The sequence below is a fragment of the Physcomitrium patens genome, chromosome 2, assembly GCF_059467195.1.
Source record: "Physcomitrium patens ecotype Gransden chromosome 2, ASM5946719v1, whole genome shotgun sequence".
NCBI classification, from domain to species: domain Eukaryota; kingdom Viridiplantae; phylum Streptophyta; class Bryopsida; order Funariales; family Funariaceae; genus Physcomitrium; species Physcomitrium patens.
In genome coordinates, this window is record NC_143411.1 from 11,256,882 (window position 1) to 11,328,970 (window position 72,089).

At 32.9% G+C, this 72,089-nt stretch overlaps 4 protein-coding genes and 2 long non-coding RNA genes across 22 annotated transcripts in view; 1 reads left to right on the forward strand and 5 right to left on the reverse strand.

Moving 5' to 3' along the window:
* Positions 1-2,557: 2,557 nt before the first annotated feature.
* LOC112278728 (uncharacterized) lies at positions 2,558-9,804 on the reverse strand. Of its 7 annotated transcripts, none has more exons than XM_073539729.2 (10): positions 8,972-9,384; positions 8,624-8,784; positions 6,075-8,048; positions 5,615-5,704; positions 5,107-5,202; positions 4,652-4,711; positions 4,319-4,423; positions 4,072-4,170; positions 3,483-3,917; positions 2,558-3,282 (listed from the first exon to the last, which is right to left on the reverse strand). In XM_073539729.2, exons 3-10 carry the CDS (start codon positions 7,666-7,668, stop codon positions 2,831-2,833), a joined length of 2,931 nt encoding a protein of 976 aa, XP_073395830.1. In that variant the 5' UTR covers positions 7,669-8,048; positions 8,624-8,784; positions 8,972-9,384; the 3' UTR covers positions 2,558-2,830. The 7 variants fall into 7 exon arrangements, with proteins under 7 accessions (XP_073395830.1, XP_024368173.1, XP_090102536.1 ...); XM_024512405.3 differs by having other exon boundaries at positions 8,605-8,784; XM_090246410.1 differs by lacking the exons at positions 8,624-8,784; positions 8,972-9,384 and adding an exon at positions 9,573-9,804.
* Positions 9,805-28,599: 18,795 nt separating this feature from the next.
* LOC112274377 (uncharacterized) lies at positions 28,600-32,335 on the forward strand. Its single transcript, XR_002967415.3, has 2 exons — positions 28,600-31,110; positions 31,309-32,335. It is a non-coding gene; the product is annotated as an uncharacterized LOC112274377 (long non-coding RNA).
* Positions 32,336-32,722: 387 nt separating this feature from the next.
* On the reverse strand, positions 32,723-38,446 carry LOC112274533 (uncharacterized). 7 transcript variants are annotated; one of them, XM_090246427.1, is made up of 9 exons: positions 37,974-38,406; positions 37,006-37,637; positions 36,472-36,654; positions 35,987-36,022; positions 35,436-35,603; positions 35,113-35,159; positions 34,492-34,627; positions 34,119-34,303; positions 32,723-33,691 (listed from the first exon to the last, which is right to left on the reverse strand). In XM_090246427.1, exons 2-9 carry the CDS (start codon positions 37,555-37,557, stop codon positions 33,451-33,453), a joined length of 1,548 nt encoding a protein of 515 aa, XP_090102553.1. In that variant the 5' UTR covers positions 37,558-37,637; positions 37,974-38,406; the 3' UTR covers positions 32,723-33,450. The 7 variants fall into 7 exon arrangements, with proteins under 7 accessions (XP_090102553.1, XP_090102555.1, XP_090102561.1 ...); XM_090246429.1 differs by having other exon boundaries at positions 37,877-38,406; XM_090246435.1 differs by having other exon boundaries at positions 37,833-38,406.
* Positions 38,447-45,587: 7,141 nt separating this feature from the next.
* LOC112278941 (putative serine/threonine-protein kinase At1g01540) lies at positions 45,588-50,429 on the reverse strand. 4 transcript variants are annotated; one of them, XM_024512877.3, is made up of 8 exons: positions 49,488-50,429; positions 48,579-48,631; positions 47,522-48,412; positions 47,306-47,428; positions 46,878-47,048; positions 46,627-46,756; positions 46,286-46,495; positions 45,588-46,177 (listed from the first exon to the last, which is right to left on the reverse strand). In XM_024512877.3, exons 3-8 carry the CDS (start codon positions 48,349-48,351, stop codon positions 45,968-45,970), a joined length of 1,674 nt encoding a protein of 557 aa, XP_024368645.1. In that variant the 5' UTR covers positions 48,352-48,412; positions 48,579-48,631; positions 49,488-50,429; the 3' UTR covers positions 45,588-45,967. The 4 variants fall into 4 exon arrangements, with proteins under 4 accessions (XP_024368645.1, XP_024368646.1, XP_024368644.1 ...); XM_024512878.3 differs by having other exon boundaries at positions 48,579-48,634; XM_024512876.3 differs by having other exon boundaries at positions 48,579-48,634; positions 49,271-50,429.
* A 15,214-nt stretch (positions 50,430-65,643) lies between these two features.
* Positions 65,644-67,453, reverse strand: LOC141045088 (uncharacterized). Its single transcript, XR_012216999.2, has 4 exons — positions 67,349-67,453; positions 66,693-66,966; positions 66,281-66,462; positions 65,644-65,778 (listed from the first exon to the last, which is right to left on the reverse strand). It is a non-coding gene; the product is annotated as an uncharacterized LOC141045088 (long non-coding RNA).
* A 1,496-nt stretch (positions 67,454-68,949) lies between these two features.
* The window catches only part of LOC112274133 (protein transport protein SEC24 A), a 7,479-nt gene continuing 4,339 nt past the window's right edge, over positions 68,950-72,089 (reverse strand). The window contains exons 9-14 of one of the 2 annotated variants that reach the window (XM_090246449.1): positions 71,776-71,925; positions 71,434-71,590; positions 70,960-71,087; positions 70,378-70,700; positions 69,977-70,168; positions 68,950-69,633 (exon numbers count right to left, since the gene is read on the reverse strand). In XM_090246449.1, the coding sequence (XP_090102575.1) occupies positions 69,400-69,633; positions 69,977-70,168; positions 70,378-70,700; positions 70,960-71,087; positions 71,434-71,590; positions 71,776-71,925 (1,184 nt within the window). In that variant the 3' untranslated portion in view covers positions 68,950-69,399. Of the gene's footprint in view, positions 69,634-69,976; positions 70,169-70,377; positions 70,701-70,959; positions 71,088-71,183; positions 71,591-71,775; positions 71,926-72,089 lie in introns of those variants that run through there. The other variant, XR_016500199.1, reaches the window with a different exon arrangement.

Here is a 72,089-nt window from a genome sequence, read left to right on the forward strand (position 1 = left end):
ATTCACTCCGCATACTCAATCCTATAGACACCCCTTTAATCCTTCAATCACAGACGTAACTCGATTTTACAAAACAGTCAAGAGTATTCAAACCCACTTCATTTAAAAATCCCGATTCACCATTACAACACTGACTTCAGCAGCGATTGCCTCAGTCTTCCCAAAACTCTACGAAGAAGAAAAATCCAAATTCTATGTCTTTCCTTCCCCGACCCGAAGCATGAAGCTCATCTCTCTAATTCCCTTGATCTTCAAAAACCTCCAATGAAAACCGAACTGGTAACCTTGCAAAGCTTGAAAACTCGCTCCCCCCCCCCGATTCTCCAAAAAAAAAAAAAAAAAAAAAAAAAAACCTCCCTCCCTAAAACTATATTCTCCCCTAACCTTATCCTCTGAATTTCTTCAATCTTCCATCTTAGATCCGGAATTGGCTCCCGCCGTCACAGCTTAGATCCGAAATTGGCTCACGTCATCAAGGCCTTCTCCTCCGTTTTTACCTTTAAGAGATCCATTTACCGTAAACAACGTTCCCTGAAACGGCACAGAGAACAGGACAGCCCGAAACAGAATCGAAACCCCGTAATCGGGACCACATTGAGTCGCCCGACCAATTCAGGTCCCATATTGGATAAGATGCCCATAGTAACCTGGATGCTCGCGTAATTGGGTCAAATTGGTCTTCGCGTCAGACTGGCTGAGGCCCGTAGTAAGACCTGGATTTTCCCATAACTAGACTGCATTGGGTTGCCCCACCAATACAGGTCTCATATTGGGTAAGAGGACCCGGATTGGATTCTCGAAATTGGATCGAATTGGCTCTTCAAACCCGTCGTGTGAATTGGTCCTTCTCATCCTGCTAACTCCCGTTATTAGAATCGAATGGAGCATTTCAGTATGCCCCGGCTGACTGTAACGGGGTGACTGAACCTGACCACTCAGTATTTGCGCTGGAGTTGGTCGATGCTCCCAATATTCGAGGTAACTGAATATTAATAAAATTTCCCTTCTTCTTTTTTTTCTTTTATTTTCACTGTATACTCGTGTTACAACACGACAACGGGATATAAATCTCATATTCAAATAGCTAAATCTCAAACAAGATATGTATTTTTAAAACATGGAGCTACAATATCATGGAAATCAGTGAAACAAACTATAACTCCAACTTCATCCAACCATGCAAAAGTTATTGCCTTACATGAAGCATCTCAAGAATATATTTGGTTGCGATCAATTGATAAATTCATTCAAACAACTTGTGGATTTTCATACAATGATTCTCCAACTATCTTGCATGAAAACAATAGTGCTTATATTGCACAGATGCAAGTTGGTTTCATTAAAGTCAACAGGACAAAGCATATTGATTTAAAGTATTTTACTTATACCCATGACTTGATTACTGATCAAGCACTTATAATTAAGAAAATTGAATATGCAAATAACCTTGCTGATTTCTTCACCAAAGCTCTCCTATTGTGCAACCATCGCTGACTTACTTATGGCATTCATATGCGACGACTTACTTTTCTTGAATAAGAAAGTTAATGAATTCTTTAAATAATTAGGAAAAATGATGTTGTACTCTTTTTCCTTCATCTATGGTTTTGCCCTTAAATAATATAAGGTTTTTCTAGATAAGGTTTTAATGAGGCAAGAATTGTTGAGTTTGCAAGATTACAGAAAAGTATAGATCATAATTCTATACAAATTTTATATTATGTAAATATTATGATGAGCGAAGAAGAGTGTTGAAAGCATTAAATGTAGTTGGCGCTCTCTATGATATTTACTGTAGTCTTCAATAAATACTATAGTTACAATATTTGGAATGTAGTAGAGATGAATTATTTATCCTCTTCCCTTCTCCTTTTGTATACGAGTTACAACCAAATCAATAGACTTTTGTATGAAGCTCTCTCTCTCCTTAGAAACTCTCTTGTGTATGTATGTGTATTACTTACTACTACTCGTGTAATATTATAGAGAGTGCTCTCTATAATATTACTTACATCATACATTTGATTATATTGGAATTAACAATTGCCAAATATCATTTATTCGCAAAAATGAAATCAGCTCATTCAACTAAATCGTCCCTTTGGTCAACACTCAAAGTAGAAGTTTCTATGAAGGATAAGAACCTCACCAATCTAGACAATCCCATACAAAATGAGTACTTAAGTCCTCTTGAATTGTAATTTGATGAGTCACATTTGTACTGTTTGTAGATCTTTTGGTGTCATTCTAGTTTTGAGAAGGGCGACCATCATTTAAATACTTTAGAGAAATAAAAAAAAATAACACGGTAAGTTGAAAAAACAGAATCCAGATTCAATTCCTGTTTTCGCCTAGTTTTTCAAACCAACACCAGTGATGGGGACCAAAAGAATTGTCAACCTTAAATAATGCCTACCAATCTTCACCGATTGAAAAGACCACTCAACCCCAAACAGGAGTTTTGAAAAAAAGTGAAAGATCTAAGGGAGTTGTACGAAACCTCCATTGCATAGACCGGGGATGACACTGCCACTTCACTTACGCATATGGGCCAGTATGTGACAAAACCCACTTGTATTGACAGCAGTGGCTCTGACATCAGTGACTGTCTGTGACATCAATGACTCTAATGTACAGTGGCTGCCTGATTGTCAACTACCCATTACTTACATTGGGTCATCAGCTTATTAAAAATCGGTCTGGTCAGCTACCCTGGTAGGAACGCTACGTGGTGCCTGAGTGCTAACCCGCAATCCGAAAAATGAAATATCACTGGTGAAATTTTTTTCCTCGACTTCCGAGGAGTCACCACTTCAAGCAGAAGGCGCCTTCATGTTTGAGGAGCATTCTGACTACTGGATGCATGGACGTGCTCCCCTGGAGCACATATTTGCTTCACATCCACTTCATCCATGGGAACAGGGGCCACTACCTGGAGAGGTTGCGCTGATAGTGCACCTTTCGCATCGTTCCATGAATGCGCAGTGCACCCTGGAAGGCATGGTGGTATAGGTGGTTGGCCATCCAGTCTCTGCATTGTAAACTTGTAGACTTTGAAGCCATTCATACCAGTACTATACTCATACTGAGTGATCACATATAAGCCATCGTATGTATAACCCAGGAGGGAAGTGCTTTTGTTGGTTAAGTCAGAATGCCCTCGAATAACTCGGACAGGCAACTTTCGGTCATGATTTGTAGCTAATGCCAGGTTGCCTTTGGTCAACTTTTGATCACAAACAAAAGGAGCACCTTGATTGCGTTTCAGACGACCTCCTTGTCCTACATGTTGAACTCCAATTAATGTCAGAAATTTCTGCAAATATTGAAGGTTCAAAGGAAAACCTCTTTAGCTAACACATGGCCATGATAAATACTCAAAAATCCAACAAAAATAAAAACCGAAATGTGACGATCTTCAGTAGCAAAAGCATGGAACTTCTCTCATGACGTATCTTGATATATGGGAGTTGGATGTTTACCTGTATAGAGAATTGTGTCGCCATTGTCTACATCATCAACATAACCTGCCTTGGGCATTAGTACTATGGCCGTGGCAGTAATGGTATTATCAGGAAAAGTATAACCGTAGTCGATTCCCACATTTGGCAAGCGATGCAACCCTACGACAGCCATCTGATGTCGATATGTAAATTTGTCGCCTACTTCGACACCTGGAAGGTCGCCCACAAGCACGCCTGGGTTCACATCTTCCTTATTCTTCTTTAATTCATTGTAAGCCACGATATCTGGTCGACATTCCAGTCCCCTTGAGTATCCCTCTTTTACAGATTCATTTGTAGTCGATTCCCTCCGAGATAACTGCTCTGCTCGATCCTGTTTAGCTTTGATGATATAATTATGGTACTGCTGTAATGCACGCGCAACCTCAAATCTGGGGGTGCTGACAGTAGTATCTGTATGATAATGAACTAGTGGTTATTAGAGAAGATGTCTTCAGAAATCAAATAGGTACCACTTTGAATAGTGGGCCAATCAAGAAAAATAATAATGATAAAATTGTGAACATCAACTTCAAGCCTCAGGAAAGCTTCAAGGAAATGGCCGCACCGTAGTTTTGTTTCACCAAAGCAAGTTGATTGTGGACTGGGTAATTCTGGGGTCCAAGGCTGCCGCTATGATACAAATTGGGTTCAACTTTGTTAGCACCTGTGTGACATACAAATTAACCAACTAAGTCTCACATGTAAAAGATGGTACTACGAAGAGATAAAAATGAAGAACAATATTTAGAGCTACATTTCATTGATGTACTATGTCGGAATATACAGCAACGTTCTCATATGGTAGTGCAAACCTATTGATAAATCTGCACTATTCGGGGGGCATGCTTGACTTTGCCGTGAGTTATGTTTTTCATTTATGCCATTGATATTCTGTAAAATATTTGTGCAACCATCCCCTGAAAGAACGGAAAGCAAGTGCAGTTAGTAAATGTTCAAGGCAAACTAAGTGTCCAATAGCGATTCTCTTCTAATGCTTTCAAGTTGCGACTGAGCGATTTGGCTAATGTTAGCAGCATGAAGATCGTGACTCTGATGAACTCGGAATTACAAGAGAAGTTGGTAACAAATGTTTACAAACACTTACTATCTCGAGAGTGTATATTCACAAGACCTCATTGATTTACCTGAAGTCATCTGTGCCGTGTGCATGCTAAATGGCCCTAAACTTATCCTATTCGCAGAACCTGTAACAAAATCAGCAACGTGTTACAGTTTTTAAGATTCCAGATGTTTATTCTCTTGGAGACGCACAGATTCGACAGATAAAAGACGCACTACACTCAATACCTGTGTAATGAACCCTAGACTCTGTGAAATGTATAACTTGCAAATTGAAACAGAACATGAAATGACTTACCCAAGTAAAGCTTGCAAACCTTAAAAAACCCAACTAAACTCTTTACGAATCACAGGTAATAAAACACCTTCTCGAAAAACAAACTTTGAAAAAGTAATCGCACAACATACAAGATCCACATCTTGTAATGACAACAGAAGGGACAGAGAGAAGCAATGAATAACGAAGTGTTGACTGCAAATCAGAGAAGACACTATAAATCCGAAGCAGAAAAAAGCTTACCGCTACAATAAGGCACAACTGCAGTACTGGTTGGAGGGCCCCCACCGTGGCTCGACCTGACTTGCTCTCCAGAAGACGCGCCATCCCGTACATGACCTAACAACATGGAACAAATGATCTCAACATCAGGTTGACTTGAGGACAGAAGAGCACCAACGATATTTGACACGTACAGATTCACTTTGTTGGCAGAAATTTACCACATAATGGAGCAGAAACCACACTCTAAATGACTCAAGAGCACACAAGTTACATTACAAAAAGACGATTGGGATATGGAGAGGAAAAAATTTTAAAACGTAAAATGTCCTATGCTAGACAAGAGATACCAACCATATTCTCTGGATGGACTAAATCTGAGACAAGTAATCGCTTTGCCAATACTCTTCCCAAGTTCAAACACGAAAAAAGCCATCAAGATGTGAAAAAGTAGATCTTGAAATCAAATCAAACATGAAATTTTCTAAGACTTAAATCATAAAATTTATGCTAGAAATGATCAACTCACAAGCTTGTTCAAACGTACTTGAAACACGTGGAACAGCTTGATCAGCTTGAACTTGGCTGTCCCTTACCATGCCTGATGGCTGAATATTCCCTGCAAGAAGACAACGACAAACGTAGTAAATTAGAGAAACGAAAACAGGGTTAAACTTAAAACAGAAGCTAACCAACGTTATGTTAAATGGATAAAATGAATTCATCTGCCAACATTGTGGTGCTAGATTGTCCTTAATGTGGTCCTTTGAAAGATTCCATGGATTATCTTAAGTGGATCCATTCTAAATTAGTTCTAATTCCGAATCCGCATTTCCAATAATGAAAAAATCTGACTAAAAAATATACCGTTGTTAAGGCCAATGCTCACAAGCTGTTCCAAAAAATTCTGAAGACATGTCGCAGGCATGATGTTAATGAGGATATTTAGTAGAATCTTTAGCTGGGCAAGCCAAAATACACGTCATTACCAGCAGTTGCTAAGTCCGGTGTATTATTGGTTGGTGGAAACTGTAGAGCTATGCCCAACGTTGGCTTCCCACCCTGTACTGTATTTTGAAGCATGGTCCCCGCTTGTTTAGCATGAAGAATCGCTTGTGTACCAAGAGTTTGAAAGCCATCGCAGTGCAAACTATCCGATATTGGTCGCCGTGCAGGAGGAACACTCTGATCCGATGGAACGCCCAGGTTGTGTTCATAGCCAGGGGATGGAGTTCCAGTAGGCGGAGGTACAACCGATGACTTAATGTCTCGAACAGAAACATCGTCTAAGGTTTGAGGCGCACTGGGTAAAGTATGCTGAAAGCCTCCAGATGTAGTTATTGAAGATAAAACAGGGCGTTCGCCTACATTATCCCCTGCATCGCGATCCGGCACCTGTCTTGTGCTTCTAACTTCTAATTTCACGGTGCTTCCCAACTGAGAGCTCCTCTCCAATGGACTTGAGTTACCAGTCTCAAACTTCACGGGGCTTCCCAACTGAGGGCTCCTCTCCAATGGACTTGAGTTTCCAGGCTCAAACTTCACGGTGCTTCCCAACTGAGAACTCCTCTCCAATTGACTTGAGTTTCCAGGCTCAAACTTCACGGCGCTTCCCAACTGAGAGCCCCTCTCCAACTGACATGAGCTTCCGGGCTCAGACTTCACAGCACTTCTCCACTGGATGCTCTTATCTGGTTCGTCAATTATGTGCAAGTCATCATCATCGTCACTGTCGGAGTCCAGCATCACGACATCTGGAGGAGGCTCTACCTTTCTACTTGCTTTATGAGCTCCTTGCACATCAGCTTCAACATCGGCCGAAGTATTTTTCACTTCATTTTCATTTTTAATAGTATTCAATATTAATGCATCACCAAAAGATTCCCTCCACAATTCAGAACCAGCTTCATTCTCACCTTCATCGAAATCCTCGGAATCGTCGGCTGATAAATCGTTCAAAAGATCAGAAAGATCTGTACGAGTCTGAGTACCGATAGATTCAGAAATGTTCGCTAAAGCTGAAGCTTGTTTGCTACCCTCATTTAAACCATCTGCCACCATATTTTGGCATGAACCATTGTCCATTTCCCGATCCTTTAAAAGTGAACTTTGATTTGTGCGTTCAATGTGTGCATCTATGACAGACGTTAACTGTTGATTAGGGTTCACTTCCATAGGTTCTACAGATGAGTTGGCCTTCTTATCAACGACAACATGCCCACCATCTCCAGTTCCCACGTCCATATTCTGATCATCATTGTACTGATCGCCGTTCCCACCAAGAATAGAATGCTGTTTGAGACGGTCTGCAATATCTCTAAGAGGTCCAGCAAGATTCCTAACGTCATCACTTAATGACTTCTGGGAGGATCTTGCACCACTCTCTAGTTTAACGCGCTTGACAACTAGAGCCTCCTCTAAACCCTGGTGGGTTCTCTTCAGAGAGGTCAATCCAGCACTAGAATTCCTAGCGTGAAGAGAACCTGCCACCCGATTGTTACTTAGACCCTCCGATACAGAACTGGATACGATACGTGGGTCCACAGGAAGGTCAACGGACAGCTCCACCTTAGCCTCTTTCATAGTGTTTGTTGAAGTGATTGAGTCGTAATGTATCTCATGTAAGGAACCGTGTGCATGCTGCACACATTCTGACAAAAGTGTGTCACAAACATCCCCGCCCTTGCCTTCAGCAATAGGAGCACCCTACGCAGTTACGTGAACATATCCGTCAATACATGGCTGAATATTTTTCGAGTTCCGAGTTCCGAGTTTCGAACGCCGGAAAACAAAATTAGCCTCCAAAAGCGAGCCACAGTGCGATCCGAATGTATCCCGAGCACGCAGACAGGACAAGGTACTTTTCAATTTCCGAACCATACAGCTCTGATGCATAAAATCACTCAGCTAAGGGATGCTCCGCGCAAAAATTGTGAAGAAATAAGTTTCAGCATCTTTTATATCTGTAGACAAGCAAGCAGTTCGTTAGACTGAGTATGCCGAAATAATTCACTGTCCATGCATTCCTACTCTTCCAAATTCTATCCGCAACAGAACGTTGATGAAGGAAACTGTTAAACAGCGAGTAACAACAATCGCCCAAACTAACTCTTTGTAAAGTGGTTACACAGTAGATTTTTAAAAACTTGAAGAGTGTGGTCAGATAATCGTCTATCAGGAAGCACAGAAAGTTAGGCTAGTTTGATTTGAGCATTACTGACCTCGTGCAGAATCCTAAGACTCCTAACCAAACAACAAATCATTATATGATTGCTTTTCAAACTCGCAGAATGCCACAAATTCGATGCGCACTTGCGTATTCACAATGGAAGTAATCAAAACGAACTAGCTTCAACCAACTAAGTAGCGTCAATGACCGACCTAGCTTCTGCATTAGAGGAGTCAGTGGCACACAATAACTGATTTCCTTTGCTTTGGCATCAACCAAAAGAAAAAAAAGAAAAAAAGAAAAACCCGAAGCTCAAAATAGGAGCACGTTACTCAAACATAACAAACGACCTGGAGAAGGCAAGATGACCTCCAAACCGCGCGAAATGCATCCAGTAAATGCAAGAGAAGTGAGACATTACGCTCCAAATCCTCAGCTCTCTGCAAACCCTAGAGCCTCGCAAACCAAGTAGCGACCTCTCCTACCAAATTAAACACGGCATCGAGGGGATAGTTCAAAAACCCCAGCACCTACAAAACAAAAACAAAAAAATACAAATACAAAGACAAATCCACCAATAGAACCAAAGGTTGAGGCGATGAGGAAAACAACTGCACCACGTACAGAGACTTCCAGTACGAGTTCGAAACCCTAGAATAACAAACCACCCGCACGACCTCCTTCGACATCAAAAAAAATGATCCACAAACTACGCACCTCCATCTCTCCAAAAGTCACGCCTCATGGGAAAAAGGCGAAGGTCGAGTCCATCACATGCTTCGGTTTCTACCCGCCGTAATGCAACCACTCACGCCAACCACGTCTAACGGAATCGCCGGCACAGCACATTACCACGACACTCTGCACCAAGAAGGCAAGCATTGCGAGAAAATTCGCTTGAAAGACACAGAAGAAGAAGAGAAGACAAGGAGGGAAAACTCAGAGGTTGCAATCAATCTGTGCGAGGGAGAAAGAGAAGGGAGGGCAAGAATTCCGCAGCAGAGCATTCATTAATGGAAGGCAGCGGCGAAGAAGAAGGCAGATAGGCAATCTCTTCCTTGGCTCAGAAACCAGGGCTTGTAAGCAAACCCAGCAAGCAAGCACGAAAGCCAAGCCAAACTCTGCTTCTCTCTCTAGTTAGTCTTCGTTGTTGGAATCAGGGTCCGTTCTCTGCTAAGCCCCTTTTTCCCCCTAAATTACTGCCACTTCACCCACCCTTTCCTTTCCTTCCTTTTTGTTTTCCCTCCCCACCCACATTTATACAACCACCACCCTAAACTCTAATGTTCTTTTATTGGTTGGTTGTTTGAAATAGTACCTTTGTCTTTTTTGAGGCGGATGTTTACTTTGATTTTACACAAGATGACAAAGTCATGGTAATGTCAAGGACAAGAACTTGATAAAAACAAATAAATAAGTGAGACTTTTCTCAAAGAAAGATGACAAAATAGAAATAACTAAATATATATATATATTAAGAAAGAAATTGGAATGGCTATTGCCAAAAGACAATAAAACTAGAAACCCTTGAAACTAGACTAGAAGCAAGAAAGGAGTTGACAAGAGTGAAGAGGGCTTCATTCTTGTCTCTATATATACTATCTAACTAGGGGCTACGTGGCGATGTTCTATAGGACCTCCAATATGTGTTGACTTTGTAGGACACATGCCTTGTCTTACAAGGCAAGTTTTTTTTATGTGTGGACCACATAGTTAGCTTGGTCTTCAAGCTAATAACATGTGTGGCATATGGCCAACTTGTTGACCACGTTTTTAATCCAAAAAGTCAATTAAAAGCACTTATAAAGTCAAAGCAGCGTCTATAAAGCTTCTAGGAAGCTTCTATGGAAGATATTATAGAATTAACTTATTTTTACTCACTTTTATTTACTTCTACCTATTTATACCTGTAATTACTAGCTTACATGCATATGTCTCTGGCATTACCCCCCTTTCTAGGAACGAGTTCCACGAGGAGCGATCATCATATGTTGAAGAAATCTATGATGCGACGAATTGTATTCGCCACATACTTTGATCTTTGTTCTCTTCGAAGATGATTGATAGGGCCTCTCAACCATCGGTAGTGTCCCATACTAGGGCAGGAAGACCACCCAGTTATTTGATCATTGTTGAGGCCTTCATAATTTCCTTCAAATAAAACATTTGGAACACCGTCAAGAGTTGTTCCTACCTATAATAAAATCACCAAACATTGAGAGTCCCTTCCAAGGTCATAATACCAAACGCATTGTACCTTGCCATCTATTCGAGAAAGAATATGTCGTTCTTGAGGATCTTCATTTCAATTACGTCATCTTGAAGGTTGTGACAATCGTAATGTCTCATTTGACAAGTCAGCAAATAAAGGCTTTTGAGTCAAATCCACTAGTTGTTGGCTCTCCATCTCTTCAGCATCATAACTACAAAGAAGCTACAAACAAGGATTAAAAGTAGAATGTTATCTTGCCTAGATCTTGTTTCTTTTATAAGAAAGGTTTTCATCTTGATTTTGATAGATGTCGTCAATAAAAAGCCTCCATCGACTTTCTAGCATTTGCAAGATTCATTACTGGCTCCCATGTGCATTTATTAATATCATATCCATGCCAATGGACAAGTTATTTCAATTTATTTTGGCGCCACCTTGAATCTAAGACTTCTTCTACTTCGAACTCTTCATTATTGTCCACTTCTATAAGATGAGGTAGAGCTTGTCTTTTTCTTGGTATGTCCATTGTCTTATATGGTTCAAGAAGAGACATTCAGAATATTAGATGGATTTTCATTGATTCCAATAAGTATAAACGCTATGCAACTCGATTGATTTGTGTAGAAATAGAAAATGGTCCAAACCTTCAATAGCCCAACTTGTCACAAGGATGAGTGGTCTTAATATTGCAATGAAGTATCCATACCTTGTCACCTATGTGGAATGGTGGTTATTCCTTTCAATAGACATCCGCATTGATCTTTTGTTGTTCTTGAGCTTCTTTTAACTATGCCTTCATTGTTGCATATAGCTCTAACAAATGAATTGCCAAATCTTTTGGCGTAGGATTATGAACTTTTAAAAAGTCAAAAGTATCAACTCATGGATCATAACCATAATTGGTAAAGAAAGATATTTATTTTGTAGAAAAATGTATCGTGTTATTGTAATCAAATTTTGCCAATGGCAAAAAAGTTGTCCAATCATCGTGTTGGTAGTTGATGGTACATCTTCAAAACTACTCCAAAACTTGATTAACACACTCCGTTTGTCCATCAGTTTGAGGATGGAATGTCGAAGATAGTTTTATATCCATTTTTAGAATCTTGAGAAGAGTCCGCCAAAATCTTGATACAAAGTAGGTTTCTTAATTTGATATAATATCCTTGGATAATCCATGATAGCGATAGATATTGTCAAGAAAGAGCTTAGTTATTTCTTCACTTGTGATGAATTTTGTACATGGTACAAAATGTGCCATCTTGGTAAAACAATCTACTATTATGAATATAGAGTCATAAAAACCTGAGATTGGAAGATTCGTGATGAAATCCATAGAAATAGAAGACCATGGTTGTTTTGGAATGCATAATGGCTAAAATAGTCTATAATGTCGATGACGAGGAGTTTTTGATCTTGAGCAAATATCACAAGATTGTACAAAATCTTTGAGTGCTTTCCACATTTGGGACCACCAAAAATCCGTAGATATTAGTTTTAAAGTTTTATTGTACCCAAAAAGTCTTGTTGTTGAAAAGTCATGACAAACTTGAAGAACACGTAATTAAGCTTCACTTTCTAGAATATATAGGCGTTTCTTGAAATACAATAGATTAAGGTTGAATTCAAACTTGGAAGTATGATGAGACTTTGAAGGATTTTCCTTAATATCACGAATAAGAAGATCAGAAGACATACTTGATTGAACTTGCTTAATGAAAATTGAATCAACAGTTAATATTGATTTCATTGCTCGAAGATGAAGATGCTTTGGCTTCAAGAGAATTATCCGTTGTTGATCGAAAGCAACATCTCTTTCCTTTGATGCAAGGTAAGATCGTCTAGAGAATGCACCTGACAAACCTTATTGTTTTTCTAGCCGATAAATGATCTTGAATTTGAATCTTGACAAAGACATACTCCAACGGGCTTGGCGACGATTCAAAACATGTGTTGACATAAAATATTCAAAGTTCTTGTGATCCATATATATGGTAACTAGAATTAGAACACCTTTTAGATAATGGTGCTATTCTTGAAACGAATCCATGATTGCAAGAAGTTCTTTGTGGTAGATCTTGTAGCTGATCTCGGTTGCTGAAATTTTTTTGGAATAAAAAGCTATAGGATGAAGTTTATCATTTGTTTCCATTTGTGATAATACGGCATTCAAAGCAAAGTCTGATGTGTCTGTTTCCATAAAAAATGGTTTAGAAAAATTGACGCGATATAAGTTTGGTGCAAAAACAAAGATTGTATTCAAAGCTTGAAATGCTACTTTTGCTTCTTGATTCTATTGAAGTTTTTCTTTACAAGTCAAACGTGTAAGTTGAGTCGCAACTTGAGAGAAGTCTTTCATGAAGATCTGATAGTAGTAGGCAAATCCCAAAAAGCATTGGACATCTCTTACCATCTTTCAGATCTTTCAATCCATAATAGTTTGAACTTTCTTAGGATCCATCATAAGTCTATCATTTGAAATGATGTATCCTAAGAAGTCGACTTGAGTAGTGTGAAATACATACTTTTCTATCTTGGCATAGAGTCCTGCATCTCTTAATTTTTGTAAGACATGACGAACATGAAGTTCATGTTCTTCTTTGTTCTTAAAATAGATTAAGATATTGTGTAAGAAATAGATGACAAAATCATCTAAAAACTCCCAAAAGACATCATTCATTAGATGTTGGAAGGCTGCTGGTGCATTTGTAAGTCCAAAAGGCATGACGTTGTATTCAAAATGTCCATACCTTGTTCGAAACACAGTCTTCTATTCATCTCCTTCTTTGATGCATACCAAATTGTATGCTCCTTGGAGATCTATTTTTTTATAGATCTTGGCTTGATTCAACTCATCAAAGAGTTCATATATCAAAAGTAGTGGGTACCTATTCTTGATGGTGATTTTGTTGAGTCCTTGATAATTGACACACATCCACAATGATCCATCTTTTTTCTTCACAAATAAAATAGGAACTCCTACTAGAGATTTGAAATGGCGTATGAAGTTCTTGGCAAGATTTTCTTTAATATACTCCTTGAGTTCAGTCAACTCATTTTGTGATAAACTATAGATTGGTCCAAATGGGGATTGTGCTCCTTCTTGAAGGTTAATTGAGCAGTCATAGGAACAATGTTCCGGAAGAGTATCCGCATTCTTCTTCTCAAATACATCTTGAAAATCTTGATATTGGCTTGGAATGCCACTTGGAGTCTTTCCACCAATAAAAATAGGTGCGATATAAATGATACAAGGTGATCCTTGTTTTGCGGTGTCGTGTTGTAACACAACTATATATTGAAAGATGATAATATAGATCTTATTATAGAAGAGCCAAGTTAAAAGAAAAGGTAGAAAAATATGGATAAAAGATAGGAAGATAGTAAAACTTTTAGTAGTAATGTTGCCCTTTTAAAAAAAAATAGCTTCTACTTACTTTATAGGACCAAAAATAAGGAAAAATGATATAGACATCTTTAAGAAGAAGTTAAGAGTAAATTCTAATAAAAATTATTTAAAAAAAACTAGATGTTGATACCCAGAGAGGGCCAGTTATGAACCAAGATCGAAATCAGACCTTGAGGCACAAAACCGAGTCTCAACAATGACTCCGGAACTTTTTAGTAGATCGAAGAATGGAGTTTGATAGAAGATTGGATAGGGTTTCTATGGGCATTAATTTTAGATGATTTAAAGTTGTTATAACTTTGTAAGAGCTTTGCAAAGTCAAAGTTTGTTTCAGATGACTTAGGTTTTATGAAATAAAATAGGATTTACCTTTTGGGTGATTTCAAGAGTTTTGTAATAGATCTATAAGTGAAATTTTGTAGATTTATGGTTATAGTTGTGCTTAATATGTGTTGTGAATTTGAACTCGATGTAATAGTTGAATTGAGGAATATTGAGGTTTAAGTGAGTCAAGGTCTCAAAAAGTAGAATTTTAGGTCCAGTGGGGGTTTTTAAGATTTCTTGCAATCTACTAATTGAATTGGAGTGAAACTTACATGAAAGGATATTAGACTTATTTTTCTATGTGTATGAGAATTTTGAAATCAATCGAATGGTGCAAAAGAGAGATATTGGCTCTGGAAGATTGGCATCAAGATTAGAGAAGGAGGCCAGCCAATACCCAAGCACATTTTTGAGGGTATCGTCAATTTGATAACTCCGATCCTTTTAAAAAAAAATTAGCTTGTTTTCAACTTATTATTTTAGAAGTATGCAAAATTTGAGTTAAGATTGATAGTTTATTCATTAGTTATTGAGGTTTAAATCTATTGTAGGAATTACTAGGGTTTGGTTTAGGGTTTAAGATTTGGATTAGGATTTTATTTACGGTTTAGGGTTTGGTTAGGATTTGGTTTAGGATTTAAGATTTGATTTAGGGTTTAAGATTTGGTTAGGGTTTTATTTAAGGTTTAGGATTTGGTTTAGGGTTTGGTTAGGATTTGGTTTAGGATTTTGTTGGGATTTAGTTTAAAGTTTTTTTAGGATTTGATTTAGGGTTTAGGATTTTATTAGGATTTAAGATTCAATTAGTTTTGGCCTAAAGTTTGAATGAAGTTTAATAGGATTTTAACTAGAATTAAACTAAGATTGAATTGAAATGTATTTGAGTGATATTTGTGATCCTTCTAATATTTCTTTAAAAATTTTCATTGTTTGTTTGAAATTTCTTTGAGGTTTTTTTGAATTTGATTAAGCTTGCTTACCATTATTATAGTCTAATTAGAGCATTGTTAGTATTCTATTAGAATTAGGAGTTTATTATTGCAATTTCCATTCTTCCTTCCACAGCCAGGTGCTTAGAGCATTCTCAAGCAAGACTTCACGTATTATGACAGCGGCATGCAAGAAAGCTCTTGTACCTACAAATATAGGATTAATTATATTAGACTTATGACTTTCTATTTGATTAACTATGCTCTTAGTTGTACTTTCAAAAAAATCAAGACTACAAGAAGTCCAATCTATTTTAGGATTATATTTTTTTAGCCATGATAAACCTAAGATGATTGGATTAGAAGGAGATCTAATGATATTAAATAATACAAAGCTACTATGACCATTAGTTGCTACTTCTATAGGAAGGGTTTCATGGGTAACATCTCCTGAAGACAATGGATGTCCATCTATGACTTCTACATGAACAGGTTTAGTTCTTCATTAAAAGTATACTATGTCTTTTAGCAAATTCTTCATCTAAGAAACATGTTGAGGCTCCTGAATCTAACAAGGCATAGGCTTTGTGATGTTTAGGTCTTAAAATAATATTTATCGTAAAACAAGAAGAGGGTTTTGAGGAAAAAATAGGACCTTCACTAAGTGTTGTACAAGGCTCCAACCGAACGGTCCCTATTATAGCTAGACAAACTCGTTTTCTGACATACTATCTTCTTTAATAACCGTAGTCCTCATTTTATGGTTATGTTGCTTCTTTGGATAATGTTGAGCAGTGTGCTTAGATTCTCCATAATATAAGCACAATCCTTCCTAACAAGGACGAGTCTTTCCTTGCTCAATAAGAGGTTTGAAACGTACCATATCAATTTATATATCCTCTACTTCTAAATGTATGTGTTGAAGAGATATTGGTGTTGCTCTTAAATTATAGTAATATTGAGGTCTTCTTGTACAGTTCTCAAATCGAAATTTAAAAAGACTATTATCGCACTTCATAGCAAAGTCAATTGTTTGATTCAATGTTTGAGGATCGGATAAGTTGAGCATTAATTTTTTTACCTCATATTGTAATCCATAGAGAAATTGGCTAACAAGTGCAGCATCATCTCACTTGATATCAGTTACAAGTTATTAAAATTGTGAAGCATATAATGTTACTGAACAATTGTCTTGTCGCAAAATACAGATCTTGTTGGTTGCAACATGAATTGTAACACATTCTCCATATATTGATCAAACCTCTGCCAAAAAAGCCTCTAGATTATCTAATATTGGATCTTGTTGTTCAAGAAAAGATGAAAACTATGATAATACTGAATCAAAAAGAAGCGTATCAATAAATCTAACTTGTGATCTTGGAGTTGGATAGCTTTGGGGTTGAAGTTCAATCACAAGTTGTACTTAATTAATAAAAACTCTAAACTTTGATCTAATGCCATCAAACTTCTTTGGTAGGACAATTCTTGGTTCTTTAATAGTGGAAGGATTTTCTACTATAGGAGAAAGGACATGATTTGGTGCAGATGTTGAAGCAGCTCTAATCATTTCTATATCTTCACTTCCTACCAATCTTTTTGCTCCTTGTGGTGGTAAAGTGAGTTGATGCATTGCAAGCATTAACTCGCTCAATTGTTCTTGCATTTGTGCCATTGTACTCTTCATTTCAACAAGTTCTACCATGATAATACTTAAAAAAGAGAAGATATCTAATATCGCTCAAGACAAATAAAAGAAAAGACTTAAGAACAAAAAAAATACTAAAAATAATATCTGTTAAGAAGAGTGTAATCTACAACTTCTAATACGCTTATGTCTTATTAAGAAAAAATGGTAATCTATTCTTAATCAAGATTAAATAAAGCTCTGATATTGTAAGTATACTCTTGTCAATCTGTCAAGGATAAAAACTTGATAAAAATAAATAAACAAGTGAGACTTTTCTCAAAGAAAGATGACAAAATAGAAATAATTAAATATATATATTAAGAAAGAAACTAGAATGGCTATTGCCAAAAGACAAGAAAACTAGAAACCCTTGAAACTAGACTAGAAGCAAGAAAGGAGTTGACAAGAGTGAAGAGGGCTTCATTCTTGTCTCTATATATACTATCTAACTAGGGGCTATATGGCGATGTTCTATAGGACCTCCAATATGTATTAACTTTATAAGACACATGCCTTGACTTACAAGGCAAGTTATTTTATGTGTGGACCACATAGTTAGCTTGGTCTTCAAGCTAATAACATATGTGGTACATGTCTAACTTTTTGACCACGTTTCTAATCCAAAAAGTCAATTAAAGGCACCTATAAAGTCAAAACAATGTCTATAAAGCTTCTAGGAAGCTTCTATAGAAGATATTATAGAATTAATTTATTTTTATCTAATTTTACTTACTTTTACCTATTTATATATGTAATTACTCGCTTACATGCATATGTCCATGACAAGTAACTAAGATTTCACATAAACTTGAGCTTGAATGTTTTTATATAAGTGAAACATGACCATACTATCTCAAAAAAATCCAAGATCCTTCTAATTCACAACAACATAAAGCCTCATTACAAAATAGGATAAAATAGACCAAAATAAAACTAAATCAAACTAAAAAAAATAGGACATAAAAGACAAAATTGAGCAAATAGAAATAGAACAAAACAAAAGTAAACAAAAATATGCAAAACCAAATTTTATTAAGAAAAAGGATCTAAAACCATACTTGACCAGATGCCTCAAAAAAACCTAGTTATTTTTATTTATACCTTGTTCTACCATCCTTGACTTTCTAAAATGTTCTTACATAGTCGATCCCATCCAAATAACCACTTTAAACTCTTTTTCTAGAAGATTCCATATTGAACCCCACCTAAATAACCATCCTAAATTCTTTCTAAAATATTCCATGGTGGATCCTACCTAGTCCACTAACCTAATATCAATTCTAAAAACTTCTAAAATTCTAATTATCTGTACAATTATCTTATCTATACCCTATTATATTAAGAAGAATTAAAAGTTGCATGGAATTTATATAGTGACGTTTTTAGATTTTAGATTTAAAAGGTGTTTACAATGAAGAAAATGGATTGAGTTTGTTTGATTTATTATTTTAGATTTTGAAATGCAAGATTTTAGAAGAAAACTTAGTTGCATACAAGAGAATTTTGTTTTTGAAGAAAAGAGTTTTAAAGATTGAATGGCCAAGTTGCTAACATCATGTCATGGACATACATATTGATATTAATATTTACGTAGATATGAAGAGTTGACTAATAGCATGTAAATTTCATAATATCTTATGAAAAAACTTTATAGAAGCTATATGGACATATTTTTGGCTTTCTAAGTATTTATAGGTGATTAGTAGGTTAAAAACTTTGCCTTAAGTTATTCTAAAAAGTATATTAATGTCAAGAATTCAATATAATGTAATTATTTGGTATATTAATGTCAAGAATTTATTATTTGAATATATTAATATCAAGAATTCATTATTTGGTATATTAATGTCAAGAATGTATTATTTGAATTCTTAACATTAATATATTCTTAACATTAATATACTTAAGTTATTCTTAAATATATTCTTGACATTAATATACTTAAGTTATTCTAAAAAGCTTCTTAAAGAAGTTTCCTTGGAAGACTTGTAAACCAAGTTATAAAAAAATATCTATTCAAAAACTTTTTATCAAGACTAAATTCTTATGTTTTTTATCAAAAGTTCTAAGAAGTTATTAGAATACTCTAAAAACATCTTAAAATGATGATAGAAATTTTTGAAAATAACAAAAAATTATCATTTGTGGCATCAAATATATATATATATATATATATATATATATATATATATATGTTAAAAATATCTACTTTTTTAAAAAAAATAATTAAAATATTAAATTATCATTATAAAATATCTTTTTAAAATAAAAGAATTTTAAATATAATTTATAAAAAATATTAATTACAGTTTATAAATTTTATTAGTAAAAATTAAAAATATTAATAATTTAATAATTAAAATAACTTAAAAATAAAATCAGAAGTGAATCAATAATAATCAATATAACTATAGATATTAATATTTAAATCTATTTAGAGTCATTTATTTTAATTTTTAATCTTTTATATTATATTAATGGATTTTTATAAGATTAGTTTTAGAAGAATAGAAGTCAATGTGTATCTAAAATTTAAAATTTCTTCTTATAGAAGTCAACAAAAAGTTATTCTTACAAGGATGAGATATGAAATTAAGATTAAAGTCATTCTCAATCTTCTCAAATCTTTTCTTAAATTGTATTTTTTTCTTTTAGGACTTTGGCCCTTTTTTTTATTATATATATATATATATATATATATATATATGTGTGTGTGTGTGTGTAAATATATATATATATATATATATATATATATATATGTGTGTGTGTGTGTGTAAATATATATATATATATATATATATATATATGTGTGTAAATGTATTAAAGATTTATCTCTTTTCATAATTATTTTTATGCATTAAATAATATACATTTATTAATCAAATATCATAAAAAATAAAAAAAATTTAGATTGTTTTTAGATCTTAGAATTTTTTAAAATAAAATTAAAATATTTATCTTTTAAAAAAATAATAAAAAATTTCAAATATTGTATCTTATTTATTTATAATATATATATATACATATTTAATTTAATAAATTATAAAAAATATTATTTTTTATGAATTATGAAAAAACTATTCATAAATTTAAATATAAATTAAGTATCAAAATTAAATCTTTTATATGTAATTTTTTTTATCTTCAAAAAAATTTGAATTTTTAAAAAAATCTATGAGAAAAAAAATTGTAATTATAATAAAGATTTTTATATTAGCATGATATTTGAAGAAAGAAAATGAGAAATTTATGGCTCATAAAAATAAATTTAAAAAATTAAAAAATTAAAAAATGATATTTTCATTTAATAGTCAATTCATGACATCTACAAAGGTTTTTAGATTCATTGTGTTGAAAAAAACTATCATAATGTTGGATAAATTTAATAGATAAAGGTTTAGATTTTGAAGGTTTGTGAAAAATAATTGAACATAAAATAAGTGAAACTTTATGGAAACTTCTTTAATGGCACTAAGATCTTTGAATTCTTTTAGATATGATGCATGATTATTAAAACTTATCATACAAGTTTTGTACTTTTAGGAATACATATTAGAAGCAACCTACAACTTCCATACATTAGCCATAAGCCTTTCAGTCCATGAAAAAGTTCCACAAAGCCTTCTTGATATTGAAAAAATACAACAAGCAAGACACAAGTTTGTAGTAATTATGAAGACTATACACAAGTAAAATGTGGGATGAATTGGCTTTCTCTACCAACATTCTTTTATTTATAGGTAGTGGAACATGCCTTAATAGACAACTTCCATTACTTCACTTTCTCATCTATTAGTAAATATACTTAAAATATCTTTTACCACCTCATATACAATAAAAATATTTTTGTTGGCATATACTTTATATTTTTATATACTAAAAGAATATACCAAAATATTTGTTGGTATTTTATATAATATAAGGATATTCCTTAGAATATTCTTTATATTCTTACCTATCATTTGGATATTCCCTAATAGATTCTTTATCTTCTTGATCTTGTTTCTTGGCCTTCTAGCTTATCTATACGGTGGCCCTTCTACATTCCAAGAGTCAATTCTTTAACCATAAGCAACTTATATAAAGTAATATCTTTTAGATAGCAACTTATTTTTTAATATTAATATATTATTAATTATTTTAAAATATAATAGTTAATATACAGAAGCAATATTAGAATTATTTTTAGTTTTTTCAAAGTTTTTTATATATTTCAGTTTTATTTCAAATCTTTGTAATTCTTTTATATTTTTTAAAAAATACATTATATTTCATTTGTTTATTTATTTAATATTTTCTTGTAATTTATTATTAATATTTAATAATATTAAAATAAATTATTTGTTTAGAATTTTGACTAGATTGACAATCTTCACAATTTTAGTCAAAGATTCTAAAAGAAAATATTTGATTTTTTTTATTACATCATTCAAAGTGTCTATATACACACACATACACACACACACACACACACACATATATATATATATATATATATATATATAATCCATTTATTTTAAGCTTTGAAAAAAAATTCTTTGATTTTTTGTTTTTTTATATTAGTAATTTATAAAATTTAAACATAATTTATAAAAATAATTTAAAATATATTAAATATCATATATAAATTTACATATGATATTTAATATATTAAATTTATATATGATATTAAAATAATTTAAACTATATTAAATATCCAAAAAAAATTATTTATTTATTTTTACATCGCATAAAATAATACAATTACTATTACAGTGTAAGCTTGTGGTTTTTATAATAGATAAATCAACATAAATTAGAATTTTTGATTCATACATAAAATATCTTATCAAATTTAATCAAAAATTTAATTAATAAATATTTAATTATATAATTATTTATTAATTTAAAAATTATTTAGAACAGTTTATTTAAATAAAAATATTTGATTTAAAAAAAATAATCATGTCAATTTTACTTGCGTGTATAAGATGAAATCAAAGAGTTTTTTATAGAAACATCTTTATTAGTTAATAATTTGGATTATATACAATATTTAATCATATAATTTATACATTACATTAATGATATAATATTTTAGTTTAATACTGTGTCTTATTATAAATATATGATTTTTTTAATATTTTAATATTTACAAATTGATACTTTATTCAATGATGTAAATATTTTTAATGGTTTTTAATATGTTGGCATAAGCTTAATCATCTCTATTATAAGAATTTTATATGAAGTTAATAAATAATTTTATAAATTTGAAATTCAACTAAAACATTATTAGTTAATTTTTTTTTAATTAAACTGAATTTAATATTAAAAAAAATATATTGAAAAAATAAATTTTAATTATTTAGAAGTTATTAATAATTGTGTATGTAAAGATTTACAAATTATTATACAACTAATTGTTTTATAAAACTAGTGATGAAACTTTTTTAATTTTAGTTTTGAGATAATTAAATATTTATAGTAATATGATGTATTTTTTTAATTTTTTTAATTTTAGCATAATATTTTTTACCTACAAAAAAATATTTATTTTAATAAAGATCAATCATTAAACAAAATATCATAAAAAATTGTGTCTTTAAGTGTAGACATTTGTTTTTTAATAATTAATTCAAAGACACAAAGCTTATGCAAATTTTTGTGAGAGTTAAAAGTGTTGTATGTAAACAATGAGATAGTATCATGGACATCTATATTGACATTAGTAATTAGAATGATAAGAGGAGTTAGGTAGAAATATATACAAGTATGTTAATTTAATAATAGCTTCCTGCACAACTTCTTAGAAGCTCTCTAAATGCAGATTTGACTTTACAAGTATTTGTAGGTAATTGATAGGTTGAAAACTTGGCCAACAAGTTGCTCACATGTTGCATGCATTGACCACTTGTAGTACGAATTGGCCACATGGTGTCTACGTTGGAATTTGTTTTTAAAAATAAGACATGTGTCTTGCAAGTTGGACATGTGTTGAATGACTTATAAAACATTGACATGTAACTCTTTAGTTAGATAGTATATATAAAGGCAATAGTGATACCTTCTTCACCCATGTTAATTTTTTTCTTTTTGTCTTTTTTTTTTTTTTTTTTTTTTTTTTTAGGTTTAATTTCATTTTTTTGGCAATAGTTATTTTACTTCCTTCTTGAATATTTTATTTATTTATTTATATTATTTATTTTTATATATAACTTGTTATGTTTATTTATATTTCTCAAGTTCTTATCATTTACAAATAGCCATACTTATATGAGGTATAAGCTATAACAAGATAGATATAATTTTTTTGATATTAGAATTAATATATAGGCTTTAATCATAGATACGTTTAAATAAGATTAGATGGGAGTCAATAGATTATTCAGTAATTAATATTAACACTTTACTTAATCTAATATTTTATTTTTTATACAATTACAACTTTTCTATATATCATTATATTTTAATTATGTAAATTATATATATATTCTATTAAATATATTATGTCAAATATATAATTTTAAAATTAAATTCATAGGCCTACATAAAATCTTAATCTTTTATTTGAATATATTTATTAATTTTAATTAATAGATTTTTAAATTTTCTTATTTTATTATTGATATACATATGATTAATTAGTTAACATTTATTTTAATGATACATCTATTAAATTTTAAATTATTTTATTTTAAATGTTAAAAGATATAATTACAGTACATATTCAATATTAGAAAATATAACAATATATTTTCCAAAATATATTTTATATTTTCTAAAATAAATTAAATATTAAATACCACATAATTTTTATATTTTATTGTTTCTTAATATATTTTTGATGTATTAAAGTCTCTTTACATACATAAATACACATAAAATATAAATTATTTACTACCAATTTTAGAAAAAATATTTTAAAAAATATTTTGCCTCAAAAGTGCACTTTTAAACTTCACAATATAAGTTTCTTATTTTATAGTAAACACAAGGTGATTTTATATGCAATAATTTTGGAAATAAATATAAAATACATATATATGTGTATGTATGTATCTATGTATGTATGTATATGTATATATGTGTGGCCTCTTAAATAAATACATACATACATATATACACATCAGTAAAAATATATAGCTAAATTTTTTTAAAATAAAAAAAATTTAAAAATAAAAAATAAAAATGCATTGGAAGTTAAGTAGAATTTTGTGCTGGCGACGATGATCTTTTTCATCATACTTTGTAATGTACAACCATACATCTATGTTAACAATATAAATAATTTATAAAAATAGAATCCGATGAACCTTTTTTTTTTTTTTTTGTAAATGTAATCTACAATATCCTGTATAAGTCTACATAACATCTCTAAGATTTCACCTTAATATAAATCATCAAAATTCAACAAAATTTTGACAAATTCTTACAATGAATAAAGTCATAATGCATATATTCTACAATAGATTATAATTGTCAATGCAAAACTAAAAAATATATTTAATCTAACTTATAGAATATTTGGCATAAGTTTAATTCTCAACCAAGCAACACAACTGGCATATTTGTAACTTATTAGTGTAATATGACTTACATCACACGATTATTTTAAATGCATCGAATATTGCATGTGATATTTATTAGATTCTGATATCTCTAGTGATAAATATCTAAAATTACACTAACCAACTAACTAACTAACTAACTATATATATATATTTATATATTGTTGTATACACCCAAGTAGATCTTACACTTAGAAGTCAACTTTAAATGACTATAGTTTAAAAGCTTTATTGAGATAATCAAAAAAAAATATTTTTAGAAGCCTTTGGCCTTACATAAAATTTAAAGTGAAATGAAGCTACAAAATGGACTTAATCATTATTTTTATTATAAGTCTAATTATTTCAAACAATCAGAAAAAATATATTTTAAAGTAATTTAAGCATTTTTTTACAAGACTTTCAAGTATTTATATATATATATATATATATATATATATTTAAATGTAACCACATGAATACATATCTTAAGCACTATTTTTTCCCCTGCACTCTTAAAAAAGGGAAACAATAATCCGACTTTGACATTCCATAACAAGGGTCAAAATCAGAATCATCTCAAACATGAGTTCTCAAACGAACAACAAAACCCGCATTCATGAAACACGATCCACCAAAATAAACTATGTATTATATATATATAGTAAACCTATAAATACGATGCATGCATTATTCCATATCAACATGAACTATTCATAAGCCACCCTCCAAAACCAATCAACTGACTTCACAAGGACCCATTTTTCATTCTGAGGGGGACCCACTCACACCAAGTGTCCCCTTAAAGTCTCACCCTGTACCTACCTACCTACCTACCTACAAACCTTGCTACCATCCAAGCTCACGCCAATCCCTGGTGATTAAACAGCTGTCTAACGCCCATTCGTGCATCGAAGTGATATATTCGTAATCACTACTACAGTTGCGAGAGGTGTGAAATTGGTTCCGAGGTACAGGTTTAGGGTAAACCCTAAACCCTAAACCCTGAATGCCAATATTATAAAGCAAGGCATGGTGAGCAAGCACAACGGTGCCAGCTCACTCACTCACTAGTAAGTGGCCCAATCCGCCACGTGGCCACTATGGGCGTGCTATGCTGGCACTCAGCAATTGCAATAACATAAAGAATTTGGATTCAGTTCAGGATTTAGGATTTTAGCACATTTCTAGAGTTTCCATTGATTTTCGGATTTTGCGGTTTGTTGGTTGGCTTTTCTTTTCTTTTTATTTATTTATTTTCTATGCTTTTGTTTTGTTTTTCATGTTTTATTTTTGAGTGGTACATGATCATATTTTTACAAATTATTATTTTCATGATATTACAGGTGTAAATATGGAGTTACAGTTTTTTCAAATTTCGTAATTGCTGTTGTAAATAGATAAGCTAATTCTTTTACTAGTATATATTATTTCCATTATAAACATGAATGTAGATTAACATACAAAAATTATTTTCTTAACCTTGACAAAATTGTATTTTATCCTCTAAACAATGGGATTTTCTCTCCCTCTCTCTCTTTCTCTTTTTTTTTTTTGTTTTCAGATCAATTTAACATGTCCGGGTAAAATGGCATCAATGGTTAATCCTTGTCCAAGAAATTTTAATTTTTTTGATTTGATTTGTTTTGTTTTCATCAATACAGAGATATCTCACCTTTCTGGAATTTTTTTCTACGTGTAGATCTAAGTTGAAGATTCAGCAACTTTATTCAAATCTGGATCTATTTTTTACTGCAATAAGATCTGATGTATATCAGATAATTGTTTTGTAGAAAGTTTAGTTAATAAACAGTGGACAGAATTATTCAACAACTTAGATTTTAGTTACAATGATAAAATTATTTGTTTTAATTTTAATCAATACAAAATACTGATAAGAATAAACTAAAAATCATGCCATTATATATATATATATATATATATATACACACACACACACAAAAGTATGTAAATATTTGGCACTCAAGATATTTCTTTAGAATTTTGTTAAGATATATCTTAGTTGAAGACACACATTTAATATGATAAAGTGTAAGATACTAAGATAAGATTGGGTTGTTTTATAAGTCAAAGAGGTATGGAACGCAATATGACATAGGAGTCAACAGTTGTAAAAGTCAATGGACAATTGGTTGTTCTTACAAATACTATTATTTTGAGAATTTACAAGATTGAAACGCCATAACATTGTTATTAGATAAAGGGTAAATTCTTTGTTATGATCATTTGATATCTATACAAGTGTAATTATAGGATTGTGTATAAGAATTGGAGTTAGATGGTATCATGATTTGAAAGAAATCATGTAATAAAAGTTTCACTGGTGTGATAAGTATTGGATTTGATTACAAGAGTATTTAGTATTATAAGAGATTTTGAGTTGTACTACGAAGAAGTGAGTATTACAATCATAAAGTGTAACGTCTATTCTATTATTCTAAATATTTGATGTTGTGTATATATATATATATATATATACATAGTCTTGTTATGTTTAAAAATTTATAAAATGGTCTTTTAATCATATTTATGAAGAATTATCCAAAATTGAAATGTTTATTGTATCATATATCTCATTAAATTGATTCTAATATAAAATAATCAAAATTTAAAATTAAAAGTATTTTTTAATATAATGAAAATAATTTAATAGATCAAAATTATTTAAATCATATTTTATATAAAATATGAAATTACATAAAAATTATTAAGAGACGTTTCTTTTAATTTTAATTTTCAATCGGTATCTATACATACATAATAATATCATAAACTAGAATTAATCATAATTATCAAGGACAGAGAGAAAAAAGATTATAGTATTGGAAATTGTGTAAAAACAAAAAAAACAAAACAAAACAAGATAAGAGATTGGCAATAAGACTTAAAAGAGATTAGCACTTTGATTGATTCAAAGCTTATGTTGGCATGATTAACGCATCCCTTGTACCTTTATTTGTTACAAAATAACTAAGTCTAATAAAAGATTCTTAGAAAGCTAAGCATTATATAACACCATATAGATTAAAAAATCTTCTATAGAAGCTTTTAGAAGACCATTGAAGGTTAAGCGTGGTTATATAAAGACTACAAAAGATTCCTAATAAAATTTTAATTGACTATAAAAATAAATTAAAAAGATAGTAGGAATTTAAAAAATTTACAAGAAAAATAGTAAAAATACCTAAAGGATTCTAAATGACTATTAAATATTTTACAAGTTACCAATGCTATAATCTATTGTGTATTAGATATATTACCTTATTTTAAATTAACAAATTAAACAAAAAAGAACTTAAATAGTTGATGCCTTTGCATATCTAAATTAATAAAAATTTATTAGAGATTTCTTGTGATGTATTTTATCTTTTGATCTATACAATGGATTGAATTGGTCATTTATCTACCAAAGATATTTACAAGTTTTTGATTTCAATGTAAGCCTTCAAAATATTCTTAGAAGATAACATATTAATTAATAAATTAATATTATTAATAGATAAAATATAAATAAGACTTAAAAAATAGTTAAAAAATAGTTAAAAAATAGGACTAAATAACCTTTACTTGTAAAATAAAATAAAATAATATAAATAGTTTTTTACATTCCTATTCTTTCTTTCAAATCCACATCTTGAAAGAATGTCTCTTTTAGAACTACTTTATTTATATCATTAGCACTATACTTGAATATTTTTAGATAAATAAATTATTGTTGATAAGAATATTATTAATAAAAATCACAATTATTTATAAAAATGTTAAATAGGTTAAATAATAGCCTCTTGTTTGTTTGTTTGTTTGTTTGTTTGTTTGTTTTGTTTTGTTTTGTTTTTTTTTGTTTTTTTTTGTTTTTTTTGTTAATATTATATTCTGAATTTTTTTTAAAATTAATTGTTCCTTCTCTGTAACAAATCTGTGTTTTTTATTTAGCCATTTATTTTTTTATTATTTTAATTTTTTTTTATTTGGTTTGGATTAGATTTCAAATATCAAATTATTTAATCTAAATAATCATTATAAAAAATTATCAAAAACCAAAGTAAAACAAAAATAATTTTATATTCCATCTTCTTTATTGTTGATTTAATATTCGTGCATTTATATATATATATATATATATATATATTTAATTCTTATAATCTATACCCATAATGCTTCTTTTAATAAGTAGTACTATTATTGTAATGTATCAATTATTATATTTTATTAATTTTTAATTTAGAAGAAATATAGAAATAGATAAAGGTTGTTAACATTGTATTGTAAAAGTATTAAGCCAAAGAAAAAATCAATTCAACTCAGATCTAAACAAAATGTTTTGTTTGTTTGTTATTTTATTTATTTTATTTATTTTTGGTTTATTTTTTGTTTTTAAATTTGTATGTATTTTTAAATCCTTTTGTACTTCAAACATATAAAATTCAGGCTTTTGTTATATTCTTATGAAGTTGATAAAATATTTGAATTTGATTTTTTTTGACTTTATGAATTATTTCAAAACATTGGATTGAGGATGTTAATAAAATAGTGATGTAGGTTTAAAATATATTAACTACAGTAAAAACTAAATAATTAAATTAAAAAAAATTGGAAGGACTTAACTTCTTTATTTGTTTTTGGATTGGAGCAATTAAACATTTAATTTGTGATTTTTTTGAGATTTATGTTGATTTTTTTTAAAAAACAAAATAAAATGAAAAGACAAGAATTAAATAACCATATTAAGGTTTTGGTGTTCTTTTGAAGATTACTAGAAAGATTTAAAGACTTTCAAGTAAAATTTCTATAAAGTTTCTATAAACCACTAAACTGTTTAAGGAAGTTATTTGATGGTGTGCATAGCATTAGAATTATATAATAGTTTATGTGAAAAAAACAAAAAGCAACAAATCACCTTTAAAATAACAAGGTTTATTGCACACAATGCATAGTAATTAATAAGACCATTGCATATAGATTGGTAAAAGTTAACTTTTATAATTATCTTTAAAGTTATTTTAAAAATTATCCAAATCTTTTAAAGTCATGTTAAATAAATAAATAAAAATTAAACATGAACTTATGTAAACTATCTAAAATACTTATAAAGATAAGAAATTAATCTTAAAAACTACAATCTTAGTTCTAGTATTTAATACATATTTTGTTTGTGAATCATTTTAATAGCCACGAAATAAAATAAAATCAATTGGTCTTTCCAAATTAAAAATATGAATTTTTATACAAAATAAAGACACAAATATCTTATTTGGTAGTTAATTTTATTTTTAAGTTGTAAATAAAATTGATTTTATTTTAAAAATTAGTAATACACATTAAATTAAAAAAACTCAAAAGTATTGTTTTGATGCAAAAACTTACTTCTAAAACTTTATAATTAAAAATAAACCTTTTAACAATGTGATATTTTGTCTTTGAGCCATTTAAAAAACTTGCTACCACTTTTTCATATAAGGTTCTAGAAAATTCTTTGGAACCACATTTTATCGAAACTCCATTTGTTTAATGTAAAATAACATTGAGAAAGAGAAATTGGAGAAATATCTACTAACAAGTATGAAGTTAGGGTGAATCAGAATTTAGATTTCAGTGCATGGTTAGGGTTTGGAGTTTAGGATTAACATCTACAAAAATAAATAAAAGTAAAATATAAAAAAAGGAGATGCATGTATGAGCAACACTAGGGTCATGGTTTCTCTGAAACTGGGTTTCAATGAAGGCTTGATCATGAACAAGTAGCCCTAATTTTAGATTATATGTTATAATTCAATGCTGTGTTGAGAGTTGTTGGTTGCACAGATGAGCTTGCATGCAGATGAGTCAATTCTCCCACCACTCTTGGTTTGTTTTGTCTCTTCCATGATGTTGAGTTTGGGATCGGTGGCAGGAGGAGGAGGTCGATGCACATGAGGCTTGGTTGGGATAACTTGTTTCTGCAAGTGGTTGTTTTTATGTTTTGATTGCACACAATAGTTTTGTTTTGAATGTCCATCATCTCCTTTCATGCTCCTCTTAGTCGTGCTCGTTGTACTTATTTTTTCTGATCCTGGAGCTCACATATTTGTCGAGATTTGTAGGTATAGCCTTCATGAATATGGACTTTGCCATCCTGTTGCCCCAGCAAGGATTGTGGGCGTCACTGCCTGATTTTTAGCTAGGATGTCGAAATCGATGCAGTGCATGCATCGTTCAAATTCACTATGCTCTTCACTTCTCGATTTTATGATCCTCGTGAGCATGTTGTGGCTTTGAACTAGACAGAAATTAGGGTTACGGGATCAATTGCTGCATGGAAGTTAAATGCATGCTGTAAGATGTGAGTGCGGACACGGTCGGTGGCCGTCACAATCGCCAATTTGAAGTGCCTGAGTGAAGGTCAATGCAGAGCTGTTGGGTTTAACTTCCCAGACGCGGACGATTACAATGGGGAAATTCAATGTTCTCGTTGTGTGATTCACAAAACCAGGTACCTCTCAAACATCAAATGGTCCAAATTGGTGGACACCGTAACCCTTTCCAACGATGGAGTAATCACTGAGGAAGGCATGATGCTCATCTACGGGACGCAGTATAATTTTTCACGTCAAGGAGAGGAACTTTGTTGGCGATGAGACCTGTTTCGAGAGACTACGTGAAGCAGAAACAACTCTTGGGAAGCTACACGACCTTTCTTTCAATCAAACAACACCGTTTTCAGTCAATCTGGAGATCGCTAGGGCTCATGTTTTTCCCCATCAATCAGGTTCGATCAGGATCCAAATGCTACTCCTTGGCCAACACCCACACTCCTGATGGTTGCCCTCCTGTCTGATATAAAGAAACAATGCTGCTAGAAGTTCTGCTTGATGTTAAACAACGTTCTCTAGTGCATAGTATTAAACATAACAGCACCTCAATTCACTCTTTCCCATTTCTCTTACCCTCCATATTTTCTTTCTAGCATGGAGGGCAAAGGGAGCATACAATCTACATCACTACCCACCTGAGGTGGTGGGAGCATTGGCATGGGATACAGCAAACATCACAGAGGAAGCCAGAGTTTCTACAACTAGAATGACAAGGGCATATAGACAAGGTGTTGAAGATAAGGGCTGCATCACAGGCTTATGCCACTGAGATTGCATTCTCAAACATTACATTCTGAAAGCATGAAATGCTGGTGAAGGTGAGAGAAGCTAATAATGCAATAGATGCAATGACAGCCATGCCAAGTAGCTGAAGCTGGAAGCACCCCAGCAGTAGCATCAGCTCCATAGCTGCTGCTGCAGCAGCAACAGCATCAGGTAAGGAGCTAGTCTTCACCTTATCAAGCTCACATCAAATCCTGCATGTTTTGTGTGCAGTTTTTTCACAATATGATAGTGTAGGCATGTTGACTTGGGACCCAGTTTTAGGCTTGCAGCATGTTGTGTTTTAAGGCTGCCAAAGGTTTGAGGCCTTTGTTTTGTGAATCATGGTTCATGTTGGCTTGGCTTCCACATCATCCCACAGTATCTTGTGGACACAGGATATCCTTGCAAATTATTTACACTTGACTCTATTTTGAACTATTGTTGCAAGTGTGTCTCTTCTCAGTAGCATCACTATTGGAGCAAATGAGTTGCTACACATGAGGAAGTGTTCCATTCAAGGGTCCTTTCTATTCACGAAATATTACATGCAAAACAAAACTTTAAAATAAAAAATAAAAATGGACAAGAAGAACAAAAAAAAGATGAATCGTTGAGTAGAGCTATTTGTAGTATAATAGCATGGCACGAGGTTAAGAGGAATTCAAGATTGCAAATGATGATTAAGCCAAGGTCTTTAAACCTTTTGACAAATGTTGCATACATTCAGAATTTCTTTGTGTGGGATGCAAGTTCTGTGGTTTTGATACTTGATGGCAATTCAGTCATAAGCTTTGAGTTATGATTGGCATGTGTATATGTCCAAAAATAATACAATTTAAAGCATGAGTTTAAGATTATGAGAGTGTTAAGATTTTGATGAAGGTTTCATTGGATCATTCATATGTACATTAAGAGATAAAACAAAATAGCATGAAATAGTAAATATTTTAAATTAATTAATATTTTATTCAATTTCAGTATTGCAACACATCAAGTTAAACTTTTAAGAACAATAGTATACATTTTTGAAGTTTTATAATTAAAAAAAAAAATTGCAATGAAAAGAATGGTTCTCATAACACCATGTTAAAAGTTTAGAAAAGTTGAGAAATTATTCATTTCAAGATATATAATATTATTCGCTGTTTTTTTTATTATTTTTTATATATTTTTTGCATTTTTTTTAATAAAAAGATTCAATAGTAAAAAAAAAAAAAAAAAAAAAAAAGTCTAATTATAACATTTTACAATTGTTAGGTACTAATATTTTTGATAAATGCTTCAATGTTTTATGATGTGAGTGTATATACATATACAAAAAAGAAGATTTGGAAATACATAAATAATATCACTTTTTGATTTGATGATTATAATAATAAAAAATAGTTTCTTTACTCCTTTTAATTACATGGTATAATTTTATTGATAATAACATATCTTAATGAATGCAAGAATAAGAATAAATACCAACTTATCAACTTTTTAATAATTTATTTTGATTTAAGTTTCATCACATTCACTCGCCTGTTGTCATCAAAATGTTTCTACTTCTTATGCAACCATCCAAATTTGAATTAACAATATTTTTAATTCACACATGCACATAAGAATTATCTTTTCCTTTTCATCTAGTTTTTAGAAATAGAATATGTGAAAAAATTCCTTTGATTAATATGCAAGTATATAAAAATTTAAAATTATAACACCTTTTTATTTTTAACTTAAATCTTTAATTTATTTTTTTCTTAAATAGTGTGATTTTTTCAAGATAATCAACTTAATGAAATCCAAATGTCATTTTTTTTACCACCAATATTTTTCTGATAAAAAAAGCCCCTCAAAAAATACCCCATCTTTTGATGTCTTCGGAAAAGATTACTCTTTCATATCAAGTGGAAAATCCTCAAACAATGACATAGACATAGCAAATGCAATTGCTTGTCTTCATTCTATTACTATTATTATTATTATTATTTGGTCTTCTTCGCCTGATTCTTCTTACTTCCTTTTGCTGCAGCTAACCTCTTTTTGCGCAGTTTCTTAAGAGCTTTGCGCCAAATGCGGCGAACAAGATACCCCCTCCATATCTTTTGAATCTTAAATGCTGCCTTCAAACTTAGTTCATTGTATCCTTGGTTTGCATACCATTCCTCATGTCTTTTATTAGCATCTGCTTTGGCCTTTGCTATAATTTCAATCTCTTTAAAATACCTATAGTTGCAAATATAAAAAGGATTTTTTTTTAAGTAAGCGTCACTTTTATTATAGGGCAAGAATAAATCCAATTTTAAATATCAGTACAGGATTCCCTTGTAACTTAATAACAAGGAGTCTCAAACACTAGTAATATTTTGGCCCATTTCTGCTCAGTAGAAGTAGATTTTGTCTTTAGAAAAAGAATAGTCTAGTTAAAAATGTGGTTAATGTAAAAAACAAAGAAAAAAAGAAAAAAACAACAACAAGCATACAATCCAACACAACTTTATGTAAAATCTAAAGATAAAATGTAAGTATGTATATTTTTGAACTGATACTAATTTGTATGCTTTATATTTTAATCTAAGTTTAGACTAAGTATTACTATCACCCTCATCATTTTCATTCCATTTGCATAGTTATAGTTAAAAAAAAGAATTACTTGGGCTCTATGTTGGCAATTTGGGCTTTCTTCATTTTAATTTGTGCATTAATGTGTTCAATGGCCCATATCATGCATTGGGTATCATTCTCAAGGCTTGCTGTGAGATTAATGACTTCTTCACGCAACAAAGTGTTTTGTTTCCCCATGTAATCCACAATTGCTGTGTGCACTTTCTTCTCTCTCTAAGAAAAATATTTTTCAAAAACTTGATAAGAACATGCATTTTTTTATTCTTCTCAAACATGCCCATATTTTATATATTAGAGAAGCATGATATATATATATATATATATATATGGCCAAGGATTCTTAATTAAAGCATGTAGTGAGGCAAGATATAAAGAATGAGAAGTTCAATGTTTTGAAATACTTCTAAGTTGGAATTTAATTGAGAGTTTGTTGCTTGAGCTTTGGTGAGCTTTATCTCACGATCACGTCGTGCAATGTCTGCGGTTGCTAATGCTTGCTCCGCCCTACCCTCCCATTCCTTTTTTCTTTTCATAGTTCTTCAAATTGCTTCAAATAATAATAGTACTCATAAATAAGTGAATATTATTTTCATGCTTATATAGCTTAAGGATTTGGCTTTTGCTGCATGTTTCTTTCAAATACACTTTAATAATGATTGATATACAATGTCTAGGAAAAAAACATATTAAATCATTCTTCAGTTATATCCATTTGTTAGTTGCCATTGTCAATTTAGTAGAATTAGTGCAATTAGATGAGTTTGTTGAATTAATTAATGTATCTCTATTCTTTTTGAAAATTAATCATGATTAAATTAATGCTTATGTTGGGTATTAAAAACTTTGTTGAACAATTCTTTTTGTTGGTACTCATAAATGAAGCACCATGGCAGATCACAATAGCTTTTGACAATTCACATCATTGAAACAATAGAAACACACACTCAATTCTAAGAATATGAGTATTTAAGTTATTAAATACATACATACATACACACACACACACACACAAATGTACATACTTGAATTTGTAAGCAATTCTTTGCTCTTTGCGCATTTCTGTGAGTTCCTGCACACAAAAATACTATAAAAACCAACCAATAATGTCCAAAAAGAAAAGCTCATATACAAGAATTAATGTATGATTATCATTGTTTTATTTTTCTTATTATAATTTTTTTTGAAACATTTTAATAACATGTCTGAACCATATGTTTAGTTAATCCTATTAATCCATTACATGATGCTTTATTTGTGACTAGAAAAAATCTATTTTTTGTTAATTGGTTCATGTCATGTGAATAGATGCATTTTGCTCTATTTTTAGACAATGAAATGAATTCACCTTCTTATGTGTAGTCAAATTTTTGGCCCATTCTAATTTATTCTGAACATGAGCCTCTGCTTCAGCTTTCATGACATATTTTGTAACTTCTGTCTTCCATTTCAAATCTTTGATAGCCTCTATGGCTTGCAATAGCTCATTCTCCCTTTTCTCATTGTCTTCCACAGTCTAATTGTTGAGCAATCACATTTTATGAAACTCATTGTTACTTTTCGAAAATAATGGAAAAAATCATAACTAGACCTTCAATCCAAGATGTCACATTTGTGAATTATTAAATTGTTTCTTGAATTTATTTCACTAAAAAAACAAAATGAAAAAATATTAAAAAAAAACAAAAAAACAAACTATCTAACTAACAAGAACACACACTTGTTAAACAAAAAAAAATTCACTTTCTTTTGGATAATTTTAAAAGAATATTAATACACACACACACATGTATCTGTCTATCTATCTATCAATACATCTGTGTGTTTAAATTAATATCCTTTTGTGTGTATATATATATATATATATATATATATAGTTTAAATTAATTTGTGACACACCTTGTTTATGACTTCAAATGAAGAATTTTTCTCCACCTGATATTGTCCATATTAAATACAATGGAACATTTAAGCCACAGGAGCTTCTAAACGCAGTTACTATTTTCATGTGGTATTTAACACTATTTAAATGAATGTAGGAATAAAATTTATTTTACTTTAAAATTCAGAAGAATTGTTTCATTTGTGTCAACCGAAGTTAATAAGAGAAATAAATCAACTAACAGATCAAATTAATATCTAGATCACACAACACTATTACTTAGTAATATAATAATTTTCATTTTTAGACAAGAGTAGTTTAAATTATCCATAAACTACCACCAATTAAATCACGTCTTTTTGTTAATAAATTACTACATGGTGTGAAACATGATTTACTTATGTGCAAAAGTTTTAGTAACATGGATCACAGACATATAAAGAAAATCAAAAATCAAAAAAGGATAATGGTATTTATCATTAAATTTGAATGTGAAATAGACCTCATCTAAGGCCTTTTCAAAAATGGACTTAAGCCATTTTGCTTCAATTTGAAATTTTGATACTGCAATAGGATGTGGTAATGTATACTTAATTAAATTAGCAGCCGCAAGAATTTTATTTTTTGCTTCCAAGATTTTTTTCCCTTCAGGAAGATGCTGAATGTCGATTTGGCTATCTGCAATCTAGAAAAATTGTTAAAAATCATATATATATATATATATATATATATATATACATACATACATTCATACATATACACAAAGCTTATAATTGAAATAAATCATTTCTCTCTAAATACATATGCTTAGGATCTACTGATATAAATTACATTTTTACTACTGAATGGTAGAAGACTGCCAAAAACAATTATATAAATTTATGTGTATATTATTTGTTCAATAATAAAGCTAGTCAGCATATAGGTACAATGATATCTTTCCAGTGAAGCACCAGCATTGTATATATGTATGTATGTACATAGGTATTGAAAACTAATTAAAAGAATTTGAGACAATTAAATAGTAGAAATATACCTTTAGAGCACCAGGAAGTTGCATAAGGAGTGAGATACGATCAAGAAGACCTTTAAAAAAACCAATTAGATGTAATCTTTGCAATGGATCACATTCGATCTTTGTAGGTTTTTCTTGTAATAGTTGTTGATTTTCTTCCAATTCGGAATGAGTGGATGCCTCATCCTCTTGAATGGAATCAACATTTTTAATGTTATTTTTTGCAATTGGAATATCAGTTAATCTTTTTTTCTTTTTTTGAATTTTGGAAGAAGAAAGTGCTTCAGACATGGATTTGCGTGCAACTTGGAGCTTCACAGACAAAATATAAAACACTTTCAATGGATTATGTTTTCGCAAATTTATTGTAATAATCTTTAAAGGGTATAAGATTAATGATTGTATTTTTGTTTTACAAAGATTTAATGAATAAGAGCACAATTTTACCATAGATCTTCGAATTTCTGCTTCAACCTCATAGGCAGATAATTTGCGTTCTTTGTTGATAAGATTGTCATTTTCTATGGTAGAATCAATTGCCATTAGTTTTGTGTTCAAAACCCTATTGATCATGCTTTCAATATTTATCACCTTTTTCCAAGTTTGGATTCTTTGTTATCAAAGAAAGCAAGTTTTTAAATTATACGTGTGATCTGAAAACATAAAAATGATTATCATGACTAAGGTTACTCAAAATGACTTCTAAATACAATGAATATCAAAACCCTTTTTATTTATATTTTATTTTATTTTAGAAATAAAGTGGTTTTGTATTGAAGATAACAAGTGTCATGCATTAAACCATATTTGAAAGCTCAATAATTTTAATTGTGTATAACAAAAATTACTTCAGAAGGATTAAACTTATTAGAAAAATAACAACCCAGAAAACCTTTATTTGATAATTAATAATCAATGTTCTTCATTTCATGTGTAGAGATTTATTCCATTACAAATAGTGAATTAATATCAATCAAAGTTGATGTCACCTTTGGCATTTGGAACATGAATCTTCACTTTGATGCATTCTGCTATGAACAGGATTGAGCCTTTAAAGTTTATATTAGTAAAATTTATGTGATGTTATGTTTGAGGTAACATTTGATATTGGAAACTGCATACAATTTTCTTCTTTTTTGTAAACCCAATATCAATTGTCATATTTGCATGTAAAAAAGGATTGTAAAAATAAATTTTGTTAGAATGTATTGTTTAATTTTTAATGATTTTTTTAATTATAAAAATAATAAAAACACGTGATTTTTATTTTAAAAGGCTTTGTTATATGACAATCTTTACAATAAGATGTTGTGTATTTTTGTAAATAGAATGCAACATTATTGGAAGAGGAATGTAGTGGTAGCTGCAAAGATTTGAAAAAATTATAATATTATTTTTTGGTGTGTTTTTAGTAAATTTAAGGTACTAGATAAATTTTATTAGTATTTTAATGGTGATTTATATTTTTAAGTTTAATTCTTCTCTAAAGATCAAAATTAATTAAAAAATATATTTGCAATTGCATGATTTTAAAACTATAAACTACTGTATGCATGTATATACGTGTATAACTGTGAAGGTGTATCGTATTATGTTAAAGCAGTAATGTCTTTAATTTTTGTGTCACTGCAACGTCAACTGCTTGTTGCCATGACATTATTATATATAAAAAAAATTATTAACTAGATGCCAATTGCAAACATTCTTTTACTTTCTAAAACAATCTCGGTTCAATGTTTTTATGATTCCACACTCAAAACTCACATCAATTTGTAAGAAGATGAATCAAATAGAGTCCAAAGTAGCGATGATGATGTTATTTTATTTTCTAATTGATTGAATAACTGAAATATAAAATACATTTTTTATTATATTCATTCTTTATTTTGATTTCTTAAACTTTTTCTCAATCAAAATTGTAATTGTGATTGAGCATCTTAAACTTCATACATGTATTGTCTTGTTTGTGTAACCATCTATATATTAACAAAGATTTTTTTAAAAAATAAATTATTATTATTATTATTATTATTATTAATTCCCTACATTTCCACAGTTCTTTTTATACAGCAGGACCATCAATAATCCATTTGATCCGACTTGAGCTTATTCTTTTATACAAAATACAACAATGGTGGCATTAATCAATTCCAATCTATAAATATGGATATATATAATTAAGTATAACAACCAATTTTATTTTAAATGAATATGCAACAAGAATTTTTCTTATTAATAAGTACCAGAGTGAAGCATGAGCATTTAATTCTAAAATATACAAAAAAAAAAATAGAGCTTTTTGCAAAGATTATGAAGTAGAAGATACAAAAAAATTTCCTTTGATTGGCTGGAATTTATGCGATTAATTAGTATTTTTTATAATAATAACTAGTCTTGGTGGTAGATAGTCATTAAAATATTACATCATAGTCATTATTCTATGATAAACTCAAAATTATACAAATTAAGTTTTGATGCTTGATTAAATATATAAGCATTTTAAAAAGCTTAATGAATAATCATGTAAATAAAAGTATTTATAATTTTATATATTTTAAAATAAATATTAAAATTAAAAATACTATATTAATAATTTATAGTTATTAAATATTTCTACAAGTTTCATTAAATTATATTAATTTTAAAAAATTACAAATTTTCTAATAAAAATATGCAAGTCTTAAATTTAAATACAAACTATTTAATCTTAAATAATATGTCCATTTTGTTTTTAAAATGACATACATCAAAACACATAATATTTTTATATGATTTAGAAATATAATCTAATATAAAAAATTTGAACAAGTTTGTCAAAACATCTTCCATACAAAACAAGGAAATAAAAGATCATTCTTCAAAAAAATATTTATAAGGATTGGAAGGTACATCAATGGACAGATGATTCTACTCCAAGTTTATTATCAATTTTACAAAACAAGTACCTAGCTTGCACTCTAACCTTTTTATTTTGTTTATTTATCATTTTTGTGTCTGTACAAATATAAATATTATGTATTTTCTTTTAATTTTTTTCGGTAGCTTATTGACTAGCAACCAACTATTAAGAGTTCCTAAACTTTGACAGAAGGAGTGCAATATTAAGAATGTGGGATTTTAAAATAAAATATACAAAATAATTTATAAAAAAATTGATAGAATTAAAGGTTTAGAGTTTATTAAAATACTTTGCTACAAAGAACTGTTTATCTTTTATGTTCATCCAATACCAAGTACTAGCTTGGTATCTATTCTACTATGATTATTTGCTACTCCTAACCTCAATAAAAGTAGGTAGATAGGAAGTAGAAGTTAAATCCAAATTTTTAAAAAATAATTCTGCCTTCCACTGAATTAAAAAAATAATAGCAAAAGAGACTAAATAAATAGCAAAAGAGACTATGTATTATTAAAAAGCTTTTTTCAACTATTAAGAACTATCTTTAACTAATAAGAGATGTAAAATTTGATACTTGCTAGCAAAAAGTCCATTACATTTTTTCACATGCTAATTTATCAAATCATGTTTTAAAAATAAGAGATTTCTTGAACAAACCATCCTTGAATGGATTGTTCTTATGAACTCTAACATCAAAATACCTTTAACTATATCACACCCTTGAACCAACAACTAATAGTAGTAAGAAACCACTCAATTATATCCTATAATTGCAAAATACCATATTGTTTTTATCATATTTTTTCATATCTTCTTTTGAAGATGGTGGCACTTTGAAGCAAGTGTAGGAAAGTGATGCCACAGACTAATTGGCTACTTTGGATAAGAGGCAGCTCAAACAAGTGACAACTAAATACCACCAACCATCATTTCTTTGTATATAATTTTCAATCAAATAATCTAGAAGCACAAGATAAAAGAGATGAAGTTGAAGAAGAGGACTAGGAGCCTATAACACAATTCTTGAAGTTGTCTTTTGTTACTTAATTCAACTAGCAACAACATAATCTAGTGGTGGATTTTGCAAGATACATTATACTTTCCTCATGTGAGTATGAAAAAGTAGAAAATTTAGTGAGACTTTGAGACAAAGCTCTATAAGCAAAGAAAGACCATCAGAGAGAAAAGAAAAGAAAAAGCTAAAAACAAAAGGAAGCATAGCAAGGAGAAACTAGTGCATGGCACATAGTGGAATGAACAAAGCAGATCTAACAATGAAAGTTATGGGCCATGGAAAAGGCCACCTTCTAAACATATTGTGCTACTGAATAAGAAGCGGTAAAGTGTGCAAAGAAATTGCATGCAAAAGAGGCCACCATTACTCAAATTATGAAAGCAATCAAATAAGCTAGAGCTATGGCAAAGAGGTATAGAATTTGTACAAGGAAGATAATGGAGAGTACACATACATGCCAAACAATGATTTTAGAGGATACAACATCTAACCAAGCAAGTGTCAAAGAACCAAGTTGCGAGAAGCCATAGTTTTTTACTCTAATATCACCATTTGGATCCTACATTTTACCAATCAATTGCCACTTTTGCTTCCCTTCTTACTTCAACCTCCCTTAATTTCCACCATTTGACATCTATTTGCATTCTATAAGGCTGCATACACAATTTACTTCACTATTCACAAATATGTTAGAGAGGATATTTTATACAAGCAATGCAAATTAAAGACGCATTCCATGGGGCTTTGATTTGGAAGGAAATGACAAAAAGAAGAAGGGTGTAGACTTTGCTCATGTGAGAACCTCCATAGTTGTAAAAAAGTTTGATATACTTTCTATTGTGGAATAGGCCTTCTTTCATCAATAATTTGCTTTGGCCATTTTCAATTAGCTTATATAGTTTTAGAATAGCTCCATGTAAATTTGAGATATGAGCAAGTGGTTTTGGGGCCTGAACTCTTGTCATTTGAAGCAGGCTAACATGTGCAATATGTGCAACTGGCCACAATTTTTACCTCCTCCTCCATGGTTTTTGGTCATTATTGTAATGACTTCTTTCCCACATGCATGTGCTCATTAAGCCTAGATTTTGTACAAAATCCCATCTATGTGATTGCTAATATGGTGGCTTCATGATCCCAATTTTTGCTTTGATTACTCACTATTTTGCTTAAATCTATGACTTGGTTCAATGGTCAAATGCAAAAACGGCTTTGTTCATTTTTTTATTTTTTCCTATTAAACCACTATGGCAATTCTTTTTTTCTTTTTTTCTTTTTTTTTTGCAACACTTTAGAACCTTATTTTTTGAATAATCATTATTATAAAGTTTTTGGTTGCAAAAACTTTATAATAATGATTATTCAAAAAAAAAAAAAAAAAAAAAAAAACTCTCACAAATTGAAAAAAGTCACTAAGTTGGTGGTTTAAGGTATTTTGATGTTAATTCTCAACAAATTAATTTGGCATGGTAGGACTGGCCTAAACTTCCATTTGAATGAACATTAATCAATAGGTATGCATTTATTTATTCAATTACTAGATTGGGAGTTGATACACAATGGCATGTTTGGACAAACACCATGACTTTTATAATGTTGTTGCATCATCAATTCTATAACACATGGTAATCATCATTATCATCATCATCAGGGGCACCACCTAATTGCATGAGTTCGTCATCCAAGCCCTAAATTCGAATCGTGGGAACCCTAAAAGTAGTCTGCAGACATGGAGGGAGACGGAGTGGCGAGACAGCGCTCCCACCAGCATTCCATTCCCATTGCATTGGGTCTTTCTGCTTTGCCTACCATCCATCCCATGAACGCCAGAAGATTATAGCGCTGCCTCAGGGTGTCTCTCCCTCCGTCCCCCGTCCCTCTCTTTCTTTCCTTCTTTCCTTCTTTCTTTCTATCTCGCTTTCTTTCAGTCTTTCTCTCCCCCCTCCCTCCCTCTCGCTCTTGCTTGCTTGCTTGCTCCGTCGTTGTGAGAGTGAATATGCAGGGCGTGGGCTCCGTGACGGGCGTGGCTGGAAGAGGAGGGAAGGGAGGATCGTGCGAGCGAGCGAGATGCCCGTGAGAGTGCAGAAGACGGAAAAGAAGAGAGAGCAATAAGCAGCACCCAAAATAATTGGGGCGCAGTTGCCATCTCTGCTTGTGACTGGACTGACTGCCTGCCAGCAAGACCCGCCCCAAGACCACACCCTCTCCACACCAGACTTCCCCTCCCACGGGATCGGGGAAGATAGACTTGGAGGGGGGGGGGAGACTTGGACGGGAGGGGGGTTGACTTCGGGAGTGGGGGAAGGGAAAGGAGGAAGCGGGTGCAATTGCCCACCTTCTTTTCCTTTCTATTCTTTCGAGAAGGATGGATGGATGGGTGGGTTCATCCTCTGTTCTCATCCATTCTTCCTCATCCCCTCCCCCATGCAAAATACTAATGTTTAAAAAAAGTGGCAAAAGTTAGTTGTGTTTTCCTAAAGATTTGGAAATGTTTCGTATAATTGTGGATGTCAAAGGCATGAGGATACATTGGAGAGTATTTTTTGAAAAAACTCATATTAACCAATGGTTGAAGAATAGGTTTAAGAATTCTTAAAATCCTCCACTTGTCATTTCATTATAGTAACAATGATTTCCTTAAATGGCAACACATACTTGCTTTTATGGCCTTCAATTTTATCAATAATAAATTTGTTTTATTTATTTATTTATTAAAACTAGAAAAAGACAACTGAGGATGGCAACTTTAGATGGAGACAATGACCTTTAGGCTCATCCTAAAATTATAACACAATAAAATTCTTAAAGGTGAAGAGTTCGTTTTGGTAGCATGAGAAAAAGAAAAATACTCCAGTATATGGAAAATGCTTAATTAATCTGCAATAAATATTGTTAAAGCATCCTTCCAAAAACATTTAGAATGTATATTTCACAAACTCAAACTAGATAGCACTTATTACTACTTCTTTTTAAATTATGAATAAATATACATGTACCTCTTTCAAATTTAGATATTGAAAAAAAAAAAAAAAAAAAAAAATGATGGTTGTTAATCTTTTTCAAACTGAGGCAAATGGACCTCTATCCAATTAGAAATAAACTTACAGCAATAATTACTAGCACCTTGTAAGCAACAACAAAGATTAGATTCTTAACTACTCATTGTAATTGTTTGTTTAATATTCTATTTGAAATACACTACCAGTAATTATAAGAGAAAAATTATAATCCTAAAGAATAAGTTCAATGCAAGTTGGTACAAGTTAAGTGTGTTTAAGACACATAATTCACAACCACAGACTCAATTTCTAGAATTAGGAGCTTATTTGTTTTGGTTTTTAAGTCATGTGAATGGTTCTAAAAACCAAAATCAAAAGTCGAACTCTAAATTTATCTTCTAACTTAAGGCGTCACAAGTTGGATTCTTTAATGTCGTTGATTTTTATGTAAGTAGTCTCTAAAAATCACAATTAACACATATTCTAACCTAAATGTTTAATTCTAATTAATAGTGAACATTTGAAATGTATAAAAAGGCAAAAAATTGCAAGAGAGGGGATACCATTGTCACCTCTAAACTAAAGTGCCAGCCATGATGCTTGCTTTCACCAAAGTGGTTGAAAAGTAGAGGAAGTTCCACGAGGCACCCATGAGGTGATGGACACCAAATATAATTCTAAATGATGAACAAATGATTTATTTTCAATTAATCCTTCCTTCTGTGAACGACACATGTCTCCCTTTTCTTCAAGCTTTTAGAATTCTTCAAAACTTTTTCTTCCATTCTAACTTTAACTTTTAACACCCTCTGATATTCAAGTAAGGAGAAAAGAACGCATTCACCATGAAGAATCACACCTTTTGCTGTACTGAAGAGATTTTATTTTTTTTCCATTCTCTTTTTTTTTGGCATTCTTGTGAACTTAAGCCGATTTGTAGGTGAAAGGGACGCACTCAAAATTGAAAACGCCGTGCTTGTGTACTTCGATCATTGACCATGGAGGTTCAATGCTGTGGAGACGTCAACCATGAAAGTTGCACAACTGCTTGACCAAAAAGCCTGTTCCTGACCAGAACACACTTGTAGGGCCACGGCGATGACACCGCCAGCCTGCAGAATCATCCCCCCCCACCTCAGATCTCTCTCTCTCGATTTTGACAGACTCACAACGCCCAATTCTTACTGTTTCCTACATCCTACTGCTGCAGCAGCAGCAACTAGTGCTTCCACACAAATACCCATCTTCTGTGAAGGGTTGCCGTGAAGTCAAAACCTATGCTTGATCACCACGCCAAAACACTGAGCCCATCCAACGGGTATCAGCATGCAAACTGTGATTGTGAAGCAGCAATTACTGTTGCCACTTCCTCCCCTGACATGTGTAACTGGATGATTAGGATGCAACCCGTGTCGAAGTAGTGATAGAATTAACACCCACAGCAAGTAGAGCATTCCTTAGTGTTTTTTTTCAAGCGTGAGAAGAAAAAGCTACGAACTTCCTGATGTGATGGAGTTCAGGGACTGGAAAAAATTTCGAGTGTTATGCCACTTTCTTGAAGCATGCGAATGAGCTGAGCCTTTGAGCATCTGAACTTCAGCGTGACAGGGGGCACAAGGAAGAGGAAGAGACACAGAAGGAAGAAAAACAAGAGCAGAAGACAAAACAAAACGAAAAACACACAAGAGAATAAAACAAAAAAGGCCTGTAAAATTACTCGAAGTTTGTATACGGAGTCCACAACCAACTCTTTTCCCCCCTCCGACACCGAGATTCCTATAAAAGTACAGTCAATGTATATTACTTACATCTGGACACTTCCTCCCCCTCCCTCCCCCCAACTACCCATTACCCCCTAGAATTGGATTGCTGAGTGGCCAACTATGGTGTCAATCTCGAAGGCTGACTTGAAACGGGTGGTGGCGGGTCTTCAACTGCACACGGCGGACAACAGTGAAGCGGGGATGATTCATCGACAAAGAGAATAGCCTCGCTCGCCTGACTGATTGATTAATTGATTGGTTGATGGAGAATTGTGATTGATGTGGTCGTGTGATTGCATCCCATCTATCACCCTTCGTAACGACGAGGTGAGCTGGTGGCCAGATTCTCGTACGCGCGGTTGCGTCTTACGAAGTTCCGGTTAGCAGGGCTGTCGTCGACGGAGTTATCGCTGTCGACATCGGCTGGATGCCCCTTAGAAAGCCGTTGCAGCAACCGCTCCTGGTTTTGAGCCTCCGTGCGGTGGGAGCGGGGGTGGCTGGACCCAGCTTTCCGATCCTGCACGACAAGTGGGGAGTGGTGAGATAAGTAAAATGAGTCACTGGATGGGCGGCATTCAAGAATCATGAAAAAGATTTCAAAGGAGACGAAGGGGATGGAACGTACATCACGGAAGGGAAACTCCTCGGCCTCAAGCATGTGAACGACATGGCCCATCTTGGGTCTTTTCAGAGCGTCTGGGTCCACGCACCGCAGGGCTACCAGAAGAGCCCTCTTCAGGGCTCGCGAAGTTGGCTTCACTTCCATGCATGGATCTGCCACTTCCTCTGAGCGCCTATTGCCCACCATCTGTTTCAACCAGTCCACCAAGTTGATCTGCACCACGCATTCGATATATGTTACACATTGCGACATGGTAGGAAGCTAGTCCCTTAAGACTGCACACGAAGTGTCGCTGGCGTAGAAAGTTTCGCCCGTAAATGGCTTCTGTGACCAGAATCTCTTACCTCTCCAGCAGCACGGTTGTAGTCCACAGGATCTCGCCCGGTGATAATCTCCATGAGAAGCACCCCAAAGCTGTACACATCACTTCGCTCGTTCAGCAGGCCCGTGTTCGCGTACTCGGGGGCTACATACCTGCAAAAACAACCATCGTAACGACTCAAGGAGAAAACCATGAAAGACAAACAAATACTTGTCACCGTTGCTAGCTGCAATTATTGTTACAACGAGGCAATAAATCATACTTTACGCTTACCCGAAAGTTCCCATGACACGCGTGGTGACATGGCTCTTGCCAGAGCCAAGAAGCTTGGCAAGTCCAAAATCAGACACCTTAGCATTCCATTGCGCATCCACAAGAATGTTGCTGGATTTGATATCACGGTGCACAACCTTCGGCTCCAAAGCCTCATGCAAATATGCCAACCTAATCACAAGTCACAATGCACATTTAAAAAAAACAAAAAACAAAAAAAAAAAACAAAACAAAACAAAACAAATCAAACGTAAAAAGGAAAGGGAAGAAAATTGCGCTCCTATCAGTGAACCTCAGGAATCTATTGGTAGAACGTGGATTACAAGTGCCTCGAATAACCTTCTAGTATTAAAGAAATCATCGAGGACAAATTGTAGTAAGACCCACAAGACAAAGCTTACTAGCAACACACAGTTCAGCTTACTCACCCTTTAGCAGTACCCATGACAATCCGCATGCGGGCTTCCCATGGAAGTGTATTTGTTTGGGACAGAGGTCCATGCAGCCACTGCTCCAAGTTTCCATTATCCACGTACTCGTACACAAGCATCCTGCAACAGCCACCAGAAACGAGGTCAACAAAGAACATCAAGGAGCTGCGCCACCACACAACAAACTGGGCAGGAAGAAGGGATGACATTCACCTGTGAGCACCCTCCGCACAGTACCCCAGCAAGCGCACGAGATTCTTGTGTCGAACGCGTCCGATCGCTTCCACTTCCACTCTAAACTCCTTCTCCGCTTGACCTCTGTTGTTAAGTAGATTTTTGACAGCGATCAAGGTGGAATCGGGCAACTGGCCTCTGTACACAATCCCATAGCCACCTTCGCCGAGAACATTAGAATCGGCAAAGCTATCTGTGGCAGCTTCGAGCTCCCTCAAGGTGTACCAATGGCCCCACCCTAAATGGGAAACCTCCGGGACTGCAGAGACAGGCGAGTCGAGGCTCCGGGTAGAGCCGGAGCCCCCTGACAGACTCAGAAACGAGCCCCTCTCCTGGTTCGCTTCAAATTTGAGCGAGCTGGGCTTGTCATGTCGCTCGATAGTGTTATCCTGCGTTTGCATGATGACTTCACCTGCGTAGCCCGTCTTTTCTCTATCCCCTTTCCACACAATGGGATTCTTGAAGCTGGAGGATTTTGTATCTCCTACATGGACCACGCCCTTCTCCATAGAATCCTTCTCACCCGAGTTTTCGCTGATCGTAAGGAGAACTGGATCCGGCGGCGGGAGGTACGTGTTGCCAACCCTGTCTATTTTAACATCCTTAATTTCTTTGGAGCTTGCATCTGAGACCTGATGCAACGGGAGCTTGTCCTTTTTTGGCCTACGACGCGATAACAGCCATAGCCACAGTAGAAAGAGAGTAGCAATAATTACTAGACCAACACATACTCCTATTACTGTCCACAGCTTCAAGCCGAAGATGTTGGTCTTCTTCGAAAGCTCGCTTGTCACGGTATTTGACGCCATCTTCACTCCTCTCAACACCCGCCGTTCAATCCCTCAGAATCCAAAGTCCAGGACTTTTCACCTGTTGAGACGTATGTTGCCTTATTGAATGCGAAACCAAAATTTTCAATCAACCCTAGAGGACTAGCAATGAAAACCGAGTGTCAAATGAGTGAGGTCTTCATGGACGACCATACACCTACTCGAGACTCGCAGTGACTTACTATGCACTGAGGAAGAAGTGATACCTGTACATAGATCTTCTGTATGCTGGGACCAAATCTATGTCATGAGTCATCACCTGCTACACATGCAAGACGACGCCACAATGAGGAAAATCCATGGAAGATTAACGTGAAGATGTCAGAGATGTACGATTTCGAAGTATCTACAGAATCTGGCTCTCGAGAGTGTGGGAAGCATCATCTGAAATAGTGGCGTCACGACAAAGCCAGTCGAATTCGTTTCGACTAAGCAAAAACTACACATTCCAATACAATAAGAAACGGGGTGATACAAGCGCCTACTGGTAGTACCTACACTCCACGAGCCAAATGCCACATGCAAACTACCTGCTACCCCAAATCACTACCGAGACACACAGGGCGATGAACCGTAACTACAGGTCGAGCCACAACCGCAGCGACATGGCCCAGTGGAGGTGTTCCTTGAAGAGGGACTCCAAGGACCCAGAAGAGGACCAAAAGTGCATTTCACAAAATGATCACTGCTACCGAGCTTCACGCAAGGAACCCAATGACTAAGATAAAGACCAACAGATTCCAAACCCGGCTGGCTATCAAAGCCCACATTCCCAAACGGTTCGCAATCTGCGAAACCAGGTTGTAACTTCCAATACCACAAAGAAGGAAGCTCTTCAAATATGTTCATTTGCTTGTCTCGGTCCTCAGATTCTTATCCACTACAAGTAGCCACCCACCTGAGTTCGGGAGGTCGCACCAAGAAGTAACTAACCGCCTCACAGTTGGTCGGTAGTCGTAGATCTAGTGACGAAAGAGACGACGTGAAGCTGAAACTATGAAGTGTCCTAGTGTTGAAATGACGACGACGTAGTAGTAGCCAGCAAAGCCTTCCTTTTAGCATCCACAACCTAACACAGGAATCACAGAAGTATTGTCCTGTGCCTGTTTATCTACCTCAGACTAGGTTTCGCCCTCGACACCAGCGGTGTCGCTCCCGCAGTGCAATGCCGACCCAGGGTCATCTTTCTCCAGATGAATGTTGCCTCATACGAGTTGACCCCCAAAAAAACAGCTCCCCTCAGGAAGCTCCCGAAATATAGTGTCCCTGTCTCCCCATGCGCCAGAGATCAGTTGCAACAGTGCCACCCAACTCCAACCGTCACGCTGCAGTCCACAGCCCCACTAACAATCCCTTCCGACGACCAAACTCCCGTTCACCCTCGGATCGAGATACAAACCCACACTGGCTCCTCTCTACCACTCACTCACTATTTCTCTCTCGCTCTCTCCCCTTCTACTCCAAACCCACATCATCGCCACCCACTATCAAATCACGAAACTCAAGCCCACGATGCCCCATCCCACCTCCCTCCCACTGCATCGCCACTTTCACAAACCACCACACTCCCCAACATCCCCACACTCCATTATTCACGTTCCTTGCGAAGAGACCTCCAACACCACCCCAATGTGTATGAGTTGACAGTGATTTGAATGATAGCAGTTGGACCCCACTCACTCTCTACGCATCCATTGCGACACAAGCAACAACCCACTTTGCGACCGATTGGGCTTAGCGTCGGGACAAGCGGAAAAGGGAAGACACCCCGACCCAAGTGGGACCTCCCTCCTCCCTCAATGGTGATAGAGGAAAGAGCAAGCAAGCAAGCAAGCTCCAGACGAAAGTAGAAGAGAGAGAGAGAGAGAGAGAGAGTTGAGAAAACAGCAGGGGTGGAGTGGGTGTGGGGCTGCCAAAGCCAGCCAGAGCAGGGCAGGGCAGCAAGTATCAGTGATAGAAGTGGGTGAGAGACACACTGAAACACATTGAGAGAGAGAGAGAGTGTCAGTCAGTCAGTCAGGCTGAGAGAAGGGAGAGGACGGGGGAGGGGGAGTGCAGGCTCAAGAAGAGGCAGCCAAGCCCTCCCTGGCTCCTCTTTTCTCCATCTTCCTCTTTCTTTCTTTCTCTCCCCCTTCTCTTCGTCGTCGTCGTCTTCTTCATCGCTGTTGCTGATACCTCACCAGCAGCCTGACCAGAGGTAGTAGTAGCAGTAGTAGTAATCCCTTGCTGCCCTGCCCTGCCCTGCCCTTCCGTTGCCCTTCCCCCTTTCCTTCCCCTTCTCTGGACATACCGACCGGCCGAGCTGGACTGACTGGGTGGGACTGGTCCAGAGAGACAGAGAAAGAAAATGAGACGACCCCCAACCCCACCCCACTTCGGGAGCGGTAAAAGGGAGTGGGAAGGGAGGTGGGGGTTTATCTGGCGAGTGAGCACTTAATTAACTAATCAATTGATGAATTAATTAATTAGTTAGTTAAAGAATGGGTTGGTTGGTTGGTAACTCTTCTTCTTCTTCCCTTCCCTACCTGCCTGCCTGCCTGCCTGCCTGGTAGATTCCCCCACCCTGCCCTGCTTCGTCAGGGTGGTGGTGAAAGGTGAGAGGTGAGGGTAAATTTCTACACGGTGATAGGGTGGAAGAATGAGATCAGATGGGATCGGATGGATGAATGATGAGAGGATGTATACGTGGTGATTGGGAGCTTTTGCGTGTGTTGTGACTGGATGAATTAATGAATGAATGTTGGGGTGGATGGTTGGGTGATGGATGGAAGGTGCTCGCGGGGGGGGGGGTCCGATAGTCGTGTGTGAGTGCGTTCGTGCATGTTTATCAAGTCACATGTCAAATGGGGGTTCGGGATCTGGGGGACTGAATTTGGGATGATCCCGGATCCCTTTTGAAATATATATTTGTTATTTCTAGAAAATGCAATTACTGGGTTTTCAACGAATTTGCACAACCCCCCCCCCCCCGTTGTGTCTTTGCTTTTCCTGTGGCGTGCTCTCGTGATTGCTCGTTCCGAATTGTGGGTTGTTGTTGAAGTTATTTTTTGTCTCGCTGCCTTTTTTCTTCTGTTAAGTTGGTAAAGCCGTTGGTTGCTAGAGAAATAGGGGATGTGAATGGTTTAGTTTTTGTCGTGAATCATAATGGATGAAGGTAATGGTTGTGGATGAGTCAGAGGTATATGTTGTGAAAAAGAGTTTTAACCTTCCTGAGAAAGCATTTGTTGTTAAATGCTGCCAGCGATTATGTGTGTTTAACAATAGGTACAATTATTTATTTATCTATTTATTTATATGAATACTTTAGGTTGAGTGTATTAACTATCTAATAAATAAATGCAAATTCTGAAGGTCACTTCATTCAAAACTGTCATTCAGGTTTCACTCAGTTGTATTGCTAGTTTGTTCAAAAATAAGTATGATTTCCATTCATGTTTAACATTTATTTGTTAATATTAATTGATTCTAAGCTCGAAAATGTGCACTAATTATATCATTATTCAGTGCGTGTAATTTAAAATGTACTCATATGATGTATAAGTAGTTAAAATAATGAATCTTGTTGTTTTTATATTTTGTAGATTTTGACCTACTATTTATTTATTTTCTCATAAAAAACAAATTTTTGAACGTGTTTTTTAAATGCTGGATATTTTTAAATAGATGTTATTATTCTCTTTCTCTATTGTTTCAGTACATTACAGTTTCAAACACTCTAACTTTTCTTACTCATTACTTTAAATGTTTGTTTTGTTTTTTCATGATACTATGAAAACAAATTTAAATTCTCCTATCTTTCTTAATAAAAATAGTATATGTGTATATTTATATTATAGTTTTCTGTTCCCTACATTATTTATAAATATAGAGAAACAAATCTAACACATAAATATATTTTTAGGAAATTAAATCTTAAAGATTCCATCAAATTTATTGGAAACTACTGTTATCGTTTTTTAATTAAATAGACTTGAATGGATAAAATTTGTATTATCAGATTTTTGACTATAAATATGAAAATACACATTTTACAACATGACGTCTAATTCCAGGAATAAATATGATTTTACAGTTATACTATTTTTTCTAGAAATTGATTATCATTTTGCATGTAAATCTGATATTTTAAAACACAGTTTAGAATCCAATTTGTAACTTCTTTTAACACTTTTTGTTAAATGTTACATACTATTTATTCTAAGTATAAATTTATATGAGTAAAATAAACAGAAAAAATATATATATATATATATATATATATGGATTAAATTGAAAAAGATTAAAAGAACTGATGGACATTTCCATTTAAAACTTAATTTTGGTCAGATCAAGATCATGAAATGTTTATTTAAAATATTAATAATTAAATATTTCGATATCAATAATAGATAAATTTAGTATCCAATAAATTAATATAAAATATGCTGTATTAAATTAATATAAAATATGCTGTATTAAATTAATATAAAATATGCTGAATGTAAAATAAAAGAATGTAAAATATAATTATATTTTGTTCAAATTGAGAATTGTTGGTGAAATTCTAATACAGTTTTTTCTTTTTTTGAGTATAAGTAAATGCGTGTTAGAATTAATTTTGTGATATTGAACTCATTATTTATTCAAATCAAAGAATATAAAGTTTAAAATTTAATTGCTAAAGTTGATTCTTTTAGTAGACTTTGTTTAAACAGCATATAATCAACATCACATATATTTGAAACCTCAAAAGAGTGAAGATGTTAAATTTGACTTCTAAAACTATTTTGTTATAAGAATATCAAAAATATTTAATTTCAAATAATAAGACATATTTTTAAAAATCTTAATGAAAAAATACTTAAATTACATAATCCAAAAACAAAATTAAAATATCAATTTCAAAGCATTGTAAAGCTTAACATTGCAACACAACATAATCACATATTGCAAATAATAGATTAACCACCATATTATATATATATATATATATATCTGTTTTCAAATACATGCAATAATCTAATGAATCTTATAATTACTTGAACGCTGATTCAATGATGTATGCATATATATATATATATATATATACTTATAATATATTAAAAAAATCAATCATTTTGAATTTTCTATAAATAAATATAAGTACATTTTGATTTTATTACATACATATGTATACATACACAAATAAGACAAAATTCTAAAATACTAAACCTATTTAAAGTTAAACGCATTTATTACTTTTAAAATCAAAACTAAAAAAATTCGTTCATTTAGTTAAAACATTTTAAAATACATCTCGTAACATCATTATTATTAATTATTATGACAATATATATATATATATATATATATATATATATATATATATATATATATAGTTTCAAATACTTGAATTAAGCTTAATTCTGATTTGCTTTGGTACATTTTTCGGATTGGATATTAATAAACGAACCAACTAATTATGTGATGGTAATAAAAATTATTCAAATTAGTTTTAAAACTTATAAATTACAAATAAATAACATATTTTATTTAAAATTATTAATAGATATTTTGATAAAATTGATATAGTTTCTACGATTTATGAATATATATAATTAAAATTCTTTGATAAAAATAGTTTTAAAAATATGAAAAAAATATATGACTTTTTTAATATCCATTATAAATCATATTTATTTATTTTTGTTAATATAAATGCTTAAATATTAAATACTTATTAAATTTTAATTTTTCAACTAGAACATAGAGAATTTTATTTTTGAAATACTTAATAATACTAAAACCATTATTTTTATTTTTTATAAATGAATGATATGTTTTGCACAATCTTGACTATTTATCTTAAGATAAAAATAAGTAATTATTTTACTAACAAAATGTTGTTTAAATTAGGCCTCTAATATAAAATAATAACTTTGTTTAATCATCTATAAAATTTAAAAATAGTTTTTGAATCAATTTGAAACTAAAAACATAAATATATATATATATATATATATATATAAGTGTTTGTTTTTAAACTTTATTTATTTTTTTCCATTTTTTAAATTTAAATTATTTGATGATACCATCTTAAAAAAATTATATATATATATACATATATATATATATATTTTGATATATATAAATGAATAATTATTTATAATTTTTTCATATAATTAAAATTCATATTCCGTATTTTATATTATTTCCAACAACCAAATATTTTATTTTGATGTTTTATATGTGAAGGATTTATTTTTTATTAAATAAATATGTTATATATTAATATATTTATTATTATTTTAAAAAAAAAATATTTTTAATAACTTTTTATTACTTTTACATACAACAAATATAATTGGTTTGACATTAACTTTGTATATGCATAATGCATAAAGAAACATTAACAATAAAAAAATTGTATGATTATTTTAATACATTTAAATTAGAATATATATTTATTATATTTTCATTTTACTATATTAAGATGTTTGCATTAAAATATACAGTTTATTTTGAAACTTTATTATAATAATAATATAGTCTTTTATCTTAATTATAAATCTTTTAATAAGTATATAAAAATATCCTAATATATATATATATATTATTTTTTCATATGAATATCTTAATTTACCTTGAAAGTAACATTAAAACAATAGTACTCTACATGCTCATTAATTGGATATTAATTGTTTGACATTTTATTTTATTTTATTTAACATATCATCACCACAAGACAACTTAAAGAAAACAATGTCATGTGTCTTTTAAAAAATGGACAGTATAGAATAGTGCTGAAGTGTATAAGATGTGGCTCTTGGTATCAATCTTTGATGTTGTGTCTCTATGTGCCTTTTGTTTATTTATAGGGACTCTTAATTGAGTCAATAATTAGCCAATGTTTTTGGATGAACTCGTAGATGGATGGGCACATAAAGAGATATAAGGCCATTTGAATGGATGCACTTATACAAACTATATGTAAGATTTTTTTTTAGATTTTTTAGATTTTTTAGATTTTTTAGATTTTTTTTTTTTTTTTTTTTTTGAATATGAAGAAAAGTGACTAAAGGACAAATTCATATAAGAAAGGAAGACATTAGATTTGAAACAAGACTAGAGACAAAACCAATAACAAATTAACACTCAAATTGTTCCAAAAATATTTTTGGCAAGATTGAGGTGTCTCTAGTTTATACTATTGCATCTATATTCTATAGAATGTTTTGTAAAATTATATATATATATATATAGAGAGAGAGAGAGAGAGAAAGAGAGAGAGAGATAACTAGATTAAGAAAATTAATAATATAAAACTTTCTACTTCCATAGTATTTTCTTCTTCCATATAATTAAAAATATCCAAATCCTAAATACTATGGAATTAAAATTTTATAGCTCTACATGTATTTATGAAATGTTTTCAAATTATTGAATCATACATCATTAATATTTAGGGATCTAATATTATTGTGGTAGCTTTTTTTAAAAAAATATTATTATGATTTAATACTGTTTCTCTAAAAATCACATGATATTATGTCATTATATATATATATATATATATATATGAGTGTGTGTCTGAAATACCATGTTAAAATAAAAAAGAAAGTCAATGCAAGTTTACCAAATTGAATAAAGCCAATAGGAAGTGTCAAAGCTTGATATTGGATGTGCAAGTCACCTACTTGAGAATGACTTTAACAAAATCAAGCATCTATGATGCCCTTTTGTCAGAATAAGTGAATGAATGCTTAATGGAACTCAATACAAGCTGGTTGCCGTGTGTCCCATAGGCTACCAAGCAATGACTTCCAAAGCAGTATATACATATATATATGTAAAAATATTTGGGTCACATTTTCCAACCCCTAGCTTTCATCATCCTCCCTTGGGTGTTGTAGTGTACAATTATGATCTAAATACTTTTCCTTGTGGCATTTAATAAGAAACAATCAACTAGCCATCAATCAAGCCTTTGATGCCCCCTTAACGAACAAACAAACAAACAAACAATGCAATATGAACATCCATTTGAGAGCAAATTAGAGTAAAAAAGCCAAGCACCTTGTCTCATCCATGAGCCAAATCAGTGCACCTTTTTTGTGGTGGAACAAAATGAGAAATTTTCATTCCATACCCACAATGATTAAATATCAGTGAGAACAACCCATCCATCGTTGGGTCAGTTATACAACCCCAAACCTTTGTTTTTTTATTAGGCACGGGGCAGGCACACATACACACATGCTCACATATTCATTGAATTCCATGTCATCAAAACTAAAGTTGGCATAATGTGAAAGGCACACATCATGAGCCACCAAAAGCTCTATTCCATCGGTTTGGAACTCATCCAAACCACAGGTATAGGGCTTCCAAGAAGTGGACCCCAGAAATTAAGAGAGCTTGTGGCCACTCCCACACACCCAGTACAATGTTTGCCTATGCACTGAATAAATAGGGTTTGTCCCTGAGCCATAACCACTTTGAAAGAATCTCCATGCTTTCCCCTATTTATAGATTTCAACTTGTGAAATCATTCAGACCCAATGGGGAAATCAGATGCTGTATGTTGGGCTGTGTGAACCACGGCCCATGGGTGGAGCTGTGCTTTTGAGAGACTGAGTAACTAACTATGTAAGCAACAATTGGAGCTTCCTCTTCACTCCAATGCTTTATCCTACAATAGTTGTATGTAACTTTTTGCAATCAGGGTAGGATTCAACTGTTCAAAATACTTGTTCAATGACATGTCTCCATAATCTTCACCTTCACACTTTCACTCCACTTTCAGAATTGTTTTGTTCAAAACCTTCAGATATATATATATAAAGTGTGAGGACAGAGATGGTGGGTGGGCAGGTAGGCAGGCAAGCAGGCTGTGAAGACTGACAAATGGGCATGATATAGAGGGAGGGGCAGAAGGCTGAGATGGCGACCACCAATGAAGCCCACCACAAAATATGGCTACAAGCCAGTGTGATGCTCCTTCCTCTGTTGACAGTTACAAGTGAGACTAATGTTTTGTTTGTTACCATGTTATGGTTGCTGATGATGTTATTGCTTTTGCAGATGCAGGTCCAGTGCTCCATCCTCCCCTGTTCATGTCATATAATGTAGTTAACATGAAACTCTTTGTATGATGGTAAACATAAGTTTATGCAAGTGAATGTCACAAAATAGTAACTCAATTTAAAAAATCACAAAAAAAACTATGTCCATCTTTACTCAATGAGACTACATATACTTACATACACACACATTTCAAATCAAGACTGATAAAGTGAAAGGAATATCTCTACGTACACAGAATTGTATTCCATAAGTAATTTGAAATAACTTGTCTAACAACACAAAAGAGCAGGTGTGAATTTTTTCTTCATTTTCTTGTTTTTTGTTTTGTTTTTTTTGTTATTTTGTATTGATTTTTATAATAGAAATTTGGCACCCCAAGTCAGGTGAGTCTTTCAAAATGTATCCACCGATTCCAAAAACCCCCCACACAAATACTTATCGAGCTATTTAAATTCTTCAGGTTAAAGCAATGAGTTACAGAGTTCATCAGAGTTGGCTTAAACTGGGGAGAGAATCCACGTGGACTAGCAAAGGCGAAGTGAACCCAGAGGGAACGGGGAACTCAGAGAAAGGGAACGGGCTCACGTGGAGTTCCCAGACGGAGACAGCCCCCAACAGTCCGTCACTAGTTGGCCGAGTCGTTAGTCCGGTCTCTACCCGTTCCCGACTGCCAGGTGGCATGCCACCTCATCATTTGGAGTACACGTCAGTCCATGGCATGGGCTGCCCTACACACGATGCGGCAGTCAAGCCAAGGCTCCCGTCTGACCGTTAATAAGGGAAAAAATAAAAAGAACAACTTTAGAAGTAAAAAAATAGTAAAAACAAAAACACACACATATTGGCATTGCAAGGTCCATCCGTTTCGGAGTGAGCTGCCCATGGGCACCTCCCCGACTCCCCCCCCACTTACTTTTTAAAACTGTTTAACTTTTTAAACTTCCTCCCCCCCCCCCCCACCTCGCTCAAAGGCTTTCTCGTGCCCCAGAGTAGATTTTGTTCTTTATTTATTAATAAAGTGGAATTAATGTCGGGATGATTCTGGAACGTTACGTAGTAGGGATTATGTCGAAAGTTACTTTTTCGCCTTTGAGTTTTATTCCGGGGCCTGTAGTTAGTTGGCCTTGAGGGGTGTGTACATTAAATGAATTATATGGGGATGTGGGCGGATAAGAAAAAAGTAAAAAATTAAAAAAAACGAAAGTCAACTCAAAAGGTGGTGGAAGTGCACTTCGAGTTGTATTATGTGATGGCCACGTAGGCTTCCTTGACCCTTCAAAAAAGGTGATATAACGGTAATATTTTTATGACGAACGGTAATTTTATTTCTGGAAGGAGTATTTACTCGTTCAACTCTTTATAAAAGGTGTGGAATCGATTTAATTGGAACAAACATGAAAAATTCACATAATGATGAGTTGGTCACCACTTTTTTCAGCCTTTGAAAAACAAAACAAAAAATGCATGTACATTTTTTTCTTACAACTTCAAAAGGTGACAATTGTAAGGATTACAGCTGCTTTTTTTTCTGTCTTTTTTTTCTTCTTTTTCTGTTCTTATTTATTCCCCCTTTTGTTTCTTTCCCAAACGGTAAAAAAAAACCATAAGGTTATCCTACAAGTGGCAATCATTTACAAGGCCTATCATCTGAAAAGTAAATTAATAATTAAAACAGAGGAAAATGCCTTCGATTTTATGTTTTATTTTTCTTGTATTCATGAAAGGAAGTTCCATTCTTTACATCACAAGGTTTGTCTGAAACAAGGAGTTGAGATAACTTTTTCTTTTAAAAGTTGACTCCACACCCACTTCCTTTTTTTTTTCTTATCTTTCTTTCTGACACAAGCAGGGTATTCCACATCCATTTGAGTGGGGCAATCCTACTTAACCCAATGTATGGTATATATCTTTAAAAATCTGTGATATTTTGAACATGTTCATGTTATTTTTAATATATATATATATATACATTCATTAAATGGTCTGTGGACACTGCAAAAAGCTTCGCACAAACTGCCTTGGGCAGGGCCACAATGGAATCAATCTCCACATGAATTTTGTAATGGTACAACTGCTTTTATTTAATAAAAAAATGCACATGGGCAAGGGTTGCCAATCATACATGAAAATGCAGGGCCACCCTATGACAAGGGTTTGCCATCCTGAAAAAGTTGGTCAGAGTTTGTTGACCAAGAGAAGAAATGAAATAAAACAAAACAAAACAAAAAAAACACCCTTGAACTTTGGTGCATTTCAACTTCTTCAATTTTGAATGATTTTGGTGTGTGTCCACTACAACTACTCTTATCCTCATTAAATCCCATCTGGTGACCATTAACATGGTGTTGGGTATTTTTTGTGGGTTTTTATTTTATTTTATATTTATTAAAATTTTATGAACAACATAATAGAATGAAACAAGAAACAATTGTAGATAAATAGATCAAACCTCTATAATATACATATATAACAGGTGAGTATTATGACAATGTGTTTGAGCCCTTGAAAATACTTTTAGATGTGGAGAAATGAGGTTCCCTTTGCTTCATTGTGTGTATGGAGTGGCCTTGGATATAGCAAAGTAATGATATGAACTTTTGTAGGTACAAGCTTTCCATGCAATACTGGAATTGATTTTGACTGACTCACATGTGTATTAATCCCAGTAAGTTTGTGAAAGAAGTTGCTAATCCAGCACAATTGTTCTTAGAATTGAAAGAACAGTAGTAAGCATTGTATTATGAATACAAGTATTTGTGGTTGTAAAATTATAACTGGTTTGTTGCAAAAAATAATGGAATAAAAATAATCAAGTTATGAAGCAATTCAATGGCCTCATTTTTAGGATTCAATTGAAAATCCTTTTTTTTTTCAATGTGAGATTTCTAATTGGTCATGTAAATTTGTGTTCCAACACATAAATTGGGGCTTTAGACTTGGTGTGATTTGTTTTAACAACTTGATGTCTGGATGGTTTTGTGAACTGTACAACCCTGATTAAAATCTTAAAAACAAACTTGGTTTCTTCCTAGTAAACAAACAACTAAATCCAAAACCTTAACAGAGGAAAATATTAAATAAATAAATACTACGGTGAAGCTAACAGAATCAGACCAAATTGTAATTTAGATTATGCATATGCCCAGTCTGAATTGGAAAACTATCAAATAATTTCTTATATAAAAAGCAGAATGTGTATTTTGTCTAGTTGTTAAATTAACTTGTCAACACAATTTCCATTTTGAAAAGGGGAGAAGAAGAAGAAGAAGAAGAAGAAGAAGAAGCAGAAGAAATAAAAGAAAATGACATAGGATTTTTAAAACAAGGCATTGTAAAGTTTAAATCCAAATAATACAAGTTTATAATTTGGAATAGTTTAACACACATATGAAATATAGGAAAATGAGCTATAAGCGATAAGTTACAATCAAAGGAGAAAACTTGTTATTTCTTCTATTACTTTGTTTGTGCTCACAATTTCATTATAAAATTTCCATGATTGGAAAAACCAACACCTCGGATACGCGTTTACGGTGTGCACGGTGGAGGTGATTTGCACCGCACCGCCCCTGAAAGCACGGTGAGAGAGGATTCGAAACATTCGCAGCGAAGAACGCCAACTCAGGATCCGTGCGCCTCAAAATTAGAGCACAGTGTGCACTCATGGATGAATTAGTATTCATCCAATAAACGGATGTCGGTGGCCGGAATAATGCCGGCGCAGGGTGTGGGGTGGGGATGGCATCTTCGGGACAGAGAGATTCCATTTAACGGTCCCCCCTGTATCCCCCCTCTAGATTCCACCGCCCCCATCCCATCCCTGGCTGTGCGTTTAGCAGCCATCCAGCTCCAGGATTAGGGCTGGACGGCGGTTCCTTAATCCCGCGCGCACCTATTCCCGTGCCATGCGAATCCAGTCGGTCGGGACGCGGTATTAGAGTGGCCTCAAGCACCGCGCCTCCCCTACGGCCACTGCCAACGTGGGCTAACTATTCAAGGCCTATTTGACTTCTGCTCTTGTTGTTGTTGTTGTTGTTTTTTTGTTTTGTTTTTTCCATAAAACTTTTGAGTGCTTGTCGTTGTGTGTTCACATGGTGGTTTTTTTATTTTATTATTATTTTATATAATTCCTGTCGGTGGGAAATAGAATGGCTCCGCTCTCAATCGACAAATGATTTATTAAAAATCTTCTTGTGTTTGCTACGCGAGTATTTCACACCTTGGACAGTGCGTGTAGAATCAAAACTTAAAAATACAATATTAGTATTATATCTGATATTTATGTCTTTTGACGTTGAAAGTTGAATTTCATTAAGATTTGATTTGTTTATAACAAACTGGACGTAATACACACAGGGATTTCATTGCTCACAAGTTTGAGTATCTTCCCAAGAGTTTTTTTTTTTTTGTTTTTTTTTGTTTTTTTTTCGTCGGAAAAAATTGAACTCCTGCACCAAAAACCCACGAGTTGCTGTGCATACATCCTACGGTAATCAAAAAATATTCCAGGAGTAAAATACAACATGATTGCCCTATAAACTGTTGAATACCAAACTATATAACCTACCAAGCTTATTAAATGTTCCTGGGATGTAAATTTCAGCAAAATTCATGCTTTCGTACCATGCACAAACATGTCACAAATAATTGAACTTTCAGCATTAAAATATCCGTATAAAGGAGTTTTAAAACGCAAGTTTAGAGAATGGGAATTTTATATCAAATCATAATTGACATATTTTGAAACATGAAAGGAAAATTTGGGCATCACAGGCGGCGGTGTAAGCGCGAGGATGAGATCCTTCAAAAAAGGATAAAAATGGGGGAGAAAAGAAAAAGGAGCAAAAAAGAATTCTGCCACACAGTGAGCACCAATCCTGGAGCGCGGGAATAGGTGCCTGAGCTGGCAGGGACTGAACGTGGGTCATGAACACCCCTTTTCTGACGTTTACAGACCACCCTATTCCTGCGTCTGACGTGGCCATCTCCTACTTCTTTAAAGTTTATTACTTTAATTTTCAAAGCTTTATTACTTTAATTTCTGAACTCATTTCAAATCTCCCTTTCAAAATTAGTAATCCTAACAATATGAATGTGAAGGAGTTTGAAAATCAAAACTAAATAAAGTGGGCTCTCATTAATAAGGGTCCATTTCTACGAGGAAATCAAAGGGAAAGAAAAGAAAGTGTGATCAGACTTTGAAGTAATTAGTATAATCTGTCGTTATTTTTGAATTGTGTTTGCTGTCGAGTTTTCCAATAAAAGGAGTATTGGATTGTTATCTAAGAATGGGACTTGGTGTTGAAACCAATATGGCTGTGGTTCGTGGCTAGAGAATTGAACTCAAGTAAATAATCCATGGCCTAGTGGAGAATGATTCCTCAATATACCACATTTCCAATTCAAAATTACTTATGACAACTCAATTGATGCTTTTGGGGGATCTCAGGCCAATGAAATAGAGTGATGTTTGTGAAAATGTTTGAATTCTGCAAAAGTTGCAACTTGCGCTTATGTTAACTTTAACAACCTATGTCTCATTTTTAATTTTTAATTTTTTGTTTGTTTGACTAGCTTGATTAAAACTCCAGCCACTTTATATCATACAATGCCCTCATTACATATGCTAACTTAGTGAGTGTGAATATATATATATATATATATATATATATATGTTACAAGTAATGACCTTAGACTTATTTATTTTTGATCTGCTATTGATAATATCTACATGTTATAGAAGGCTCTTTAAATAAAAAACCAATATATGGGTGAAGTCTGTACATACCACTCTTTATTCGAGGTGAAATTCTTAACACTTAAATTGTAGACTGGTTTGTTTATTTTCATTTATATAAGTTTCAATTTTTTTTATATATAATATTATACATCATGAATGTGAAAATATTGAAACATGGTAATGTTAAATCCCTCGTTCCATGTTATTTGTATGATTTGTTTTCAAATGCTTTTGATGTTAACGAAAGTTTATGGGTTTCTTCCACATCAACACTTTCATTCTGTTTGTTTTGTTTTGTTTTGTTTGTATTTGAAACCTCATTTTGTGTCGACTTTGCCTCCCCACAAATTATAATGATCATTCTATACATAATTACTTTCAGCTTTATTTAGGCATTTCTTAATAATTGTTGTTATTATTTTCATGCATCACACATGTATATACATACACACATTCACAAGATATTTATTGTGAAACAACCCCCAGAACAATATCTACAAGAATTTAAAAAATCATTTACTTAATATGCTCAAATTTGAAGGATAGGGGACTATAATAATTTATTTATTGTTAATGGGTGCTTTAATTCAAATTTCATCAATCATCTTATTTGGATACATCATGTAGAAGTCTTACAAAAAAATTGTGAAACTGTGAAACTGCTTGTAGCAACAAGAGAATTGTAGAAAAATCGGTTTTTGATATTCAAATTTTCAGCTCTGCAGTTGATTAATTTAGATTTTTCCCACACCCAAAAATAATATATATATATATATATATATACACACACACACATGAATTTAACTTCATTATTTCAAAACTCATTCAATATTTTATGAATGTTCAATACCAGTAAAGGGATGTCTTGTAGTTCTATAACGTATACTGCAGGCCCTAATTGGAAAATGCAATTCTTTAGAAAGTACTGTGCTACAGTAACATATCCCCACATTATATATATATATATATATATATGCACACACACATATACACATATACACAGTTTACTGTTTTTCATTATAAAAAATAATAACATTTTGTTAATGGAATCATTCATATTCATTGTGGTTTATCTTTGGTATAATACCATTTCTTGACAATATAACTGACCTTCAATATATATATATATATATATATAAATATACCTTTGTGTATTAGTGTCAATCAGAGTTAATATTGAAAATTCTCATGTATGCATGCATGGAAATTACTTACCATCTGTATGTATATATATATATATATACACACACACTCCTTACTACCCATATAACTGATGTCTAATAATATTATTTATGTATTGCAAAAATTAGTAGTTTTTTTTTCCCTTCTTATCCAATTGCATTGATGCATATCCAACCTCTTTACTTGTTGTATCTTTTTATAAATATTATGTTTGATAAATTTTATTATGGTATATATTCCATACTAGCATTTTTACTTTTGTTATGTCTATATATATATATATATATATATACATTTATATACATTTAATCTTTGACGGATTTATTTGTTGCTTTTGTCACACAATTAGTAATAAATAATTCATCATTGGTCCTTTAGTCAAAACAGATCATGTTACATATGTTTGATAATATTTATAGCAAGCATTAAGTCTTCATCTCCTTTGTGTTTTATTTTTTTTATTAGATAGGATTGAATTAAGAAAATTTAATCTGTTAATTTAAAACAACTTTTTGTGTTATTTTTGAGACTATACTCTGCACTATTTTTATTTATTTTTCAGTATAAATTGTTGTTGTTGTTGTTCTTTTCGTTATTATTATTATTATTATTATTATTTGTTTTATTTAAAAAATAGATTTTTTTACAACAAACCTTTTTGAAGTTTCACTAGACTTAATTTACTAAATAATTTTTTTCACTTTACTAAATTGAAAAGGTTTATTTCAATATATTTGACATAAATATTTTACTATATTTGACTTATTGTGCTAATGTGTACGCTCTTTTACTTTTGTAAACTGCTTTAGATACTTATCTTGCATAATTTGGAAGATTGTGAATGCTTCTATTTTATATGATTCTGAATTGAGACTCTAGATTATGTACATACATACACGCATACACCTCAAATTGATATATATATATATATATATATATATATGTATGTATCTTCTATTGACCTACATCATCTAAAGCACATAAAATGTTGATACTCTTGTTGATAAAGTTCTGGTTTTTTTATTTACATCTTCGAAATTAAACAACATTAAAATTTAGGTATTTTTCATTTCTTATCCCTATCTCTTTCCACTAAATATCAATGTTTAACTTTGGTTTTGCTTTAGAATAAAAAGGTTTCTTACCTAGTCTTTAGAATGACATTATTATTAGAATTGTAATATAAACACTAACATTCTAATTATTGGATTCATTTCTAGCTCTCAACCAAATATTACTACCATACACACACACACACACACACACATATATATATATATATATATATAGAAACATTAAAAGAAACACAAAGAGACAAGGTGAAATGCTCACAGGTATTGGAGAAACTGTTGTAGGTAAAGGAATCCAGAAACTTCTGTGAGAAGTTGTATGCAGGATGGAAGAAGAAGAAGAAGCAGAAATAGAAGCACCAGGCCTTACTGCAATAGCCACCATGAAGTAAATAAGTGATTGTTGCACACACACTTACTCTCTCAACTCAACACACACTTAAACACACACCCACATCTGTGCACAAAGCTTCCATACAACAATGGATAACTGTTATATGTTTGCCAAACCCAACAAAGCATCTCAACCCTAGTTCTTTAATCACAAGGTAGCAGCACTTCTACCTGGTCCCCACTGATCATTACTTTTGACAATCCTTCTTGAAAATAATTGTTGGTTATTGATTTATGTTCTTACTAAGATGAAGCAAATTAAGACATAATCCAATATAAGGCATTAGGAAGTGTGCAGAGAGGTTGATGGAAGCAAATTTTTATCATTTGATTTTACAAATGAAAAAAAAACATTTGTAACATAGCTTTTCAAAATGGTTTTCTAATTATGATGTAGCAGTAGAACATCTCATACAATCATAAAAAAATAAAATAAAATGTGACCTCAAATAATTAAATGACAGGCACAAGTAAAAACCTCAATCAATACTGAAGATGTTGTGTTGTTACAGCATCTGAGGCCTTTCCCCAACTTCAAATAAAGTCACAAAAAAGTGTATTAACATTGTGAAGAACACCCCTCTATCACTGCTTAGTATTTGGAATAACAAAAGGATGCTGATATTTTGAAGCATGTAAAGCCAATTGGAACACCAAGCTCTGCATCTTTGGGAAAAAGTAAATAAATACTAAATATCATCACCTACAAAATGTATGTATTTTTCACAACTATAATCTTATGGATGAGAACTCAAAAACAAAATAATGTAAAATTAATTAATTTTTTTTCCATGAGTTTCATGAGTTATCTTTGGATTTCTAGGGAAGTCACTTGTATTTTCATAATTATGCTTCGAAATTGGTATTACACTTCCAATACACTTTCTTACATTGTATCAAAACTTGGTGCCTTAGATTGCTCAAATTGCTTTAATGAGGTTCTTAGCAAGTCATGGCCTTTCAAATGTGGCCTTTCAATAACTTTTGAACTACAAAAAATAATATAGAAATTGTGGACTTTCTTGAAAAGTGGTGAATCTGTTTTGAGCCTAATCCAGAAATTAACTTTCTTTGGGTAACTTAGAAGAAGCAATGCTAATAAAGAACATAATTAAATGTTCAAAAATACTTTGGAGAGTCTTTGGTTAGACCTTAATCCTACTTCTGTAGGGGAACAAGAATTGGAAGTCAACAACATGAACAAATAATGAAAACAGATTTTAGATTTCAGCTTGGGAAGACAATATTAAATCTTTTTGGAGAATGCATTTTAGGAATCAAACAAAAAATTAACATAAAATAAAGTAAAATGCAAGATTAGTGGAACACATTAGCGAGTTTAGAGGCTCATGCAAACTTATGAAGTAATTTTTTACTTTGAAAATTTTAATTTTTAATTTTAATTTTAATTTTTTTCATTTTGTTTTTGTAATTTTTTAGTTGAACTTTTTGATAGATGCTTGTGGCATAATTCCACATGAACTCAATTATATGAATGTGAATGAATATAAATAATAAAATAAAGAAATAAATACCTAGTACGTACCTTATATTCATGAAGGAAAATAAGTATTACATTACAAAAAAATGATGGTTACTGTTGGCATCTTTCGAAGGGAGAAAAGCAATATGAGTTTATAAAGGTCCACAGAAGGTCATTTTGAAAAACTTTTAACACTCTGTGTTAACTATTGCTTTGATAAAGTTTTTTTTTTTAAAAATAAAAAATGAAGATAATATTATATGATATGTAGATGTGGATTAGATGCATGTAAGCAGGCAATTTCAGTCATAATTTACAAATCCAAGGTTTCTACCCACAGGTATTGGAAAATAAAAATATAATAAAATAACATACTCAAACCACACAATAAACTTTGGAAGATGTATAAAAAGTAGAAAACTTTAAACCTAATATATTTGTAGCTTGAAGAACAATATTTGTGCAACCAAAATTATAGCAAATGTGAATTTAAAGCTTGCAAAAAAATACTTATTAGAAGAGGCTAATTTTAAGGTACTAGTTAGTATAATTTGGTTCACTCAAAAATAGAAATTTAAATTGATATTGCATATGTAATGAAAGTTGTTAGTTGGTACACAACAAATGTTGACCAAAAAATATTGAGCAGTAGCTGAAAACATTTTTTGATCTTTAAAAGGCACATCAGATCATGTATCTCAGAAAAAAAATAGGATAAGAAAAAACTCTAAATGTTTGTTAAAATTTTAATTTGTATTCGAAAAAATCATTATATATATATATATATATATATATATATACACACATACACATATACACACTTATATGAAACATCGAGCCTTGGATTTAAAACTCCAAAATTACCCCAGATTATTGAAGTTGAAATTCAAGCTAAGCAGCCCAATAAATCTAAAGTTACTGTTGCAAAGATATTTTAAAATAGTGTCATTAAAATAATTCTCCAGTTGTGTATGTATGTGTTTGGATAGCTATTTTTCAACAAAATTTCCTACCGTGCTTCGGAGTTGCTTGGTCCAACTGGGATGAATTCACATTGGATGCAAGTTTGGGGTCCATACGTAGCATGACGTCGGAGATGCTCTTACTAAGTTGGTAAAACAAATCCACTCACTGAATCAAGAATCCAAATACAATACAGAATTATTCAAAATTCAATGTTTAATATTTTGCTGCACCTTTGCCTTCAGTGCACAAATACCTCACCCTAACATTCTTCCAATTTTAAAAAAAACTTAACATTGGCAATTAAGAAATGTCTTTCTCCACTAATTGTAAGATGATGTGAAGCGATATCTGCTTCTCGCAGCTGTAATAAACGCGCAACTAATAAAAATAAGCCATTCACCTCAACCCAACCTGATACGGTAACATAAGGTTACCTCCTCCCCACTACCATCCCTGCAAAACACTGGCATCGAGATCATAGTGCGTGGGAAAATGTACCAAAAGTCAGTTGATGATCGTCTCCCAGATCCTCCATTCGGTCAAAGATGAGCATAGTACTACTTGCTACAACTCAAATATTGGAGTCAAGGCAACTCTTCATAAGCAATCTAAAAATTACGTATAAAACAGCCAGCAACAGTTCTTACACCTAATTCAAAAGGCAGTAAAGGCTGAAACCTTTAGATTACACGCCTGAGTGTAAGCAACTATAATTTTATTAACACTTCTGCAGCTACACACGGCACATAACCCTGAACCTGGGCACAATATGTACGGAAGGACGAAAACTGGAACCCAACGTCAAGAAGAGCACTCTCAAGTAATTACACCATCCAACCCCTAGGGACTTGTACACACACCTACAGCTCCACAGCAATGTTGTGACTAGTTGAATAGAGGGTGTGGGACGCCAATCGCATCGTAAAAATAGCCCGAATTTAGAAAATTGTATACTACCTCGTTGTGAGAGCCCGATCGCAGCAGCTCAAAGGTGAGCACACTGCACAATGAAGCATCTCCACTCGATGTCAACTAACGATACCCACTACAGTGATTCGCAACCTACATATGGTACCTGATTTGAGTGAACCTGAGGAACAAATTGACCGTAGCGCTTGATTAAAGTGGCAAATCTGGTTAAAAACCTCCTATGATAGCTGCGAAACCTGGCGATAAATCTGGACTACAAACTCAGCATATCCATTGGCCCCAGCAGTTCGATCCTCGAGTAAATTAGACAGCATAAAAGTTCCTTCTCTGGGTTGTTCCCCTTGCCTAACTACTGTACAAAGTTGATATACAGCTGGACAACTTTGTCGTAGTGCTTGCAAAACTGACATCAACCGTTTCGAGATTGCGGTCTCCTGTTCCACTACGGCAATCTGTATTCATATTGAACAGAAACAACGTCAAATCAAACCAGCTTAATGGCTTGCGTTAGAAGGGAGATGAACTAATTAGAGCCTCACTAGGGAGAAAATTGTCTGTCTGCTCGACAATTGCGGATAATATGTAGGTAGAGGATAGGAGAGAGGCCATGAAGCTAAGAACTGTGCACATTCCATTTACAACAACATATTCATAGCAGGTACTGATTAACGAAGCATGACCAAACCGCAATCTAAATACCGCTTAGCATATCAGACTGAGCCTTACCACTGACTCCAGGTCCGAAAGCAAAGGCTTTGGGTACACCACAAACAATAGTATAGGGGTAGGACCAACCTGGGAAGAATCAGCAGTGAATGCGACCTCAGGTCCGAGCAAATCTTTAACAAATTCTGTAGGCAAACCCTTCCCTAACCATAATACAAATCGCAACCCATCATTTAACAGAAACGCTCCACGTGGGTCCAGATTTCCAGAAGAAACTGCCAGAGGTGTAGGCAATCCCGCAAGACCATCAGCTTTCGGACCCTGAAGATGATAGGCAACATATGACGACAAGTCAGTTATTAGAATTTCATAAGTAATCCATATATCGAACTCAGCTCAATCAGCAAAAGATAATTAGTTTAGGTGTACCCATACTGCACCTAGTCGACATACAGAAAAGATAGCCATAACCGGAGCAAGAGTACCATTCAAATCATCCCTGTAACATAGCGGTCAAGCCAGGGAATCACCTGAATAAGGTACTCATCCAGACGAATAAGTGATGGATACAGCAACTTCAACAGTCTTGGTATGGACATGGTCATAATTTCGAATCCCATTGCTGATCTTTCATCAGGTGTGCAATCTCCAAAGCCCCCTCGAAGTGCTAAGCTTTTCAGTATAGCAAGAGTGTAAATCGGAAGCAGTTTCAGACTCTCTGGGTAGATCAGCCTGTTGCTGCTCCGATGTTGAACTGAGAGCAACTTACTGTACTCCCGCAAGCTTCGCACCAACCGTTGCTGGCAAGCTTGACGAGCATCTTCAAGTTTTGTTTGCAAAGTCTTCTCAACAGCTGCGCACACCAGAAAGCAGTCACATACAGTGAAAGTAATAACACGTGACTTGAAAACCACGACGATACAGGCAAACTAACTACCAGACAGGATTTAACTCAAGCCACAAAGAGGTTCGCAACAGGAAAACCGCCATCTCTTTCTTCGCTCGAGATCACTGGAGAACAAAGGACTGAAATTCGAATTTATACAATGTCGAGGATTTCTGTCTTTGAATTGATTTCAAACAATAGCTTAAAGAAGAGCATATACACTCACCAAGCCTGCTCATCAGAAATGTGATAGCATCTACATCAGCTGCTTTATATAGTTCCAAGAGATCCTTTACTACAGGAGTGGCCATGGTATGGACTCTTATCCTACGCTCTCCTATTGACGACGTGTATCTGTCGCATCATGAGTCAAGGCAACATACGGTAGGAAAGATAAATTCAAACCAATTATCGTTTATTTCCTTACTCACAGCTCAAGTCATAACCCACCTTCTACCACCCGAGTTCAGGATGATTACTCAAACACAATTCAACCATGAACTGCTTCACTTCACATTCCAAGTCGCGGTTGTAATGTGTGCGACCCAAAATTCCCAAGAAATGCAACAATAAGCACACATGGAACTGCTTAGGAACCACAGCGTGCCCGAAGCGCACAAGAGCACACGAAAGAAGTGTAAAGAATACAATAAAGTCAGACATGGTAAACAATCGGCACAATTGTACGGCAGGTGGATACAGCAGAGCAACTTGGAAGTAGATTGTCTGCAAGGGCAACACAGTGTCTTCAAGCTGCAGCTGCATAGCAAAAGCCTTGTCGCAATCCACAGCAGGAAGGGCCATAAGGTCTGCACTTCGTAGCATGAAGTGTCCGTGAAACGTTGAGAACCGCACTCCTGATCGACAGCACAAAGTACCGCTAAGAATCAAATATTAAAAGAATAATAATTACTGCACAACTAACAAATTATGCTCAAGCCTAATACCAGAATATAAGTCTAGAACGAGAAATAATATCTCGTGTCTTAAAGCAGAGCATTAAGCGGCAGTAAATCACAAACTCATGACATGTTTCAGATACCTTTTCCACATCGAATTCTCATCACAGCCTCCCATGCCGTTTCTCTTGAAAGATCTCGAGTAAGGTCATAGCTGAACTTCTCCCCATGAAACCGGGCCTGGAAGGCAGGATAGTAATACACTTGCCCTCCAGTGTATTTTGGGAGCACACCTGTCATACAAAAACTCAACAAAATTTCAATAACATATACAGATTGAGCAATTGTACTAATCATCATCGCGATGACATCCCAGTGATCACTTCTCAAAATACCGAACCGTGCCGTCCTTTTTAGGTTGAAACGTCAACGACCAGTAGAACCAGAGCATAAAATT

Coding starts and splice junctions, on each gene's coding strand:
- LOC112278728 (XM_090246410.1), bottom strand. CDS start 7,668: ATGAAAGAGGCTAAGGTGGAGCTGTCCGTTGACCTTCCTGTGGACCCA. Junction 4,712..5,106: donor AGTTGTGCCTTATTGTAGCG/GTAAGCTTTTTT, acceptor ATTTTGTTACAG/GTTCTGCGAATAGGATAAGT. Junction 3,918..4,071: donor TTTGGTGAAACAAAACTACG/GTGCGGCCATTT, acceptor ATTATCATACAG/ATACTACTGTCAGCACCCCC.
- LOC112274533 (XM_090246427.1), bottom strand. CDS start 37,557: ATGATCAATAGGGTTTTGAACACAAAACTAATGGCAATTGATTCTACC. Junction 36,023..36,471: donor TTGAAAAGGCCTTAGATGAG/GTCTATTTCACA, acceptor GGACAATATCAG/GTGGAGAAAAATTCTTCATT. Junction 34,628..35,112: donor AGAATTGCTTACAAATTCAA/GTATGTACATTT, acceptor AGCAATTTGAAG/AACTATGAAAAGAAAAAAGG.
- LOC112278941 (XM_024512877.3), bottom strand. CDS start 48,351: ATGGCGTCAAATACCGTGACAAGCGAGCTTTCGAAGAAGACCAACATC. Junction 46,757..46,877: donor CGTGTCATGGGAACTTTCGG/GTAAGCGTAAAG, acceptor TTGTTTTTGCAG/GTATGTAGCCCCCGAGTACG. Junction 46,178..46,285: donor AGGAGTTTCCCTTCCGTGAT/GTACGTTCCATC, acceptor CTTGTCGTGCAG/GATCGGAAAGCTGGGTCCAG.